Genomic DNA, 71,931 nt, shown 5'->3' with positions numbered 1-71,931 from the left:
TATTTGTCACACGCCGAATACAACAGGTGTGGACTTTACTGTGAAATGCTTACTTACGAGACCTTTCCCAACAATGCAGAGTAAAAAATTGAGACGAATGTGCACAAAAAAATGTAAGTAAATAGTAACACAATAAAATGACAATAACGGGACTGTATACATGGAGAACTGGTACCAAGTCAATATGCAGGGGTACAAGGTGGTGGAGGTGGTGGAGGTGATGGAGGTAATATGTACGCAAAGGTAGAGGTAAAGTGACTAGGCAATCAGGTAATGTGACTAGGCAATCAGGATAGATAATAAACAGGGTAACAGCAGTGTTGGTAGTTGAGCCATCACCAAGATGGCGTAGCAGTCGGACGTCTTGTCGTGTCCCTTGTATATATTGTATATATCGTTTTTTTTACATACTTTTCTTCGCATATCTTTTAAAACATTTTGCTAAACCTCAACTTCTAAATACTCTCCTGCAACCCGCCTCACCCAATGTAGCTATTTTTTCTAAAGTACTTATATTTACTTCGGATCCGGATCCCCTCAACTGAAGCTAGCCAGCTAACTACCAGGTATCAGTCAGCAAACCATTGCTAGCGGTCTTCAGCTAACCGGTCATCAGCTAACCTTTAGCTCGGAAAGCTCTCGCCAGTTCGAACAACGCGACTCTAACCAGAGCATAACGGACCTATATTTTTTTATCCCCGGATTCCCACCGGATTCCCACCGTAAACGGAACATTTTCAGCTGGATCTTCACAACTAGCTAACTAGCTAACCGCAACCCCGGATGATTACTCCTGGCTAGCGTTTCCACCCACTTAGCTTGAAGCTAGCCCGGCCAGAGCTCCTGTGCTACCACCGAAGCATACTCCTGGGCTACAATATCCGGACCCACGACCGGTCTATCGATGTCACCGCATGAAGAGGCATAAACAGACTCACCCCATCGCGACGCCCCCCAAAGGCTAACTTTCTAGCCCTTGCTATCTCCTTGCTTGCTAATACGGCCTGCTAACTGCTAGCTTGTTTAGCCCCGGTCCGCTAACTGCTACCTTGTTTAGCCCCGGTCCGCTAACTGCTACCTTGTTTAGCCCCGGCCTACTAACTGTTAGCTTGTTAGCACAGGCCTGATAACCGTCTGAATCGCCGTGTTCGAAACACTCACTGGACCCATATTTACTTTCAATCTCTTTTCGATTTTTAATTTGTTTATACCTTCCGGTAACCTGCCTCACCCAATGTGATACGGAATCGCTATTATTTTTAATTTTTAGAACACACTCAAGAACCTCCAGAAGCTAACCAGCTAACTAGCTACAAGCTATTTAGTCGTTGTTAGCCACTGCTAGCGGCTTTTACCTTACCTTCTGCACAGCCAGCCAGTTTTTTTAACCTGGATAATACTCGCCAGTCCAGCTTCCCTGCCCCATCCACCGCTGCCCCCTGGACACTGATCACTTGGCTACATAGCTGATGCATGCTGGACTGTCCATTAATCACGGTACTCCATTCTGCTTGTTTATGTTTTATCTGTCGGCCCCAGCCGCACTCAGGCTCTGTGTGTAGTTAATCCGACCCTCCCTGCCTAGTCAACGCCATTTTACCTGCTGTTGTTGTGCTAGCTGATTAGCTGTTGTTGTCTCACCTACTGTTTTAGCTACTGTTTTAGCTAGCTCTCCCAATTCAACACCTGTGATTACTGTATGCCTCGCTGTATGTCTCTCTCAAATGTCAATATGCCTTGTATACTGTTGTTCAGGTTAGTTATCATTGTTTTAGTTTACAATGGAGCCCCTAGTTCCACTCTTCATACCCCTGATACCTCCTTTGTCCCACCTCCCACACATGCGGTGACCTCACCCATTACAACCAGCATGTCCAGAGATACAACCTCTCTCATCATCACCCAGTGCCTGGGCTTACCTCCGCTGTACCCGCACCCCACCATACCCCTGTCTGCGCATTATGCCCTGAATATATTCTACCATGCCCAGAAATCTGCTCCTTTTATTCTCTGTCCCCAATGCTCTAGACGACCAGTTTTGATAGCCTTTAGCCGCACCCTCATTCTACTCCTCCTCTGTTCCGCGGGTGATGTGGAGGTAAACCCAGGCCCTGCATGTCCCCAGGCACCCTCATTTGTTGACTTCTGTGATCGAAAAAGCCTTGGTTTCATGCATGTCAACATCAGAAGCCTCCTCCCTAAGTTTGTTTTACTCACTGCTTTAGCATACTCTGCTAACCCTGATGTCCTTGCCGTGTCTGAATCCTGGCTCAGGAAGGCCACCAAAAATTCTGAGATTTCCATACCCAACTATAACATTTTCCGTCAAGATAGAACTGCCAAAGGGGGAGGAGTTAGCCTGCAAAGTAATGTCATACTTTCCAGGTCCATACCCAAACAGTTCGAACTACTAATTTTAAAAATTACTCTCTCCAGAAATAAGTCTCTCACTGTTGCCACCTGCTACCGACCCCCCCTCAGCTCCCAGCTGTGCCCTGGACACCATTTGTGAATTGATCGCCCCCCATCTAGCTTCAGAGTTTGTTCTGTTAGGTGACCTAAACTGGGATATGCTTAACACCTCGGCAGTCCTACAATCTAAGCTAGATGCCCTCAATCTCACACAAATCATCAAGGCACCCACCAGGTACAACCTTAAATCTGTAAACAAGGGCACCCTCATAGATGTCATCCTGACCAACTGGCCCTCCAAATACACCTCCGCTGTCTTCAACCAGGATCTCAGCGATCACTGCCTCATTGTCGGTATCCGCTACGGAGCCGCAGTCAAACGACCACCCCTCATCACTGTCAAACGCTCCCTAAAACACTTCTGTGAGCAGGCCTTTCTAATCGACCTGGCCCGGGTATCCTGGCAGGACATTGACCTCATCCCGTCAGTTGAGGATGCCTGGTCATTCTTTAAAAGTAACTTCCTCACCATTTTAGATAAGCATGCTCCGTTCAAAAAATGCAGAACTAAGAACAGATACAGCCCTTGGTTCACTCCAGACCTGACTGCCCTCGACCAGCACAAAAATATCCTGTGGCGGACTGCAATAGCATCGAATAGTCCCCGCGATATGCAACTGTTCAGGGAAGTCAGGAACCAATACATGCAGTCAGTCAGGAAAGCTAAGGCCAGCTTCTTCAGGCAGAAGTTTGCATCCTGTAGCTCCAACTCCAAAAAGTTCTGGGACACTGTGAAGTCCATGGAGAACAAGAGCACCTCCTCCCAGCTGCCCACTGCACTGAGGCTAGGTAACACGGTCACCACCGATAAATCCATGATTATCGAAAACTTCAACAAGCATTTCTCAACAGCTGGCCATGCCTTCCGCCTGGCTACTCCAACCTCGGTCAACAGCTCCGCCCCCCCCCCGCAGCTACTCGCCCAAGCCTCTCCAGGTTCTCCTTTACCCAAATCCAGATAGCAGATGTTCTGAAAGAGCTGCAAAACCACACTGCCAGGTCTCTGACCTCCTCGCTGTTGGCTGTCTCATCGTCAAAGGTGTTGGAGTAGTGCGTAACCATGCAGTTGTTGGTGAACAGGGGGGACTAAGCTCTTACCCCGAATGGGCCCCTGTGTTGAGGGTCAGCGTGCCGAATGTGTTGTTGCTTACCCTCACCACCTGGGGGCAGCCCGTCAGGAAGTCCAGGATCCAGTTTCAGAGGGAGGTGTTCAGTCCCAGGGTCGTTCGTTTAGTGATGAGCTTGGAGGGCGCTATGGTGTTGAATGCTGAGCTGTAGTCAATGAACAGCATTCTCAAATAGGTGTTCCTCTTGTCCAGGTAGGAAAGATGATGAAACTGGCTCTCATGAGGACCGCCACAGGAAAGGAAGACCCAGAGTTACCTCTGCTGCAGAGGATAAGTCCATTAGAGTTAACTGCACCTCAGATTGCAGCCCAAATAAATGCTTCACAGAGTTCAAGTAACAGTCACATTTCAACATCAACTGTTCAGAGGGGACTGAGTGAATCAGGCCTTCATGGTCGAATTGTTGCAAAGAAACCACTACTAAAGGACACCAATAAGAAGAAGAGACTTGCTTGGGCCAAGAAACAGGAGCATTGGACATTAGACTGGTGGAAATCTGCCCTTTGTTCTGATGAGTCCAAATTAGAAATTTTGGTTTCAACCTCCATGTCTTTGTGAGACGCAGAGTAGGTGAACGTATGATCTCCGCATGTGTGGTTCCCACCGTGAAGCATGGAGGAGAAGGTGTGATGGTTTGGGGGTGCTTTTCTGGTGACACTGTCAGTGATTTATTTAGAATTCTAGGCACACTTAACCAGCATGGCTACCACAGTATTCTGCAGCGGTACACCATCCCATCTGGTTTGCGCTTAGTGGGACTGTTATTTGTTTTTCAACAGGACAATGACCCAAAACACACCTCCAGGCTTTGTAAGGACTATTTGACCAAGAAGGAGAGTGATGGAGTGCTGCATCAGATGACCTGGCCTCCACAATCACCCGACCTCAACCCAATTGAGATGGTTTGGGATGAGTTGGACCACAGAGTGAAGGAAAAGCATCAAACGAGTGCTTAGCATATGTGGGAACTCCTTCAAGACTGTTGGAAAAGCATTCCTCATGAAGCTGGTTGAGAGAATGCCAAAAGTGTGCAAAGCTGTCATCAAGGCAAATGGTGGGTACTTTGAAGAATCTAAGATCTAAAATATATATTGAATATATACCTTTTGGTTACTACATTATTCCATATCTGTTATTTGATAGTTTTGATTATTTGATTATTCCACAATGTAGAAAATAGTAAAAAATTAAGAAAAACCCTTGAATGAGTAGGTGTGTCCAACATTTGACTGAAACTGTAGGTATTACAGACTGGACAAGGGAGAGGTTGAACATGTCAGTGAAGACACATTCCAGCTGGTCATCGCATGCTCTGAGTACGCATCCTGCTAATCTGTCTGGCCCTGTGGCCTTGTGAATGTTAACCTGTTTAAAGGTCTTACTCACATTATATATATATATATAAATAGTGACACAAGGAATAAATAAATACACTGAATAAAGAATAACAGTAACGCTAATATATATATATATTTTTTTTTTACCTTTATATTACTAGGCAAGTCAGTTAAGAACAAATTCTTATTTTCAATGACGGCCTAGGAACAGTGGGTTAACTGCCTGTTCAGGGGCAGAACGACAGATTTGTACCTTGTCACCTCGGGGGTTTGAACTTGCCGGTTACTAGTCCAACACTCTAACCACTAGGCTACCCTGTAGTGATTTGAACTCTGCATTGTTGGAAAATGACCTGTAAGTAAGCATTTCACTGTTAGTCGACACCTATTTTTTTATGAAGCATGTGACAAATACAATTTGATTTGATTTGTAAGTGGTTATAGTGGTAGTATATGTATAATATACTGTAGTAGTAGTATATATAGCATACTGTAGTGATAGTTGTGGTATATATAGTACACTGTAGTGATAGTGGTAGTATACTGTAGTGATAGTGATATTATACATATGTTATACTGTAGTGATAGTAGTAGTATATATAGTAACTGTAGTGGTAGTATATATAGTATACTGTAGTGGTAGTATATGTATAATATACTGTAGTAATAGTGATATTCTACATATATTATACTGTAGTGGTAGTAGTAGTATATATATTATACTGTAGTGGTAGTGTATATAGTATACTGTAGTGATAGTGATAGAATATGTATAAAATACTGTAGTGGTAGAATATGTATAATATACTGTAGTGGTAGTATATATAGTATACTGTAGTGATAGTGGTAGAATATGTATAATATACTGTAGTGGTAGTATATATAGTGTACTGTAGTGAAAGTGGTAGTATATATAGTATACTGTAGTGATAGTGGTAGTATATGTATAATATACTGTAGTGGTAGTATATATAGTGTACTGTAGTGCAAGTGGTAGTATATATAGTATACTGTAGTGATAGTGGTAGTATATGTATAATATACTGTAGTGGTAGTATATAGAGTATACTGTAGTGATAGTGGTAGAATATGTATAATATACTGTAGTGGTAGTATATAGAGTATACTGTAGTGATAGTGGTAGAATATGTATAATATACTGTAGTGGTAGTATATATAGTATACTGTAGTGATAGTGGTAGTATATGTATAATATACTGTAGTGGTAGTATATATAGTATACTGTAGTGATAGTGGTAGTATATGTATAATATACTGTAGTGGTAGTATATATAGTGTACTGTAGTGATAGTGGTAGTATATGTATAATATACTGTAGTGGTAGTATATATAGTATACTGTAGTGATAGTGGTAGAATATGTATAATATACTGTAGTGGTAGTATATATAGTGTACTGTAGTGATAGTGGTAGTATATGTATAATATACTGTAGTGGTAGTATATATAGTATACTGTAGTGATAGTGGTAGTATATGTATAATATACTGTAGTGGTAGTATATATAGTATACTGTAGTGATAGTGGTAGTATATGTATAATATACTGTAGTGGTAGTATATATAGTATACTGTAGTGATAGTGGTAGTATATGTATAATATACTGTAGTGGTAGTATATATAGTGTACTGTAGTGATAGTGGTAGTATATGTATAATATACTGTAGTGGTAGTATATATAGTATACTGTAGTGATAGTGGTAGTATATGTATAATATACTGTAGTGGTAGTATATATAGTATACTGTAGTGATAGTGGTAGTATATGTATAATATACTGTAGTGGTAGTATATATAGTATACTGTAGTGATAGTGGTAGTATATGTATAATATACTGTAGTGGTAGTATATATAGTATACTGTAGTGATAGTGGTAGAATATGTATAATATACTGTAGTGGTAGTATATATAGTATACTGTAGTGATAGTGGTAGTATATGTATAATATACTGTAGTGGTAGTATATATAGTATACTGTAGTGATAGTGGTAGTATATGTATAATATACTGTAGTGGTAGTATATATAGTATACTGTAGTGATAGTGGTAGTATATGTATAATATACTGTAGTGGTAGTATATATAGTATACTGTAGTGATAGTGGTAGTATGTATATATAGTATACTGTAGTGATAGTGGTAGTATATGTATAATATACTGTAGTGGTAGTATATATAGTATACACAACTGTGGGAAGCATTGGAGTCAACATGGGCCAGCCTCCCTGTGGAACACATCCTGTAGAGTACATGTCCTGACAAAAGGCTGTACTGAGGGCAAAAGGGGTGCAACTCAATATTAGGAAGGTGTTCTTTATGTTTTGTACTTTCAGTGTATAGGGAGTGTACTGTAGTGGTAGTGGTTGTGTATAGCACAGTGACCTTTCACAGCTTCTTACTGTCAACTCACATTGGCTGTGTCACCACCTCATCCATCAGACTCTGAGTGGCACAAAGAGGCTGGCACTTACCTCAGGACCACAGCAGCTGGGGCACACCATGCCAACACAAGCACATGAAAACATGCACACACACACACACACACACACATGTATCCACAAACACACACAGGAACACATACACAGGCACTCTCACACACATGACCGTACACACAAACGTACTCACACACACACACACACACACACACACACACACACACACACACACACACACACACACACACACACACACTAATCACTAATCATTGATTCCAGTCTTAACGTGTTCCTATTGATGGGATTCGGTAAGAGAATGATTACTTTTCCAAGTGCCGGTGTGTGCACTTCCGTATCACTGTGGAAACTACCTATTGTTGCTCGGCTGCTGAGACAGGAAGCACTTTTCACAACAACTCCTTGACACACGTATTCCAAGTATTGCCTGAACAACTCACGCAAACACTCAAAAGTTACCAAAGACTCCAGCCACCCAAGACATGGACTGTTCTCCATGCTCTTGACTCCTAAATTGCTTTTATCCCCTGGCCATAAGACTGACTACCAACTATTGCTATCCATCTCCCACAGGCCCATCCACAGGTCTCTACCCACTCAGACACAACCTACACTGCTGCTAAAATGATTATTGATTAGATGTATTATTCCATTACATTGCTGTCCATTGATTATTGATTTCCATTACCATTCGTATGTATCTATTTATCCTGCTACTGGTCACTATTACTCCTGTTTACATGTAGTACAGTGGGGCAAAAAAGTATTTAGTCAGCCACCAATTGTGCAAGTTCTCCCACTTAAAAAGATGAGAGAGGCCTGTAATTTTCATCATAGGTACACTTCAACTATGACAGACAAAATGAGAAAAAAGAATCCAGAAAATCACATTGTAGTGTTTTTAATGAATTTATTTGCAAATTATGGTGGAAAATAAGTATTTGGTCAGCTACAAACAAGCAAGATTTCTGGCTCTCACAGACCTGTAACTTCTTCTTTAAGAGGCTCCTCTGTCCTCCACTCATTACCTGTATTAATGGCACCTGTTTGAACTTGTTATCAGTATAAAAGACACCTGTCCACAACCTCAAACAGTCACACCCCAAAACATCACTGCTCTAGAGTGCTTTTACTGCTAACCTACAAAGCATTACATGGGCTTGCTCCTACCTATCTCTCTGATTTGGTCCTGCCGTACATACCTACACGTACGCTACGGTCACAAGATTCAGGCCTCCTAATTGTCCCTAGAATTTCTAAGCAAACAGCTGGAGGCAGGGCTTTCTCCTATAGAGCTCCATTTTTATGGAACGGTCTGCCTACCCATGTCAGAGACGCAAACTCGGTCTCAACCTTTAAGTCTTTACTGAAGACTCATCTCTTCAGTGGTCATATGATTGAGTGTAGTCTGGCCCAGGAGTGGGAAGGTGAACGGAAAGGCTCTGGAGCAACGAACCGCCCTTGCTGTCTCTGCCTGGCCGGTTCCCCTCTTTCCACTGGGATTCTCTGCCTCTAACCCTATTACAGGGGCTGAGTCACTGGCTTTACTGGGGCTCTCTCATGCCGTCCCTGGAAGGGGTGCGTCACCTGAGTGGGTTGATTCACTGATGTGGTCATCCTGTCTGGGTTGGCGCCCCCCCTTGGGTTGTGCCATGGCGGAGATCTTTGTGGGCTATACTCGGCCCTGTCTCAGGATGGTAAGTTGGTGGTTGAAGATATCCCTCTAGTGGTGTGGGGGCTGTGCTTTGGCAAAGTGGGTGGGGTTATATCCTTCCTGTTTGGCCCTGTCCGGGGGTGTCCTCGGATGGGTCCACAGTGTCTCCTGACCCCTCCTGTCTCAGCCTCCAGTATTTATGCTGCAGTAGTTTATGTGTCGGGGGGCTAGGGTCAGTTTGTTATATCATTGCCAACAAAGGGTATATAACAAAGTATTGAGATAAACTTTTGTTATTGACCAAATACGTATTTTCCACCATAATTTGCAAATAAATTCATTAAAAATCCTACAATGTGATTTTCTGGATTTGGTGGAAGAGTGGGGGTAACATCTCACAGCAAGAACTGGCAAATCTGGTGCAGTCCATGAGGAGGAAATGCACTGCAGTACTTAATGCAGCTGGTGGCCACACCAGATACTGACTGTTACTTCTGATTTCGACCCCCCCTTTGTTCAGGGACACATTGTTCCATTTCTGTTAGTCACATATCTGTGGAACTTGTTCAGTTTATGTCTCAGTTGTTGAATCGTGTTATGTTCATACAAATATTTACACATTAAGTTTGCTGAAAATAAACGCAGTTGACAGTGAGAAGACGTTTTTTTTGCTGAGTTTATATCCTTCTACCAGTCACTTTTGAGCCCTGTTTACATGTATATCCTTCTACCTGTCACGACTTCTACCGAAGTCGAAGCCTCTCCTTGTTCGGGCGGTGCTCGGCAGTCGACGTCACCGGTCTTCTAGCCATCATTGATCCATTTTTCATTTTCCATTGGTTTTGTCTTGTCTTCCTACACACCTGGTTTCAATCCCATTCATTACCTGTTGTGTATTTAACCCTCTGTTTCCCCTCATGTCTTTGTCAGAGATTGTTTGTTATTCAGTGTTGTGTTGGTTTTTGTATTGGTGCGTGACGGGGTCCTCGTACCCACTTTATTTATTGTTACAATTAGTGTTTGGAGTATGTTTTGTTTATTTGTTATTAAATACTCCATTACACTCAGTTTGATTCTCCTGCGCCTGACTTCCCTGCCACCTATACACACGGCTCTGACAGAATCTCTGACCCAATAATGAAGTCCGCAGGAGAAGGTACCCCGGCCAAGGAGGTGGAGGAGCGCATCATGGAACACACAGAGATGATTGACAATCTGTGCACCGCCATGGATCGCGTTGTCCATAATATAGCCGCTGGGAGAGACAGGGAGTTTTTCCAGTGCCTCCACCAGCACAAACCGGGGTCTCCCCTGAGCGCCCTTTCCCCACCTGAATCCAGCAGGATCCATTTATCCCTGCCTAAGGGGTACGACGGAGATACTGTCGGCTGCCTGGGTTTTCTCCTCAAACTAAGCCTGTACCTGGCCACAGTCCACCCAGCTCCATCGGACCGTGAGAAGAGTTAAGCCCTCATCCCGTGCCTCACCGGGAAAGCCCCAGAGTGGGCCAGCGCTGTGTGTGGAGAAGAGGATGCGGCGTTGGACGATTTTGAGGAGTTCACCCGCCATTTCAGGACAGTATTCGACCACCCACCCGAAGGCGGGTGAGCGTCTCTACCATCTGAGGCAGGAGACGAGGAGCGCCCAGGAGATTACTCTGGAGTTTAGGACCCTGGCTGCCGGCGCTGTATGGAGCGACAGGGCCCTGATCGACCATTACCGCTGTAGTCTATGCGAGGACGTCCGTCGGGAGCTGGCCTGTAGAGACACCACCCTCACCTTCGACCAGCTGGTGGACATGTCCATCAGGCTGGACAACATGCAGGCTACTCGTGGACGTCTAGATTGGGGTCTGGTTGTTCCATCCTCCCGCACCCTCTCTCCTGTACCCATGGAGTTAGCAGGGAGACCGGAGGGGGTTCCCGCTCGAGCACCAAATGTGGTCGCAGAGGTCACACTGCTGGTCGGTGCCAGGTTGGTTCCTCTGGGAATCAAGGCATCAGGCAGGGCACTCTGGTGTCACCCCAGGTGAGAAGGCACCATTCTCATCCAGAGCGCTCTGTTGCACATATGTCTGTCTCTGTCACTTTTCCTGATTTTTTTCCCCCCCGCGTTCCCAGTATAAGGCGCTAGTAGATCCAGGCGTGGCTGGGAATTTCATGAATAAAAGTTTGGCTCATAGTTTAGGGATCCTCATTGTTCCTGTGGATATGCCTCTCCCCGTTCATGCCTTAGATAGTTGACCATTAGGGTCAGGGTTTATCAGGGAAGCCACCGCTCCTTTGTGTATGGTAACGCACGGGGGTCACAAGGAATATATTAGTATTTTCCTTATTGATTCTCCTGCGGTGCTAGGCCTACCCTGGTTAGCTTGTCATGACCCCACTGTTTTTTGGCCACAGAGGGCTCTCACGGGGTGGTCGCGAGAGTGCTCAGGTAGGTGTTTAGGTTTTTTTTTTGTCAAAAGGTGACTCAATTACCACCCCATCGACAGGGGGATTGTGCGATAGATCTCCTGGTAGACGCTGCATTTCCCAGGAGTCACATGTATCCCCTGTCACAAGCGGAGACGGTGGCTATGGAGACATATGTCTCCGAATCCCTGTATCAGAGGGTATGTATACATTCAGCCCTCCATTTCACCCCTCTCCTCGAGTTTCGTTTTTGTGAAGAAGGATGGCGGTTTGCGCCCATACATTGATTATCGAGGTCTCAATAAAATCACGCTACCTCTTATCACTACAGCGATTGAGTCAATGCACGGGGCGCGCTTCTTCACTAAACTGGATCTCAGGAGTGCGTACAATCTGGTGCGTATTCGGAAGGGAGACGAGTGGAAGATGGCATTTAGCACCACCTCAGGTCATTATGAGTACTGCATCATGACATATGGGTTGATGAATGCTCCATCAGTCTTCCAACCATTTGTAGACAAGATTTTCAGAGACCTGCACGGGCAGGGTGTAGTGGTGTATATTGATGATATCCTGATATACTCTGCTACACGCGCCGAGCATGTGTCCCTGGTGCGCAAAGTGTTTGGTCGCCTGTTGGAGCATGATCTATATGTCAAGGCTGAGAAATGCTTGTTCTTCCAACAATCCATCTCCTTCCTAGGGCATCGGATTTCCACGTCAGGAGTGGAGATGGAGAGTGACCGCATTGCAGCCATTCGTAATTGGCCGACTCCCAAGGAGGTGCAGCGATTTTTAGGGTTTGCCAACTACTACAGGAGGTTTATCCGGGGTTTTGGTCAGGTTGCTGCTCCCATTACCTCACTGCTAAGAGGGGGCCGGTGCGCTTGCAGTGGTCGGCTGAGGCGAACAGGACTTTTAGGCACCTGAAGGCTCTGTTTACCTCGGTGCCTGTGTTGGCTCATCCGGATCCCTCTTTGCCATTCATAGTGGAAGTGGACGCATCCGAAGCTGGGATAGGAGCAGTGCTCTCTCAGCGCTCGGGTGTGCCACTGAAGCTCCGCCCCTGTGCCTTCTTTTCGAAGAGGCTCAGCCCAGGGGAGCGAAACTATGATGTGGGGGACCGGGAGCTGTTGGCTGTCATAAAAGCCTTGAAGGCGTGGAGACATTGGCTTGAGGGGGCTAAACACCCTTTTCTCATCTGGACTGACCATCGCAATCTGGAGTACATCTGGGAGGCGAGGAGACTGAATCCTCGTCAGGCAAGGTGGGCCATGTTTTTCACTCGTTTTGTGTTTACCCTCTTTTACAGACCAGGCTCCCAGAACGTTAAGGCAGACGCACTGTCCCGGCTGTATGACACAGAGGAGCGGTCCATGGATCCCACTCCCATACTCCCAGCTTCTTGTTTGGTGGTGCCTGTAGTGTGGGAGCTGGACGCGGACATTGAGCGGGCGTCACGTGCAGAGCCCTCTCCCCCTCAATGTCCAGCTGTGCGTATGTACGTTACGTCTGCTGTCCGCGACCAACTGATCTATTGGGCCCACACGTCACCCTCCTCTGGTCATCCTGGGATAGGTCGGACGGTGCGCTGTCTTGATGGGAGGTACTGGTGGCCCACTTTAGCTAAGGACGTGAGGATTTATGTTTCCTCCTGCTCAGTGTGCGCCCAGTGCAAGGCTCCTAGACACCTTCTCAGAGGTAAGTTACAACGCTTACCTGTTCACAACAGCCATGGTCGCACCATTTTTTTAAACTGATCTTCCAACTTCACAGGGTAACACCACGATCCTGGTCGTTGTGGATAGTTTTTCTAAGTCCTGTCGTCTCCTCCCTTTGCCGGGTCTCCCTACGGCCTTACAAACTGCGGAGGCCCTGTTTACACACGTTTTCCGGCACTATGGGGTGCCTGAGGATATAGTGTCTGATCGGGGTCCCCAGTTCACATCAAGGGTCTGGAAGTCATTCATGGAACATCTGGGGGTCTCGGTCAGCCTTACCTCAGGTTTTCACCCCGAGAGTAATGGGCAGGTGGAGAGAGTTAACCAGGATGTGGGTAGGTTTCTGCGGTCTTATTACCAGGACCAGCCGGAGGAATGGGCGAAGTTCGTGTCCTAGGCAGAGATGGCCCAGAACTTGCTACGCCACTCCTCCACTCACCTTTCTCCCTTTCAATGTGTATTAGGGTATCAGCTGATTCTAACTCCTTGTCATCAGAGTCAGACAGAGGCTCCTGCGGTGGACAATTGGTTCCGGCGCGCTGAGGAAACCTGGGAGGCCGCCCACGTCCACCTTCAGCGCACCATACTGCGCCGGAAAGTTGGCACAGACCGTCACCGCAGTGGGGCCCCGGTGGACAGGGTCTGGCTCTCGACCCGAAACCTGCCCCTCCGCCTGCATTGCCGGAAGCTGGGTCTGCAGTTTGTGGGGCCGTTTAAAGTCCTGAGGCGAGTGAACGAGGTATGTTATAGGTTACAACTGCCCACTAATTACCGTATTAACCCCTCGTTCCATGTGTCTCTCCTCAGGCTGGTGGTGGCTGGCCCGCTCCAGGAGGCTGAAGTGTGGGATGTTCCCTCTCCCCCTCTGGACATCGAGGGGGTCCCGGCATACTCCGTTCGCTCCATCTTGGATTCGAGACGTCGGGCGAGGGGCCTTCAGTACCTCGTGGACTGGGAGGGGTACGAGCCGGAGGAGAGATGCTGGGTTCCGGTGGAGGACGTATTAAATCCTTCCATCCTGCGAGAATTTCACCGTCTCCATCCAGATAGCCCTGCGCCTCGCCCTCCGGGTCGTCCCCGAGGCCGGTGTCGACGCGCGAAGCCTCTCCTTGTTCGGGCGGTGCTCGGCGGTCGACGTGGAGTATGTTTAGTTTATTTGTTATTAAATACTCCATTACTCAGTTTGATTCTCCTGCGCCTGACTTCTCTGCCACCTATACACACGACTCTGACACTACCAGTCACTTTTTATATATAACCCCACCTAAACCACTCCAGTACCTCTACACATTGAATAAGGTACTGGCACTGACCTGCATATACTTGCATTCTCGTGTTTCTTTAACTATCATCGTAGTTCTTGTGTGGTTTTTACTTAAATGTTTTAATCTTTTTTTCTATTATCTATAATATTATAATTGCATTGTATCCTGTGGTAAATACACTTTTAAACTTGAAACTTACAATTACATTTAACATTCTAGTCATTTAGAAGCCACTCTTATCCAGAGCAACTTACAGGAGCAATTAGGGTTTTAAATGCCTTGCTGAAGGGCACATCGACAGATTTTTCACCTAGTCGGCTCAGGGATTTGGTTATTGGCCCAACACTCTTAACTGCTAGTCTACCCAACTTGAAACGCATACACACACACAAGAATTGCCTGAACCCGATTAATCAACCACATTTGCTAGCTTAGTAACATAGTAATTACAACAGGACTGTGACTGTGGCCAAGACTGACCAAGATGACATAGGACTAGGAGGTTTGGAATGTGCACCACAAAGCGATGTGGCTGGATTCTCCTGTAATTAGAGCCTACCGACTGGTCTAACACACTGCATCGCAGTGCTAGCGGCATCACTACAGATTCTGGTTCGATACCAGGCTAGGTCGCAGCTAGGTTGACTAAGTCGACCCATGGGCGGCGTACTATTAGCCCAGCGTTGTCCGGGTTAGGAGAGGATTTGGCCAGGCCAATATGTCGTTGTCCCATCGTGCTCTTTTGACTCCTGTGGCGGGCCGGGTACATACACCCTGACATGGTCACCAGGTGTACGGTGTTTCCTCCGACACATTGGTGCAGCTGGCTTCCTGGCTAAGCGAGCAGTTTGTCAAGAAGCAGTGTGTCTTGGAAGACGCATGGCTCTTGACCGTCACCTTTCCCGGAGTCCGTACGGGAATTGCAGCGATGGGACAAGACTGAAACTGCCAATTGGGGAGTAAAAAGGCTACATTTTTAAAATAAATATATCGATTCTCCTGTAATTTGTCTGAGAAACCGTCTCAGAACCCTCATAAATAAGGGTAGTTGTGGGAACATTAGTGGTTGTAGCTTATTTATATGTCACGATACTAACGCACCTGATTCAACTGGAGGTGGACGAACATGATTAGTTCAGGACTAGACAACCCATGTGTAACGTCATGACGTTCACTCATCAGTGTTCTGAGACATAGAGAAGCCATAGTTCTGTCTCTCTCTGGTAGCGTGTGTCTCTCCTGCCTGCTGGTCTGTCAGTCCCTGGAATAGCAGCTAGCTATGTGACCATGACTACACTCAACTATTTCTGTGAGGAGAGGCTTATGGGAGGCTCCACTACTGCATATGACAACACACACACAAGCACACACATGCTGAGAAATCACTGTACTACTCAGCAATAGCTTGACTAAAATCTGTCAAAGCCATACAGCATAATAACGACAGCAGACTTTACATTACAAATCAATGACAACCTCGTATATACAGCACTACGTCCATCTTAGAAGGGCTTGTTCCAGTTTCCAATGCTGCATTGACTCCAAATGACGCCAGCACTCTCCCTCTTGCTCAACATATGGTTTAATCAGAACACTTTTGGCCTGATTCCATGAGACACGCCTTGTGTATTGCAGCTGAATTTCTGGCTGATTTCAAAAGAAAAAAGAATCAGGAGAAAAACAATCATCTGAATCTTTAGCTAGACATTTAACTAGACCTTTAACTAGACCTTCAGACATACCTTTAACTAAACTTTTAACTAGATCTTCAGCTAGACCTTCAGATATACCTTTAACTAGACATTTAACTATACCTTTAACTAGACCTTTAACTAAACCTTTAACTAGAACTTTAACTAGATCTTCAGATATACCTTTAACTAGACCTTTAACTAGACCTTTAACTAGACCTTTAACTTGACCTTTAACTAGACCTTCAGATATACCTTTAACTAGAACTTTAACTAGACTTTTAACTAGACCTTTAACTAGACTTTTAACTAGACTTTGACTAGACCTTTAACTAGACCTTTATCTAGACCTTTAACTAGAACTTTAACTAGACCTTTAACTAGAACTTTAACTAGAACTTTAACTAAACCTTTAACTAGACCTTTAACTAGACCTTCAGATATACCTTTAACTAGAACTTTAACTAGACTTTTAACTAGACCTTTAACTAGACCTTTAACTAGACCTTTAACTAGACCTTCAGATATACCTTTAACTAGAACTTTAACTAGACTTTTAACAGTCTCTTTTAACTGTCTCACCCTCACTGTACACCACAGGGGTTCATCTCTCCTACCCTCTCACCCTCACTGTACACCACAGGGGTTCATCTCTCCTACCCTCTCACCCTCACTGTACACCACAGGGGTTCATCTCTCCTACCCTCTCACCCTCACTGTACACCACAGGGGTTCATCTCTCCTACCCTCTCACCCTCACTGTACACCACAGGGGTTCATCTCTCCTACCCTCTCACCCTCACTGTAGACCACAGGGGTTCATCTCTCCTACCCTCTCACCCTCACTGTACACCACAGGGGTTCATCTCTCCTACCCTCTCACTCTCACTGTAGACCACAGGGGTTCATCTCTCCTACCCTCTCACCCTCACTGTACACCACAGGGGTTCATCTCTCCTACCCTCTCACTCTCACTGTAGACCACAGGGGTTCATCTCTCCTACCCTCTCACCCTCACTGTACACCACAGGGGTTCATCTCTCCTACCCTCTCACCCTCACTGCACTCCACAGAGGTTCATCTCTCCTACCCTCTCACCCTCACTGTACACCACAGGGGTTCATCCCCTCTACCCTCTCACCCTCACTGCATTCCACAGGGGTTCATCTCTCCTACCCTCTCACCCTCACTGTACACCACAGGGGTTCATCCCCTCTACCCTCTCACCCTCACTGCACTCCACAGAGGTTCATCTCTCCTACCCTCTCACTCTCACTGCACTCCACAGAGGTTCATCTCTCCTACCCTCTCACTCTCACTGCACTCCACAGAGGTTCATCTCTTCTACCCGCTCACCCTCACTGCATTCCAGAGGGGTTTCTAAACCAGCAAAGATACCACATCAAACAGCCAGGCCCTCGGCCGGGGGAAGCAGGTCACCCACACACATACACACAAACCACCAGCATCAGCATCCGGACAGAAAGTGATTTCACTGTGTAACAGTTGGTTGAGTCTCAAGTCTGTCTCTGTTTATCAGTCTCACTCAGTCTCAGCCTCTCTGTCTGTGACTCCCGCTGAGTCTCAGCCTGTCTCTGTCTATGAGTCCTTCTGAGTCTCAGCCTGTCTCTGTCTATGAGTCCTGCTGAGTCTCAGCCTGTGTCTGTCTATGAGTCCTGCTGAGTCTCAGCTTGTCTCTGTCTATGAGCCCTGCTGAGTCTCAGCCTGTCTCTGTCTATGAGCCCTGCTGAGTCTTAGCCTGTCTTTGTCTATGAGCCCTGCTGAGTCTCAGCCTGTCTCTGTCTATGAGCCCTGCTGAGTCTCAGCCTGTCTTTGTCTATGAGTCCTGCTGAGTCTCAGCCTGTCTCTGTCTATGAGCCCTGCTGAATCTCAGCCTGTCTTTGTCTATGAGCCCTGCTGAGTCTCAGCCTGTCTCGTCTCTGTCTATGAGTCCTGCTGAGTCTCAGCCTGTCTCTGTCTATGAGCCCTGCTGAGTCTTAGCCTGTCTCGTCTCTGTCTATGAGTCCTGCTGAGTCTCAGCCTGTCTCTGTCTATGAGCCCTGCTGAGTCTTAGCCTGTCTCGTCTCTGTCTATGAGTCCTGCTGAGTCTCAGCCTGTCTCTGTCTATGAGCCCTGCTGAGTCTCAGCCTGTCTCTGTCTATGAGCCCTGCTGAGTCTCAGCCTGTCTTTGTCTATGAGTCCTGCTGAGTCTCAGCCTGTCTCTGTCTATGAGTCCTGCTGAGTCTCAGCCTGTCTCTGTCGTGAAGTGAAGTGTTGTAGTATTGTTGCACACGTGTGTGTGTCGGTTTGTGTGTGCGCGTGTGTGTGTGTGTGTGTGTATTCAGGAGTGGTAGTAGTTACTCATATGTTACATTAGTAGGCAGCGTCTCTGAGCATGCCATTTGTTGTCTGTGTGACTAATACTGTGGTGGTGTAGTGGAATGATGCGATGTACTCTCAGATCAGGTGTCCCAACTTCATCTGCTCCCCCAAAGGCTTCCGGTTCCTGTTCCTGGCTGGTGTGCAGCAGGTTCATGTCCCCCACCACCCACTGTAACCAGCCACTTAGTAATGTCAGATTTATCTGTCAGGGATCCTGATGGGGTTCTGTCATCACAACTACGTAGTCTTATATCTTCAGATTACTGTAGATAAAAGGAGAACAGCTGTGGATATACTAGATTACTGTAGATCGAAGGAGAACAGCTGTGGATATACTAGATTACTGTAGATCAAAGGAGAACAGCTGTGGATATACTAGATTACTGTAGATCGAAGGAGAACAGCTGTGGATATACTAGATTACTGTAGATCAAAGGAGAACAGCTGTGGATATACTAGATTACTGTAGATCAAAGGAGAACAGCTGTGGATATACTAGATTACTGTAGATCAAAGGAGAACAGCTGTGGATATACTAGATTACTGTAGATAAAAGGAGAACAGCTGTGGATATACTATATTACTGTAGGGTGGCAGGGTAGCCTAGAGGTTAGAGTGTTGGACTAGTAACCGAAAGGTTTCAAGTTTGAATCCCCGAGCTGACTAGGTACAAATCTGTCATTCTGCCCCCAAACAAGGCCGTTAACCCTCTGTTCCTAGGCCGTCATTGAAAATAAGAATTTGTTCTTAATTGACTTGCCTAGTTAAATAAAAGGTCACTGGAGAATAGCTGTCAGGTCTGCTTGTCATTTTGCCAGCCCTTCTGTCATTGGCATGAACACATGTTGAGAGGATTTATGGAAAGAGAAAATGTTCTTACGAAGTTAAGAGTAAACTTAAGTTACTTAGGAAATGACATAAGAGGGAACTCTTCAGAACGCTTGCAAGGGCTGGCTGCACATCCTGAAGGTGACCCTTGGCCAGGATACAGGTGCTCTGGTTGAAAGGAGTAGCTGAAGCACGGGCGGGAAGGAGGGAGGGGAGGAGAGGAGGGGTGAAAGGGAGGGGGTGAGAACGGAACATAAATATTATCCTTTCTATAATTACAGCCAGTGACTGAAAGACCAAAAGGACACAGTAGTGTTGTCGTCCCAGACAGGTCTCTCTTAAGTATCACTTCAATATGAGGCCATAGTGACACACTCAATACAGGAAGTTAACCAGATAGCTATAACAATGGTGACCTTAACTATCAAGTTGAAGCCTAGACCATTAGTATAGAAATGTTATTAACTTATAATAACAGATAGGAGCAACTTGAGGTAAAAGATATATTTGAACTACCTCAGATCTTGAATCTTGATTAAGATGCCTTCCTTCCAATCCAAAACAACAGACCCTAAACTGACATTAGATCAGTGTCTATGTCACGTTCTGACCATCGTTCATATGTGTTTCCTTTAGTGTTGGTCAGGACGTGAGCTGGGTGTGCATTCTATGTTGTGTGTCTGGTTTGTCTATTTCTATGTTTGGCCTGATATGGTTCTCAATCAGAGGCAGGTGTTAGTCATTGCCTCTGATTGGGAACCATATTTAGGTAGCCTGTTTTGTGTTGGGTTTTGTGGGTGATTGTCCTTAGTGTCCTTGTTCCTGTCTATGTGTTAGTTTACACAAGTATAGGCTGTTTCGGTTTTCGTTACGTTTGTTTTTGTAGTGTTTGTATTTAGATTCGTGTTAAGTTTGTTTATTAAATTATGGATCGTAATCTACACGCTGCATTTTGGTCCGACTCTCCTTCACACCTAGAAAACCGTTACAGTCTAGAGGTAACTTTGTAGCATCATGATTCTGAGGTTAAAACACTCATCAGTGTAGAAATAGCAACAGGATACAGGATATGAGTTATTACAGCTTTTACACATGCAGCCCAATTATTGGCAAAAAATCTGATCTGATTGGTCAAAGGTCCAATTAGTGGGAAAAAAAATCAGAATTGTTCTGTCTGTGTAAATGCAGCCTTCGTAACACAGATAACGCATAATACAATGACTTTGGGGATTCAGAGAAAAAAATACTTTATTTTCTGAGAAGAAAAACATTTTTTTTGACTAGAAATCACTTCAAAACTGCAGGTTGTGTCCAGGATGTTTTTCTAGAGGAGGGTTATTCGTTTTTTTAAAAGGCTGAACACTTGAATGACTTCACATTTCATCATGATCTTAGCATGGATCTCAGTGTATATTACAGTAAATATCCATATTATAGTAACTATAGTATATCCCTAACCACACCCACCATGCTAAAACAAGACAACACAACTGGCATGGTAACAAATAAATAACAGAAATTGGAGATTTATGTCCTACTAATTTCTCAAAGACAAAAACTACACCACTTGTATATGTTTCTATTTTCCCAACACTCGCTACAATGACTGGACTCAACAAGGCACCAGAGTTTGCGTTGGATCTATTCCACATCCTGATTGTAATACAGAAATATTTAAACTGGATTCTAGATTAAACATTCTAGAATATTTCCTATATTCTATATTTTGGGATTCTAGAATAGAGTAAATTCTATTCAATTCACTTCTATGTCTGGATGTTTTGTATGTCTTCTTCACAGAGTCAAACACAGAAGACCCAATGCAACCACGTCATAATGGTACACACAGAGAGACCTGTCAGTGGTACATTGGTATAGTACACCACATTGTTGTTTATTGAATCAATCAATCAAGCAACCAACTAATCACAGTGGTGTGTGTTCTCAGCAGCCTGTACACAGAGTGCTGATATCAAAGTCAGCAATCAGGTACATCTATGAGACCAAGAGGACGCTTACGTTCAAATGTCTATTTCTCCAAATATACTGTACATTTTTTATTCATTTTATCTTCATTTTCATCAATAAATATTATTTAACATTTAAATATAAAAACACAAGGATGACCTTATAGATAACCTTTACAAACTGGAAGTGCATCTTTGGTTGGAAGGAGTTAAATATCTGCATAAATATAGCAACATCACATCAATAAATAAATTAAAAGACAAATATATGGTATAAATAACAGTTTTACAGTACACTAGAAAACGACAAAGAATGAGCATATGAAGGAAAATACAAAATGCTGATTGGTAAAAACACTCCTGTTGAAGAAACACCATGGTTCTCTCTGTTTCTGGCAGATGAAGAGAAGATGGTGTCCTTTTAGGCTGAGACTCCTGGTAGTCTTTTTTAACATAGCCAAGAAGCAGCACTGATCCAGGGACGTTTCCACAAAGCATCTCTGATAGGAGTGTGCTGATATAGGGCCTGTCACTATAATGTTATTCACAATGATCTAAAGGCAAAACTGATCCAAGATCAGCTCCCCTTCCTCGAGACACTTTGTGGATACGGGCCCAGAAATGTTCCTTCTCTTCATCTCAGCTTCCATATTGTCATCACCACTCCAGTCTTTTCTCCCAGCCAATCAGAGTTCCAGTTTTAGCCAGGCTCTCTCCTGATAGGTTGCAGGGCTTACCGCAGAATCGAGCTACCCAATCACATCTGTTCATCAGTGAGATGGGTTGGGGCTATGTGTCCAGGTCACAGCCATCCAGTCCCCCTCTCTGCCATACCTTCCAGGTCTCTCTGCGTTCTCTCTTGGCTTTTTTTCACTTCTTCTTTTCTATTTTGAGGTAGAATTTCCCTATCCTGTCCTGAAATAAAAGACACAATAAGAAATCAAGTTTCTTTCAACACTCAGACTGTGTGAAAACAAAACCCAGACTAATCTTTCACAATCATACTGTAAAGTTATGATGACATTTTACTTTCTGTCTAACTCCTATCAATTTAGGAGGGGAACTAACATTTCAGTTCAGGACTTGAAAAGAGAGGAGTTTGGTGTTTCCTTGGTAACTCACCCTTCTCTCCAGCTCTTCAATGGTTGGGTGCTGATCCCAGTTTGACCTTCTCCTCATGCTCTATGTCGTACGCTCCTCGCTTGTGAAACCTGGAGAAAAACAACAGGGTTAAGACCTGTGGATCCTGGAAATGTTTTGGAACAACAGCACCTGTGGTTACAATAATTATTGTTGTCAGGTGAGAACAATAGCGCTAAACTATAACCATGCTGATCTACCCTGTCATGTTTGTTATAGCCTCATTTCCCATTCCTCTACATTCAATTAGGTTGTGTACTATTCATTTCCTGTTAGCCCATTTCCACAATACAGTGCCAATACTGACTGTATCAATCTCCAGCTGCTGCATAATGCATTGTGTTATACAGCTGTACTGGTGGTAAAAAAAAAGTGGGTAAAGTGGTGTGTGTGTGTGTGTGTGTGTGTAGGCTGTAGTACTGACCTGAGCACCAGCAGCAGGCCTATGATGGTGAGACAGACAGAGGACAACACCACTGCCACCACAGCCAGAGCTGTGGTCCGGCTGTATCCTCCCACGTCCCTCCCCTCTGAAGCCAGTGTGAACAGGTGACACCGCTCCCCAGAGTAGCTGGGACGACATCTGCACAAGGAGGGAGAGAGGGAGAGAGGTGAGATGGTACTCATGCAACATACAGTACAACAGGCATTTTGTTCCTCTGGAGACAGACAGACAGACAGACAGACAGACAGACAGACAGACAGACAGACAGACAGACAGACAGACAGACAGACAGACAGACAGACAGACAGACAGACAGACAGACAGACAGACAGACAGACAGACACAGACAGGTTTCTTACATGCATGACGGAGCTTTGATGTCCCTCAGGTAATGACAGCTGCCATGGATACAGAAGTCCTTATACTTCTTCAGACAAGGGTTCCTCTTCTTTCCCTTTCCCTTCTTCCTCCCCTTTCCACCTCTCCTCCTCTTCCCTTCACTCCTCTCAGCTTCCAAGATGGCCGATGGGTCTTTAGGTTTAGTCGACAATGCAACTAAAAAAGAAAAGAACACAGACAACTGAATCCACGGATCTAGCCAACACACCTCATAGAACACAGACAACTGAATCCACGGATCTAGCCAACACACCTCATAGAACACAGACAACTGAATCCACGGATCTAGCCAACACACCTCATAGAATACAGACAACTGAATCCACGGATCTAGCCAACACACCTCATAGAACACATTTTTACTGTCACATACACCAGATAGGTGAAATTTGTTGTTTTACAGGGTTAGCCATAGTAGTATGGCACCCCTGGAGCAAATGAAGATTAAGTGCCTTGCTCAAGGGCACGCCGGCAGATTTTTCACCTTGTCGGCTCAGATATTCAAACCAGCGACCTTTCGGTTACTGGCCCAATGCTCTAACCACTAGTCTACCTGGTCCATACAGTCAATTTAACTAGAGGTTACATAGTAACAGGTGTTAAAATGGAACTGACTGACAACCTGCCAGATAAACTCATGAATAACAGTGTAATAAATCATAAAGGATATTCTAATACATGTGTCAATCAGGATTCCAGAACCTATAAACAACAGGATGATGTTTTACAACAGAGCAATAAACAAACATAAATCACAGCGCGTTACTAAATACCTCGAGGTAATTCCACCTCATATTCCCCTGAGGCATCTTCTTCATCTTCATGGTAGTAATCATAGTACTCCTCATCCTCCAACACTGGACCCTCCACGCCGTGATGACTCTTCTCCCTCCCTCCCTCCATCCTTCTGTCGCTCAGGACATCCAACAGGTTGATAAATGCTGTGTGCTGCGGTGGCTTCTCACTCTCATACCTGTCCACCACAGCTCCGCTCACCAACCTCGAGACCACTGGAAAACACAACATGTTATCATTATTGATGCTACACCATTCAGTAGTCTGTGGTTTAGAGATGTACACTAGATTCTGACTGACACTGTGAGGAGTTAACCAAGTGAACAACACTGGTTGAAAATACATCATTTCAAAAGCAAAACTGGTTGAAATTGGGTATTTTCAAGCAGTTTTGCTCACTGAGAACACAAGCTTTACTTTCCAACACAGTCATTAATTCAGGTGCAAAGAAAATAGAGGGCTTTGAGTGGGTAAGTTTAAACATGATTCTAGACTAAGAGTCCTTCATGAGGCCCCATGACCCCTTCGGGTGAGCCTATACAACTGGATAGTTGCATTTCAGCGCCAAGAACTGTGAGGCACCCAAAAACATCATGCATGTACAGTATTCTGTACAGGGGAGACTATAATCCTGCTTGGCTATGGTACACAAAATGTTGCATAGACAGACAGTTACCTAATGTACAAGAATATGAGTTAAAAATAAGTATATCCAGTTACATAAAGCAAGTTTTAAAATAGATAGATGACCACACTTCATTCTTGAATAGCATAGGCTGGCCTACACCTTATGAAAATCATTAACTCTTCTTTTAAAAGTTTATGAGACATGCTCAGAAGGTCATGCTTGAAAAGTTCACACTCTTGTACAGTCAACAAGTGTAACTCCAAGACCTGTCTCTTATGAATACGAAATAGACCACTTAGGAGGAATCAAGTCTAGGATAAACTAGTACCACCAATAGTTAATCAAGTGTTAAAGTATAAACGCTACAGAAAAGGAACTATGTCATCTGACTTGAGATATAAAAGTGTAACTTGATACTTACCAAAGGCATGGACGAGCAGGAGCGCAACTCGTAGAATCCTCATGTCTTCGAACTTCAAATCACCACCAACTGTAATTCTGCAAAAATCACCGTATGTCGTTTTCCTATATATTGTCCACGTACTCGATATTGCTACTCTTAAAAAGTTCGTGGTAGGCCTATGCCTTTTCTTCGTGGGACTTTCTTATTCAAGATGCCGGGCGCGTCTCGGGTAGCGGTTTACGGTGGCGCACACAAACACAGCCGTGGCAGAGTCGAGACGAGTAGAAGGAGCGCCAGACTAAAGGCGTCACGATTTATATAGACTGGCTCGACCACGCCTCGACAGTAGGTAGGCAGGCTACTGTAATCTACACTGAACAAAAATATAAACGCAACATGTAAAGTGTTGGTCCCATGATTTATGAGCTGAAACATAATATCCCAGAAATGTTCCATATGCACACATATATTATTTATCTGTAATTTTGTTCACAAATGTCTTCACATCCTTGTTAGTGAGCATTTCTCCTTTGCCAAAAGAATCCATCCACTGGACAGGTGTGGCATATCAAGAACCAAATTAAACAGCATAGCCTAGTGGTTAGAGCGTTGGCCTAGTAACCAAAAGGTTGCAAGTTCAAATCCCCAAGCTGACAAGGTACAGATCTGTTGTTCTGCCCCTGAACAGGCAGTTAACCCACTGTTCCTAGGCCGTCATTGAAAATAAGAATTTGTTCTTAACTGACTTGCCTAGTTAAATAAAGGTCAAATAAAATGTAAGAACACAGGTGCACCTTGTGCTGGGGGACAATAAAAGGCCACTCTAAAATGTGCAGTATTGTCATACAACTCCACAGATATTTTGATGGAGCATGCAATTGGCATGCTGACTGCAGGAATGTCCACCAGAGCTGTTTCCAGATAATTGAATTTGGCAGTACGTCCAACCGGCCTCACAACCGCAGACCACGCCAGCCCAGCACCCCCACATCTGACTTCAAACCTGTGGGATCATCTGAGACCAGACAGCTGATGAAACTGTGGGTTTGCACAACTGAATAATTTCTGCACAAACTGTTAGGAATTGTCTCAGGGAAGCTCATCTGCGTGCTCGATGTCCTCACTAGGGTCTTGACCTGACTGCAGTTCGACATCGTAACTGACTTCAGTGGGAAACTGCTCACCTTCAATGGCCACTGGCATGCTGTAAAAATGTGCTCTTTGCGGGTGAATCCCGATTTCAACTGTACCGGGCAGATGGCGGCATGTGGGTGAGCGGTTTGCTGATGTCAATGTTGTGAACAGAGGGCCCCATAGTGAGGGTGGAGTTATGATATGAGCAGGCATATGGTACGGACAACAAACAAAATTACATTTTATCTATGGCAATGTGAATGCATAGAAATACCGTGACAAGACCCTGAGGCCCATTGTTGTGCCGTTCATCCGCCCCCATCACAACATGTTTCAGCATGATAATGCACAGCCCCATGTCGCAAGGATCTGTACACAATTCCTGGAGGCTGAAAATGTCCCAGTTCTTCCATGGCCTGTATACTCACCAGACATGTCACCCATTGAGCATGTTTGTGATGCTGGTCAATGTTGCATTAGTATTTTTGCTCAATGTAATTATCACAACATGTTTACATGCTATACACCTAATTATAATGGTTTGTACAGTTGAAGTCGGAAGTTTACATACACCTTAGCCAAATACAGTGGGGCAAAAAAGTATTTAGTCAGCCACCAATTGTGCAAGTTCTCCCACTTAAAAAGATGAGAGAGGCCTGTAATTTTCATCATCTGTACACTTCAACTATGACAGATAAAATGAGAAAAATCCAGAAAATCACATTGTAGGATTTTTTATGAATTTATTTGCAAATTATGGTGTTCGTAAGAAGCATTTCAAGGTCCTGGAGTGGCCTAGCCAGTCTCCAGATCTCAACCCCATAGAAAATCTTTGGAGGGAGTTGAAAGTCCATGTTGCCCAGCAACAGCCCCAAAACATCACTGCTCTAGAGGAGATCTACATGGAGAGCTACATGGAGGAATGGGCCAAACAGAGCTGGTGTAACTGGGTCAGGTTTTCTGTCTCCTTGCTCGCACATGCTTTTTCAGTTCTACCCACACATTTTCTATAGGATTGAGGTCAGGGCTTTGTGATGGCCACTCCAATACCTTGACTTTGTTGTCCTTAAGCCATTTTGCCACAACTTTGGAAGTATGCTTGGGGTCATTGTCCATTTGGAAGACCCATATTGGGGTTTTGGAGCAGTGGCTTCTTCCTTGCTGAGCGGCCTTTCAGGTTATGTCAATTTAGGACTTGTTTTACTGTGGATATAGATAATTCTGTACCTGTTTCCTCCAGCATCTTCACAAGGTCCTTTGGTGTTGTTCTGGGATTGTTTTGCAGTTTTCGCACCAAAGTATGTTCATCTCTAGGAGACAGAACGTGTCTCCTTCCTGAGCGGTATGATGGCTGCGTGGTCCCATGGTGGTTATACTTGCGTACTATTGTTTGTACAGATGAACGTGGTACCTTCAGGCGTTTGGAAATTGCTCCCAAGGATGATCCAGACTTGTGGAGGTCTACAATTATTTTTCTGAGGTCTTGGCTGATTACTTTTGATTTTCCCATGATGTCAAGCAAAGAGGCACTGAGTTTGAAGGGAGGCCTTGAAATACATCCACAGGTACACCTCCAATTGACTCAAAGGATGTCAATTAGCCTGTCATTTTCTGGAATTTTCCAACCTGTTTAAAGGCACCGTCAACTTAGTGTTTTTAAACTTCTGACCCACTGCAACTGTGATACAGTGAATTATAAGTGAAATAATCTGTCTGTAAACAATTGTTGGAACAATTACTTGTGTCATGCACAGAGTAGATGTCCTCACCGACTTGCCAAAACTATAGTTTGTTAACGATAAATTTGTGGAGTGGTTGAAAAACAACTTTTAATGACTCCAACCTAAGTGTATGTAAACATCCGACTTCAACTGTACTTATAGAGTGGTTTAAGCCATGTACATGGGTTATAAAGTTACAACAAACGAATGTAGGCTAAATAAAAATGTGTCTAATTTTGTTGACTGCATTTTAGTTGAAAAAATAACAGAAAAGTGCATTGTGTCACATCATATCGCTGATCATATTGTGCCTCTTTCTGTATCATTTGAATGAATGTGAATAAAGGACTTGTGAAAAGTTAGCGTTTGACCTGTGACTACATTAATAGAAAAATATAGCAAATTATGACATTCAGGGTCAGTTTAATAATATGGCACAGTTTAATATGCCTGGTCATGGACTAAAAGCCATGGAGATTCAATGGAGATTCCCTATTGAAAGATCCACTTAGTCCAGGACTAGACTTAATCTATAACCTGGAAACCAGCTAAACATGTTTTAAACTGGTTTAAATCTATAATAATATGTTGTCAACCAAAAGCTACTGATCTGAATGCAGTTCTAGGTCTGTAACCTCAGTTTCATCATATACCTTCATACGCAATGGATACACACCTGAAGGACACGGGACAATACCAATAGGGACATCTAGTGGCTTGAAATGGATACACATCTATAACCTCATAAACATTGTCTGTTGTCCCCAATAGTTAGCTTCGCTTAAAAATGTCGTAACATATTATTTTCACTATTTATATGGAAAGAAAACACTTTAAACGATGTGACACGAATCCAAGAACACCTACTGAATCACTGAAAATCATAATTCGATTACTTTGGACTTCTCGCAGGCATCATAGACGATTGCTCTGGCCTGCAGTCACATGTTCTATTAGTTAAAAAAAAAAAAAAATGGCCGACGAGGTAAGGGAAACAAACACAGTTGTTGAAGAAAGCGACGTCAAAGAGGAACCCAAAGTTTTGGAAGTTCTTCCAGACAGCCACCCTGTTGGCATTAGTAGCGATGAAGAGGCGCCAATAGACAAACCGGCGACCGAGAGCAATTGGTCAACACCAATCCTGTCGCTGGCACGGAAGGCGACCGAGACGATAAGCAGTGGGGTCAGCTACGGTGCAGCTTTGAGAAACGCAACATCGTCGGGATCTGCCGCTAGCTCTCCTACCAGTCCGACTAAACAAAAGTCTACCGAGAATGACACCAACCAATACCTACCAGGCACGTAAGGTTATTGTATTTCACGCCCATATGGAAGCATACAAACTTACTAGGGAGTTACGTGCTGAACTACTTCCCTCTTCTGCATCTCTGCTGTCAACACAGCACATGACTCCTGCCTGGCGAGGAAATTAGAATGACATGCTTAAGCAACATAAATCTAGACTAACAGTCTATATTTAACCGTGGTCATGTTTTAGTGGTTTAAAAAAATAATACTTTTGCACAGAAACTCAGATTATGATCCCTTCCCGCCTATTTTTATCTCCACATTTCAATGTAAGGTCTTTATTGTCATGGGAAACATATGTTGACATTGCCAAAGCAAGTGAAATAAACAATACAAAATTAACAGTAATACACTAAAAAGTTCCAAAAGAATAAAGACATTTCAAATGTAATTATGTTCATATATAGTGTTGTAATAATGTGCAAATAGTTAAAGTACAAAATAATAAAATAAATCAACATAAATATGGGTTGTATTTACAATGGTGTTTGTTCTTCACTGGTTGCCCTTTTTCTTGTGGCAACAGGTCGCAAATCTTGCTGTTGTGATTGCACACTGCGGTATTTCACCCAATAGATTGTTTTTTAAATTCTTTGTGGATCTGTGTAATCTGAGGGAAATATGTGTCTCTAATATGGTCATACATTTGGCAGGAGGTTAGGAAGTGCAGCTCAGTTTACACCTCTTTTTGTGGGCAGTGAGCACATAGCCTATCTTCTCTTGAGAGCCATGTCTGCCTACGGCGGCCTTTCTCAATAGCAAGGCTATGCTCACTGAGTCTGTACATGGTCAAAGCTTTCCTTAATGTTGGGTCAGTCACAGTGGTCATGTATTCTGCCACTGTGTACTCTGTTTAGGTCCAAATAGCATTCTAGTTTGCTCTGTTTTTATATTTATAAATTCTTTCCAATGTGTTAAGTAATTATCTTTTTGTTTTCTCATGATTTGGTTGGGTCTAATTGTGTTGCTATCCTGGGGCTCTGTGAGGTGTGTTTGTGAACAGAGCCCCAGGACCAGCTTGCTTAGGGGACTCTTTGCCAGGTTCATCTCTCTCAATGTGATGGCTTTGTTATGGAAGGTTTGGGAATCGCTTCCCTTTAGGTGGTTGTAGAATTTAATGGTTCTTTTCTGGATTTTTATAATTAGAGGGTATCAGCCTAATTCTGCTCTGCATGCATTATTTGGTGTTTTACATTGTACTCTGAGGATATTTTTGCAGAATTCTGCATGCAGAGTTTCAATTTGGCATTTGTCCCATTTTTAATTCTTGGTTGGTGAGCGGACCCCAGACCTCACAAGCATAAAGGGCAATGGGTTCTATGACTGATTCAAGTACTTTTAGCCAGATCCTAATTGGTATGTTGAATTTTATGTTCCTTTTGATGGCATAGAAGTCCCTTCTTGCCTTGTCTCTCAGATCGTTCACAGCTTTGTTGAAGTTACCTGTGGCGCTGATGTTTAGACCGAGGTATGTATAGTTTGTTGTGTGATCAAGGCAATGGTGTCTAGATGGAATTTGTATTTGTGGTCCTGGCGACTGGACCTTTTGTAGAACACCATTATTTTGGTCTTACTGAGATTTACTGTCAGGGCCCAGGTCTGGCAGAATCTGTGCAGAAGATCTAGGTGCTGCTGTAGGGTCTCCTTGGTAGGGGATGGAAGCACCAGATCATCAGCAAACAGTAGACATTTGATTTAAGATTCTAGTAGGGTGAGGCCGGGTGCTGCAGACTGCTGTAGTGCCCTCACCAATTCGTTGATATAGATGTTGAAGAGGGTGGGGCTTAAGCTGCATCCCTGTCTCTCCCCACGGCCCTGTGGGAAGAATTTTTTTTTTGTTGCCAATTTTAACTGCACACTTCTTGTTTGTGTACATGGATTTTATAACATTGTATGTTTTTCCCCCAACACCCCTTTCCATCAATTTGTATAGCAGACCCTCATGCCAAATTGAGTCAGAAGCTTTTTGAAATCAGCAAAGCATGAGAAGACTTTGCCTTTGTTTTGGTTTGTTTGTCAATTAGGGTGTGCAGGGTGAATACATGGTCTGTCATATAGTAATTTGGTAAAAAGACAATTTGACATCTGCTCAGTACATTGTTTTCACTGAGGAAATGTACGAGTCTGCTGGTAATGATAATGCAGAGGATTTCCCAAGGTTGCTGTTGACGCATATCCCACGGAAGTTATTGGGGTCAAATTTGTCTCCACTTTTGTGGATTGGGGTGATCATTCCTTGGTTACAAATATCGGGGAAGATGCCATAGTTGAGGATAATGTTAGAGTTTAAGTATAGCCAATTGGAATTTGTGGTCTGTATATTTAATTTAGGATACCATCAACCCCACAGGCCTTTTTGGATTGGAGGGTTTGTATTTTGTCTTTTAGTTCATTCCAGGTAATTGGAGAATCCAGTGGGTTCTGGTAGTCTTTAATAGTTGATTCTAGGATTTATATTTGATCATGTATATTTTTTTACTGTTTGTTCTTTGGCTCTATAACAAACAGATTGGAGAAGTGGTTTATCCATTGTCGTGGAAATTTCCTCTATTTACCAAATCATGAGAGCAAACCACACACAAGTCAGAGTTAGTTATCACAAGGTCCATCTTTAATTATATGAGCTCTATCACAACCCTGTGACTCTCAGATCAATTCAGTGTCTATCAATGAATTCTCTGAGAGTTCCTTACACATTGTAACTGAGATCCTTTATAGCAAAGACGCACACATAGCCAGACAGCATAGGCATAATTTATTGTTCAGCTTTGTCTCCTAAACTATGTTCTTTTCTCAAACTCAGAACCATAAACAAATCCTCCATATCAACAGCCATATATCAAATCCATCCTATCTTGACAAGATCACAGAGACACATTGACTGGCACACAGACATTGTGGAGCCAAGAGATACACGCTTGACCACTCCCCTCTCTCCGGCCCAAGCAACTTAGTCTTGACATAGAACAGATACTGCAACCCCGCCACAGTATTATACAAAAATAACATTCTGATGAGAAGTAACTTACAAACATATGATGAATATAAAACATCTTACCTATGTTACCAACTAATTCTGATTATTCCCCAACACCATACATCTCCATTTTGGAAAGATAACTCTTCGTGTTGCTTGTTTAGAGTTTTCCAATTTTCTCAGAATGGGTTAGATTGTATGGATTCTTCAATTACATTGAGCAATTTCTCTCTCTCTCTCTCTCTCTCTCTCTCTCTCTCTCGTTCTCTCTCTGTCTGTAGCAGTGAAGGACCATATGGCTGTGGAGCGCTCCAACCTGTTCAGTATGATGAAGCTGAGTATTAAGGGTCTGATCCAGTCTTCTCTGAGTCTGGGCAGAACCCTGGACTCTGACTACCCACCTCTGCAGCAGTTCTTTGTGGTTCTGGAGCAGTGCCTCAAACACGGACTGAAAGGTGAGACTTGCTCTAGAACAGGGGTGACAGGACAACCCTCAGTCTGGAGCGCTACTAGGTGTGTTTCAGACTTGATTAGCTCAGTCAGTTTGTTACTGCAGTGCTGGAGTGAAAGCCTGCACAACCAATTGCTGTAGCATTCTTGTGGAACTAGTTTTCACCCTTTGAACACTACCTAAACATTCTCCTTTCTTCTATCTTTCTCTTTCCCTATGCAGTGAAGAAGTCATTCATCAATCAGAATAAGTCTATTTGGGGTCCTCTGGAGCTGGTTCAGAAGCTGTGTCCGGATTCTACTGATATTACCACCAGTGCCAGAGACCTGCCAGGCCTAAAGACTGGGTTGGGTCGGGCTCGGGCCTGGCTGCATCTGGCCCTGATGCAGAAGAAGTTGTCTGACTACCTGAAAGCCCTGCTGGACCGTAAGGACATCCTAGGGTGAGTACAGTGCAAGGCTCTGTTGCTAGAACTGAATCAGTGTAATAAACATGTAATTACCGCTAAGCATTTTGAGTCTATTCATGTTTACAGTAGTTATTATATCTATCTTAGGAAATCTCTCTGCCTCCTTCCTCCTACAGTGAGTTCTACGATCCAGGAGCGTTGATGATGGAGGAGGAGGGGACAGTGATAGGAGGGATGCTGGTGGGGCTAAACGTCATTGATGCTAACCTCTGTATCAAAGGAGAGGACCTGGACTCCCAGGTGGGGGTCATAGACTTCTCCTTGTACCTGAAGGACCCTATGACCACTGAGACCACTAAGGAGTAAGTATCGGTGTCTTTCCTCCCTCACACCAAACACTGTCTTTGTTTTGTCCTATTTTCCTTTCCTCTCGCTTCTCTTTCTCAGTGATACAAAGATAAACCATCAACATAAACCACGCTCCTCTCTCTCTCTGTCAGTGATGCTAAGTTGACGGCCATATTGGACCAGAAGCACTACATCGAGGAGCTGAACAGACACCTGAGCTGCACCGTCACTGACCTGCAGGCCAAGATGGACTCCATAGAGAAGACCAACAGCAAGCTCATTGAGGAGGTCAGAGGAGCTTCTGAATGTGTTGTAGTGATTTATTAAGTTAGAGATATCTATTTGGGATGCATCTCAATTCACTGCAGACCATAAGGCATCCCTAAAATCGTTCTTCTCACAAACACGTCTTTGCGTCCAAATTGCTTTGCCTGTAAAACTATTACCCCGTCTGTGGAAAGAAGAAACTCACGAACACGATGGTGTTCTCCGTTTTGCCCTACGACCTCCACAAGCGTATTGTTACTCGTCTGAAGTAGGTACAGCCTACCGATCTGCCAACTTCTGTCTGTAACGTCCCAACAGTTTGGGCTACACACTAATAGGACCCCTCTGTGGAAAGGTGAGTCTCTCACAAACACGTACGTTTTGCTCTAGGGTGCCCACAACCCCCACAAGGCTAGTCTGAAGTTAGCCAGATACCAGTTTAAAAAATGAATGGAAGTGTGTGTCTACGGTATATGGAGATAGTTTAGTGCCTAAAATAAGGGGTTAAAGACATGGATAAACAGATTTTATGTAGCTATTATTCGATGTGTTTCTGTGGGCTAAAAGCATTAAGGCCAAATTCAATGTTTTTATACCAAAAACAATTAATGGCACAGGTGTCACTCATTCCACAGAAGGCAGAGTGTCTGCGAATTTTCGCTCCTTGATTGATGAATTAAGGTCACTAATTAGTAGGGATGGGTACCGGGCCCCGGGGCTAAATTATGAAAGACTGTAGTATCGATAAGCTCCGATGTTATGAGTTCTGCTTTCGGTACTGGAGAAATTTAGAAAATACATTTCCTAATTATTATTGCTACATAAACATTATCTTGCACATTTTCTCATAAACCATTTCTAATTTGCAATAAAATGAAGACATTCATCTGATGCATTTTTTCTATTCCCTATCCAGAAGAGATCTCTCTGACGCTACAGCACACACACACACACACACACACACACATGAAAGACCCTGCTCTTAATTATTGACGATGGCGGAGAGAACAAAATGTTTAAAAGTGTTTGTTACACCAGAGGCGATGCTGACAATGCTCGTTGCCACAAGACTTTTTCTTGTAAGGGCGGAAACACGAGAAATCTGTCCAAACATGTATGGTAAGTGCATAATGTACAGGCAGAGAAATGCAGTTTGACTGCCTAGCTCGTAGTTCATCACTCGTTGCCCGATCTACGTTAGGTATGTTGTCTTTCTTGTAAAACAGAAGGTCCTCCACACCAGGGCAGTGTAAAACAGAAGGTCCTCCACTCCAGGGCAGTGTAAAACAGACGGTCCTCCACACCAGGGCAGTGTAAAACAGAAGGTCCTCCACACCAGGGCAGTGTAAAACAGAAGGTCCTCCACACCAGTGCAGTGTAAAACAGAAGGTCCTCCACACCAGGGCAGTGTAAAACAGACGGTCCTCCACACCAGGGCAGTGTAAAACAGAAGATCCTCCACACCAGGGCAGTGTAAAACAGAAGGTCCTCCACACCAGGACAGTGTAAAACAGACGGTCCTCCACACCAGGGCAGTGTAAAACAGACGATCCTCCACACCAGGGCAGTGTAAAACAGACGGTCGTCCACACCAGGGCAGTGTAAAACAGACGGTCCTCCACACCAGGGCAGTGTAAAACAGAAGGTTGTCCACTCCAGGGCAGTGTAAAACAGAAGGTCCTCCACACCAGGGCAGTGTAAAACAGAAGGTCCTCCACTCCAGGGCAGTGTAAAACAGAAGGTCGTCCACACCAGGGCAGTGTAAAACAGACGGTCGTCCACACCATGGCAGTGTAAAACAAGTCTCCCCCTTTTTCCTCCAAACATAACGATGGTCATTATGGTCAAACAGTTCTAATTTTGTTTCATCAGACCAGAGGACATTTCTCCAAAAAGTACGATCTTTGTCCCCATGTGCAGTTGCAAACCGTAGTCTGTCTTTTTTTATGGCGGTTTTGGAGCAGTGGCTTCTTCCTTGCTGAGCGGCCTTTCAGGTTATGTCGATGGGACTCGTTTTACTGTGGATATAGATACTTTTGTACTTGTTTCCTCCAGCATCTTCACAGGGTCCTTTGCTGTTGTTCTGGGATTGATTTGCACTTTTCGAACCAAAGTACATTAATCTCTAGGAGTCAACGTGTCTCCTTCCTGAGCGGTATGACGGCTGCGTGGTCCCATGGTGTTTATACTTGCGTACCATTGTTTGTACAGATGAACGTGGTACCTTCAGGCGTTTGGAAATTGCTCCCAAGGATGAACCATACTTGTGGAGGTCTACAATTTTTTTTCTGAGGTCTTGGCTGATTTCTTTAGATTTTCCCATGATGTCAAGCAAAGTGGCACTGAGTTTGAAGGTAGGCCTTGAAATACATCCACAGGTACACCTCCAATTGACTAAAATAATGTCAATTAGCCTAGCAGAAGCTTCTAAAGCCATGACATCATTTTCAGGAATTTTCCAAGCTGTTTAAAGGCACAGTCAACTTAGTGTATGTAAACGTTTGACCCACAGGAATTGTGATACATTGAATTATTATAAGTGAAATAATCTGTCTGTAAACAATTGTTGGAAAAATGACTTGTGTCGTGCACAAAGTAGATGTCCTAACCGACTTGCCAAAACCTATAGTTTGTTAACAAGACATTTGTGGAGTGGTTGAAAAACAAGTTTTAATGATTCCAACCTAAGTGTATGTAAACTTCCGACTTCAACTGTATATATTATAATTCTTTGCCTTAATTACTCTAAAATATAGACTCTTACCTTTCATTTGACACCCAATTTGGTTTTAATGTTCCTATGAGCTTCACGTGTTGGTGCTCATGGAAATTACCTTAAAATACTACTGGAGACCTTACTCTCATCTGGCCATAGCCTGCATGCTGATCAGGGCTTACATTATATTTTGGATTATTATCAGCAATAGTTTTGGTAGTTTTGCTTTAAACAATCAGTATATATGGTCATATACAGGGTAACTTTAATAGTTTAATAACTAGGACAGCAATCACTTTTGCTACCCGCACTGCATGGTCGACGCGGGAGAAGAAGAGAAGCTCACTCCGAGTTGTCCAATGGCATTGAGGAGTACACCACTTCAGTCACTGGCTTCATTAATAAGTGCATTGATGACGTTGTCCCCGCAGTGACTGTACATACATATCCCAAACAGAAGCCATGGATTACAAGCAACATCTGCACCGAGCTAAAGGCTAGAGCTGCTGCTTTCAAGGAGTGGGGCACTAATCCGGACACTTATAAGAAATCCTGCTATACCCTCAGATGAGGCAAAGCGTCAATACAAGACTAAGATTGAATCATACTACACCGGCCGGCTTTGACGCTCGTTGGATGTGGCAGGGCTTGCAAACTATTACTGACTACAAAGGGAAACCCAGTCACGAGCTGCCCAGTGACGCGAGCCTACCAAATGAGCTAAATGCCTTTTATGCTCACTTCGAGGCAAGCAACACTGAAGCATGCATGAGAGCACCAGCTATTCCGGACGACTGTATGATCACGTTCTCCGTAGCCGATGTGAACAAGACTTTTAAACAGGTCAACATTCAGCAGAGCCAGACGGATTAACAGGAAGTGTACTCCGAGCATGCGCGGAACATCTGGCAAATGTCTTCACTCCGAAGAGGGTGGGGGTGGTGGAGGGGTTAGTACATCTTTTTTTTTTATGTCTTCACTGACATGTTCAACCTCTCCCTGACCGAATATATAATACCTACATGTTTCAATCAGACCACCATAGACCCTGTGCCCAAGAAAGCGAAGGTAACCTGCCTAAATGACTCACGTCGGTAGCCATGAAGTGCTTTGAAAGGCTGGCCACAGATGACGCAATGTCAATCCACACTGCCCTTTCCCACCTGGACAAAAGGAACACCTATGTGAAAATGCGGTTCATTGACTACAGCTCAGCGTTCAACACCATAGTGCCCACAAAGCTCATCACTAAGCTAAGGACCCTGGGACTAAACACAACTGGATCCTGGACTTCCTGACGGGCCGTCCCCAGGTGGTAAGGGTGACAACAACACATCTGCCACACTCACTCTTAGCACGCACCCCTGAGGGGCCCCAGTGTTTAGTCCTCTCCTGTGCTCCCTGTTCCTCCTCGATTGTGTGGCCAAGCATGATTCCAACACCCTCATTAAGTTTGCTGACAACACAACAGTAGTATGCCTGATCACCGACAACGATGACAGCCTTGTTGGTCCAAGAGGCTTCTAAACAGCTTCTACCCCCCAGCCATAAGACTACTGAACACAGTTAATCAAATGGCTACCCAAACTATTTACATTGACAGCTTCTACCCCCCACACACACACAATTTGCCTCATGGAGCACAACACATCTCCTTCACATAGAGTTGATCAGGCTGAATGTGGCCTGTGGAAAGTTGTCCCACTCCTCTTCAATGGCTGTGGAAAGTTTCTGGATATTGGCCGGAACTGGAACACGCTGTCGTTCACATCAATCCAAAGACGGTGACATGTCTGGTGAGTGTGCAGGCCATGGAACAACGGGGACATGTCTGGTGAGTGTGCAGGCCATGGAACAACGGGGACATGTCTGGTGAGTGTGCAGGCCATGGAACAACGGGGACATGTCTGGTGAGTGTGCAGGCCATGGAACAACAGGGACATGTCTGGTGAGTGTGCAGGCCATGGAACAACGGGGACATGTCTGGTGAGTGTGCAGGCCATGGAACAACGGGGACATGTCTGGTGAGTGTGCAGGCCATGGAACAACGGGGACATTTTTAACTTCCAGGAATTGTGTCCAGATTATTGCAACATGGGGCTGTGCATTATCATGCTGAAACATGAGGTGATGGTGGCAGATGAATGGCACGACGATGGGCCTCAGAATCCCATCACGGTACCCCTGTGCATTCAAATTGCCATTGATAAAATGCAATTGTGTTTGTTGTCCGTAGTTTATGCCTGCCCATACCCTAACCCTACCGCCACCATGGGGCACTCAGTTTACAACATTGACATCAGCACACCACTTGCCCACACAACGCCATACATGCTGTCTGCCATCTGCCCGGAACAGTTGAAACTGGGATTCATCCGTGAAAAGCACACTTCTCTTCTCCAGTGTGCAAGTGGCCATGGAAGGTGAGCATTTGCACACTGAAGTTGGTTATGACGCCGAACTGCAGTCAGGTCAAGACACTGGTGAGGACGACGAGCACGCAGATGAGCTTCCTTGAGACGGTTTCTGACAGTGTGTGTAGAAATTCTTCTGTTGTACAAACCCACAGTTTCATCAGCTGAGCCGGGTGGCTGGACTCGATCACGCAGGTTAAGAAACCAGATGTGGAGTTCATGGGCTGGCGTGGTTACACGTGGTCTGCAGTTGTGAGGCCGGTTGGATGTACTGTCAAGTTCTCTAAAATGACATATGGTAGAGAAATGAACGTTGAATTCTCTGCCAACAGCTCTGGTGGACATTCCTGCAGTGAACATGCCAATTGCACTCTCCCTCAAAACTTAGTCAACTGTGTTGTGTGACAACTGCACATTCTAGAGTGGCCTTTTATTACCCCCGGCATAAGGTGCACCTATGTAACGAGCATACTGTTTTAATCAGCTTTTTGATATGCCACACCTGTCCGGTGGATGGATTATCTTGGAAATGATCACTAACAAGGATGTAAACACATTTGTGCACAAAATTTGAGAAATAACCTTTGTGCAATATGGAATATTTCTGGTATGTTTTATTTCAACTCGTGAAACATGGGACCAACACTTTACATGTTGCGTTTGTTTTTGGTCAGTATCCATCACTTACTAGCACCCACACAACTCAGCTCAGGCAGATCCAGCTCAGGGGCCTAGCTCATGAGATCCTTCAGCAGCAGATTAAATTTTTTATGGAAAAGTAATGTGTTTTGGCAACAAATGTTAGTGCATCGGATCGCATTGATTTGTTGCTCTAATCAAAACGAATCGCACCGACTCATTTCCAACTAAAACGTATCTGAGCCCATGTATGTAGACACATGGAAAGATTCACATACCTAGTTATAACCCTATTGTCTAGGGCTGTCAATTAAAAAAAAAAAAAGATTATTATCAAGTTAATTGGTAAACTTTACAAGAATATTGACGTCTTCATTTTGTGTAAGTTAGCAAAATTAGGTAAATTGAGAAAAGCACACTTTAACCTCAATGTCAACTTGTTTTTACATGGCATTGTAGATTTTAGCTGTATAGATGATCTGTTTAGATGTTTTCTGTGTATTTTAACACTTTCAGACAATGAGATTAATCACAAGGGGGAAAAAACTAACCCTACATAGTGCTTATGGATGTGTTATAACCTATAGTGCTTATGGATGTGTTCTAACCCTAGTGCTTATGGGGGTGTTATAACCCTACATAGTGCTTATGGATGTGTTATAACCCTACAGCTGACAGCAGCGACAGACAGGATCAACTCTTTACGGGAGGAACAGGAAACCCTGAGACATGAGAATGAGACCATCGTCCAGAGCAGTCAGAAGAAAGAGGAGGTCGGGACACTCACTTCCTATGCATCTACAACCGTTTTCAGTCTGTACGACTGTCATCTAAGTCAGACAATATGAAGATATGGCATTTCACGTCCTGTGTGACTTCCTAGGCGACCCTGGAGGACAGTGCAGTAGAGCTGGAGACATACAGACAGACACGACAGGGCCTGGATGAGATGTACAGTGTGGTGTGGAAACAGTACCAGGAGGAGAAACGCATCAGACAGGTGTGTGTGTGTGAGTGAGAAACAGCAAGATAAACAACTCTCTACATTTCTTTGAGATCCTAGCTAACTAGCATGTGTTATACTGCCTCTACAATAGGTGTGTGTGTTCCTGTACCTTTTATTCCTGTGTGTAGGAGTTGGAGAGGGAGCTGAAGCTGCAGGTAGGACTAAAGCAGGAGATGGAGATGGCCATGAGGCTGCTGGAGAAAGACACACATGAGAAACAGGACACACTGCAAGCCCTCCGACAACAACTAGACCAGGTCAAAACCCTCAACCTGCAGATGTTCCATAAGACACAGGTAACACACACGGACAGAAATACACACACACAAGCTCACGCAAGCATGACACACACACTCTCACTTACGCAGCAACACCTCTTGACAGAGTGTGTGTGTGTGTGTGTGTGTGTAGGACTGTGAGCGCGAGGCCCAGAGGAAGGAGGAGGAAGAGGGACAACTGGAGGAGAAGATGAACCAGATGGAGACCACCATTAAAGAGATGGAGCACAGGTTTGTGTGGACGTGTTTAACCACAAGTCCCCACAAGAATAGTAAACATACTACATTTGACCAACTGGGGACATTTTGTTAGTCCCCACAATGTCAAATGCTACTTCTAGGGGGTTTAGTGTAAAGGTTAGAATTAGCTTTGGGATAATGAACTAGGGTTAGTTTTAGGGTAAGGGTTAGAGGAAATAAGATTTTGAATGGGACTGAATTGTGTCCCCCCACAAGGTCAGTTGTACAAGACTGTGTGTGTGTGTGTGGTGCAGAGTGGTGTCCGTAATGGTTTCTGTGTTTTAACATGATTGAAAACTAATTGTAGCCCATGTATTTTCAGACTGCAGAACTCTGAGCGTGATCGAAGACAGAGTGACCAGACAGAGAGAGACATGAGGACCGAGTTGGAGGGCAGAGTAGACTCCCTACAGAAACAGCTGTCTAACCTGGACACACTGAGGTACGTATGGACACACACAGACACATACACACACACACACGTTGTGATCCACTCTCCCCTGTCTCTCTAGGCTGGGTCTGGAGAGTGATCTGCGCAGTGAAAAGGAGCAGAGACAGGCCATTCAGAGAGCTCTACAGAGAGAACAGGACAACAGCACCGAGCTACGCACCCAACTACAACAGATACAGGGGCTACACACGGTCAGTGTCTCTCTCACACACTCAGAGAGAGAGAAGAGAAGTCTAGCTCCCGTTTTTCTTCTGAGCTGGTTTCTGTGGGTTTCTAGGAGCTGCAGGAAGTTCGTCAGGAGAAGAAGCAGCTCCAGCTGACCTGTCAGGAGCAGGAGACGGCCTTACAGGAGATGGGCCTACACCTCAGCCAGTGAGTACTATACTAGACAGCCTTACAGGAGATTGGCCTAAACCTCAGCCAGTGAGTACTATACTAGACAGCCTTACAGGAGATTGGCCTAAACCTCAGCCAGTGAGTACTGTACTAGACGGGCTTACAGGAGATGGACCTACACCTCATCCAGTGAGTACTGTACTGTACTAGACGTGCTTACAGGAGATGGACCTACACCTCAGCCAGTGAGTACGGTACTAGACGGCCTTACAGGAAATGGGCCTACACCTCAGCCAGTGAGTACTGTACTAGACGGCCTTACAGGAGATGGGCCTACACCTCAGCCAGTGGGTACTGTGCTAGACGGCCTTACATGGATGGGCCTACACCTCAGCTAGTGAATACTGTGCGAGATGGGCCTACACCTCAGCCAGTGAGTTCCGTACTAGGCGGCCTTACAGGAGTAGGGCGTACACCTCAGCCAGTGAGTACTGTACTAGACGGCTGTCGTGGAAATTTCCTCTATTTACCAAATCATGGGAGCAAACCACACACACACACAAGTCAGAGTTATCAACGTCCATTTTTAATTATATAAGCTCTATAGCATTTTGACTTTCAACAGTTCAATGTCTCATCTTTACCACTCATGTCTTGTCCATTCGTCAACCAACATACCAGCATCATAAGAAAATGTTAGAACAGATCTTTCTCCATGATCACTCCAAGTGGACTCTCACTGTATGAGAGAAACATGAAAGACAAGCAGTTGATAGCTTAGATCTGATACTGTACACCAATTTCTGGCTTGGTTCTTTTCTCTCAGTAGAAGTGGTTTGGAAAGCCTCCTTCAATGCCTTTGTCACTCTTCTTCAGCCAGTTAGAGGGGGTTTTGAGGTACACACACCATTCGGTCCAATTATCTCTTCCATGCATTAAGATACCGTCTGATGTCACTTTTCATGATAACCTCGAAAGAACAGATCAGAACAACAGTTTAGTTCAGTTCATTAACTACATGATAAATGATTACTTTTACCAATTATTCTTAACACACATATCTAAACATATTTCACAGAGAATATCAAAACATTCTATTGAAACTATTCTTTCAAATTGGTTTATACTCCCCATCTCACTGTCAACTCCATCGTAGAGCCAAGGATCAAGAAGTTAGACCTATACCCCTCGGGAATAGAACAAAACAAACACAACAAATACAATACACTCAACAATACAATACACTCCTTCACATATCACTTAAGTTGTATAACTTCAATTCAAATTCAAACCCTCAAAAAACTGAATCCTCCCCCATGTTTTACACACATCTCTCCGTATGAGAGTAATGTAAAACAACACTGAATCCTCCCCATGTTTTACACACTCTCCCATGAGAGTAATGTAAAACAACACTGAATCCCCATGTTTTACACACATCTCTCCGTATGAGAGTAATGTAAAACAACACTGAATCCTCCCCATGTTTTACACACATCTCCATGAGAGTAATTAAAACAACACTGAATCTCCTCCATGTTTTATACACATCTCTCCGTATGAGAGTAATGTAAAACAACAAATCCTCCCCAACATCTCTCCTGAAGTAATGTAAAACAACACCTCCCCATGTTTTACACACATCTCTCCGTATGAGAGTAATGTAAAACAACACTGAATCCTCCCCCATGTTTTACACACATCTCTCCGTATGAGAGTAATGTAAAACAACATTTCAGCTAACCCTAACTAACCTAATCAAATTAAAATCACTAAACTGAAAAAAAAACTCCACAAAGAAAGATTATTTAACCCCTATGGTCATAGGAAAATAGACTTAAAGCAGCATACCCTTAGTTAAAAGCAATGCCCTACTCCCTCTTCACACTGGTCCAAATTACACATATGGATTAAGAAACATATTTACCAATTACACAAATTATTTTGAAAGCAGTATTACAAATTACCCTAATGTATTATCCAAATGGCTTTCCAATGCGGGTGATCAAGCCACAACGGAAAGTCATCAGAAGGTCATAGGTCATACGAAACCCTCCAAAGCAGTGTTTTTCACTATATGAAACAATTTGCAAACAATAATCAACTAGTTCCAAACATTTTTGTATTTCCATGTTCCCAGAACATTCCTTTATCAAAAGAATATGCGTGTGTAATGAAAAGTCAGAAAATAAAAACTCATTAAAATCCCAATGTGGTGAGTGCCCCCTTCAATGTGGTAGTTTATGGCCCCAATTTCACTCACTCTCCCCAAGAGTATAGTCCCTGGAAACATTCCAGAGAGCGACAGTGAAATATCCATTTTCCCGGAGAAAACACAAAAACTCTTAGTATTCATTTACACTACATCGATTCAGAAACTCAAACTCACTATAAACCAAACCTAATGATAATTCCATTGTACCTCAAATCATTAATCATAAGTTTTAATCAAATCAATGTATATGTATGATACAATGTTTAATTAAGTTAAATCAACTCCTAAAAAAACTCTTAATCAGCAACCTAATAATTTCAATCTGTTGATATAAATTTAGTAAAAACCCATCCTGATTTTTTAAAAACAATTCTAAAATCCTTAAAGTCGGTGCTGTCTCATCTAAAAAATAAAAATAAACTTTTTTTTTTTTTTCCCACTGATATCCACAAAGGTCAATACTGTTCAGCACATCCATTAATAATCTTCCTTTATTCTGTACAGGGTCTGAAGTTCCAATGTATGCAGATGATACATTGATAAATTCATGCAAATAACAAACTACACAAGAACTCACTACTATAGCGATTCAGATGACAAAATTGCTCAGAGACTCATGTTTACATCTCAATAAAATAAAACACAGTCTGCGATTCAGATGACAAAATTGCTCAGAGACTCATGTTTACATCTCAATAAAATAAAACACAGTCTGCATGTTCCTCAAAAACAACCACTACTAAAAAGCTCCTGGTGGTATCTGATTTTAAGTGCCAAGGCATCATACTTGATTCCAACCTCTTTTAAAAAGCAAATTATAAAGGAACTCAAATACAAAATTCAACCTAGCTAAATTCCCAAAACATATGAAATTGTTTTGACTATTGCGGTAACAACACTATAATTAAAATCTATGATACTCCCCCACTTAGCATACTAGTCTTTGGCCCAATCTTGCTTTTCAACATTCATACCCATTCAGTCTTCTGTCAACAGGTTGGTGTACTATTCAATCCAGCAATCACCTTTAATGACCTGACATTGTTCCACATAATGGAAACATGCTATAACATTAGACTACATGAACTTTCCTGCTCAAATTAACTAGTGTTACTTAAACAATCAAACCAAGAATCAATAACCATCAGAATCTATCCTTACGATGTTTTATGATTCAGACATCCAGTCTCCCAATTCTCATAGCCTAATACAGTAAATAAAAACGCCACAAATCTATGATGCCCACCTAGCGAATCAGCTGCTAGAAATACAGAAAAAAATGTACCTGAACAACTGTCAAAACAATTAGAGTAAGGTTATTGTATATTCAACCTAATAACGCAAATGTTCGTTATTCTGCAACAATCTACCTGCCTCCAGCAACTTTCCCTGACAATTAGTAGCCAACATAGCAACTAACTCTCTTCCATACTTTCAACTAAACTTTCCTATTTCTTTTTCCCCCAGTGGGCAAAAATATAACCCCTCTCATTTCAACGTTTTTCTTTACCTCTATCGTAAGATTAAACCCAACTTTATAACTTCCTCTTCTCTTTGCTCTCCACACTTATGAAATGTATCCTATTTCTTTAAAAATAACACGCAGCGTCAAAATTATAACATGCGTCAGTCAATCTATAAGAATGAAAAACATTTCGGTAACCACTTTCCATTGCCATTCTCTCCCCGCTATCATTCAGAATGTCTTTAATTTAGGTAACTGTCTTCTCTATTGATACAGTAATTTAAATACGACCCAATTCTCAATACATTATTCCAGCAGATAATTTAGTGAACAGACATCGTCTTGCATCAGAATTCGCTTCGTTAATTATTTTAAATTGAATTAGTCTATCAATTTAACCTAAACAATCTATTGAAAACGTTCAATTTATCTCTTCTACAAACACTAGCGACCATAACTTTCCAGGCAAAACATACAAATAGATTATTTACAATCAAAAACTCTGTATTCAGCCAGCGCCATGACTGGGAACGGAACTCGGGCCTCCCGCGTTTCAGGCGAGAATTCTACCACTGAACCACTAATGCGAAAAACTAAAATTCTCCGGATATAAACCCCATTTACAAAGTAAAATCAAAACACGTCACTATCGGTTATCCCAGAAGAATAATAGCCCAATTTTAATAGTACAAACGTTACTCCAGCTATGATTCTCAGATTCCAAATGAATATATTAGCAATCAAAGAATAAAATCGACAGTTAATGACTAGGAAACAGATATTTAATAAAAATAGATTATGTTTACTTATGCAACGTCTTTCAATTACTTTACTACATCACATTAATCACGCAATGGTAATTAGTTTGATGGAAAACCTTAGGCTTTGTACGATATTATAAATTACATCGAGCATCCCTCGAATTCTCTTTTAACTTTATGGAAAACAGTTTATTCAATAAACCCGCAACTTCTCTCATACTGGGAAGAAAAATTATAACATGTTCAGACCTTAAAGGCAGTTTAATTTCAAATGTTTCACCCAGACGGAGATAATCCAATATGCGTTTTATAGTTACATCGTTAGGGTAAGATAACCAAAAGTGGACACACTCTAATCAGTTTCTAGAGCTCAATTTCCCAGATTTTGTAGATTATTTTAATAGTGCTTAAAAACTTCATCTTTATCAAATTATCCATTTAAGATATCAACTCAAAACCTACGTAGTCTACGAATGGGTGGTTTAAATTGTATCTAATCATTCTACGCATTACTTTATACACACATACCATTTATCATAATTTCAAACAATTCACAGAATCCATATAAAACTTTAAAAATCTTAGGTACTCACACAGAACTTTCAGGATCATCCACACAGGATTGTTCAGATTTTTACATAGAACTGGTCAGGCGTCCACACAGGACATCAAAAGGTTTTCCCACACAGAGTCAACCCTACCCCGCTCACACAGAACGGTCCGACAACTATTACATACTCACACAGAGTATCCCAGGGCATACCTGGCTAGCACATTTAAAATAATTGGAATTCACCACATCTGAGGGTCACTTAGACAAATCACACAGACGCACAGAATGAGGTCCTTCTTCCAATAGGGCTTCACCAAATGCCGTGTTTCACCCAGAACACACAGTCACCCTGGCCCCTCACCCCGACAGACCTCACCAAATCCCCACTGTGATCAATTCAGTGTCAGGAGGGCTCTTGGTCACTGGCAACCGGACAGTGCATAGTATCTTTTGAGTCCACAAAACCCCCAGATTACTCTCCTCTGACTCGGCCCTGCTTACGCCGCCAAGGTGCCTTCCTTACAAAGGAATTCACGCTCAGAGTATACGTAACAGGCATAATTAAAAACTCGACTTCAAATCTGTGTGTGGTTCGCTCACCTTTTTCTTTAAAAAAAACTCAGTTCGAGATGTGGTATCCACTCGGCTCGCTTCCTCTTAGATCAACGGTTGGTCCATCTGCTTCGTTCCCGAAGTGTGGTTCTCCCTGAGATCCCAAGTTTTAGGGGATCCCTCGTGCACGATTTATTTACCTAGATCGTAGGAACGGTCACCGAGTGAAGATTCACATCCCCTCCTCGTCGCCAAATGTCGTGGAAATTTCCTCTATTTATCAAATCATGGGAGCAAACCACACACAAGTCAGAGTTAGTTATCAACGTCCATTTTTAATTATATAAGCTCTATAGCATTTTGACTTTCAACAGTTCAGTATCTCTAATGAAAAGTTGAGAGTCCCCACACAATGGCAAAATGGGATCCTTTATAGCAAAGATCACACATAGTCAGACAACATAGACATAATTCATCGTTTAGCTTTGTCTCCTTTCCCAAACCCCAGAACCATAAACCAATCCTCCAAATCAACAGGCATATATCAAATTGTCATTTAGATACAACCCACTCTAAATGTTACAAGCATTTCGCTACACTCGCATTAACATCTGCTAACCATGTGTATGTGACAAATAAAATTTGATTTGATTTTGATTTAAATACAAACTCCTGGACAAACTCACGGAGAGGAGAATGAGGCTATAGGTTAAGATAGAAACAACATTAGAGGGAGCATAGAATGATTCCAGACACTGCCACCCTCCTTTCCCCACTGGGAAAGGTAGGGAGTAAAAGATATGTTTACACATGATGACACTTTGACCTCTCCTCTCTCAGCGGCCCATGCAACTTAGTCTTGACATAGAACAGATAACTGCAACCTCGCCACAGTATTATACAAAATACCATTCTGATGAGAAGTAACTTACACACATTAAATAAATATAAAACATCTTACATATGTTACCAACAAATTCTGAATCTTCCCTAACACGGCCTTACAGGAGTAGGGCGTACACCTCAGCCAGTGAGTACTGTACTAGACGGCCTTACAGGAGATGGGCCTACACCTCAGCCAGTGAGTACCGTACTCTCTTACAGGAGATGGGCCTACACCTCAGCCAGTGAGTACCGTACTAGGCGGCCTTACAAGAAATGGGCTTAAACCTCAGCCAGTGAGTACTGTACTAGACAGTTTTACAGAAGATGGGCCTACAGCTCAGCCAGTGAGTACTGAACTAGGCCCACTCCTAATCCTCTTAACATCCCTCTTCATTTACTTCCTTTGTTCCATCTGTTTTATCTTTGTGTGACTCTCTCATAGGTCTAAACTGAAGATGGAGGATTTCAAAGAGGTCAACAAAGCCCTGAAGGTAAGGGGTTCCCTGTCCTACATTACTTCCCCTAGCCCACCGTTATACCAAGTCTCTATGGAGTTTACTAGTGAAGAACAGACGAGACATAGAAACTCACCGCTGGTCATAGGGTCCTTCAGGTACAAGGAGAAGTCTATGACCCCCACATACACACGCTCATTCATTTCTGTAATTATTTGTAATTGAGCATTGTTTTCTGTCCGTGTCCATCAGGGCCAAGCCTGGCTGAAAGACGATGAGGCTACACAGTGTAAACACTGTCAGAAGGAGTTCTCTATCGCTCGCAGAAAGGTAAAGCTCTGTCCATCCATCAGTTGTGGACTATGGTCTGTGGCAGATGTAAAGATTTATACTGAACAAAAATAAACGCAACATGACAACAATTTTACTGAGTTACAGTTAGTTCATATAAGGAAATCAGTCAATTGAAATAAATAAATGAGGCCCTAATCTATGGAGTTCACATGACTGGGTAGGGGTGTAGCCACGGGTGGAACCTGGAGGGAATAGGCCCACTCAATCAGAATGAGTTATTCCCCACAAAAGGACTTTATTACAGACATAAATACTCCTCAGTTTCATCAGCTGTCCGGGTGTCTGGTCTCAGACAATCCCACAGGTGAAGCCGGATGTGGAGGTCCTGGGCTGGCGTGGTTACATGTGGTCTGCGGTTGTGAGGCCGGTTGGACGTACTGCCAAATTCCCTAAAATGACATTAGTGGCTGCTTAAGGTAGAGAAATTAACATTGAATTTTCTGCCAACAGCTCGGGTGGACATTCCTGCAGTCAAGCATACTAATTGCACGTGCCCTTAACTTTAGACAACTGCACATTTTTGTGGCCTTTTGTTGTCCCCAGTACAAGGTGCACCTGTGTAATGATCATGCTTCTTGATTTGCCACTCCTGTCAGGTGGATGGATTATCTTGGCAAAAGAGAAATGCTCACTAACAGGGATGTAAACACATTTGTGCATAAAATTTAAGCGTAAGCTTTGTGTGTTTGGAACATTTCTGGGATATTGTTTTCACCTCATGAAACCTACATGTTGCGTTTTTAAAATGTTTGTTCCGTGTATAAATGCCTTTGATTGAAACGCTCTCATTTTTGTTAAATAGTTATACTTGGACATTGTGTTTTCTCTCCCTCTCTGCAGCACCACTGTAGGAACTGTGGAGATATCTACTGTAACAGTTGTTCTAGTAATGAGTTGGCCCTGCCCTCCTACCCTCGACCTGTACGGGTCTGTGACATCTGCCACTCCCTACTGCTGCAGAGGAGCACCTCTTCCACCTCCTCTTGACACACACAAGTAGACCCTCACACACTCCTCTTGACACACACAAGCAGACACTCAATCTTTCTTCTCTCTAGGCTGTGCTCAAAGCCCACAGTACTCTTGGTCATTGAGAACACATTTTAATCCAATTTGAGCAGGAGATTTGGTGTGAGCTATAAAGTTGTTTCGCAACTTACCTGAAAATCGGGATCTTTGGGCACGGTTGACTTTTGAACTGTAGAGGGTTCTACCCTCCTCTTGGGCTAATACTGCCTTCTCTCTTTTAAACTCATCTGGAGGGATTTCACTAAATAAGATCAATAAACAATAGTGAGTCAGTGGGGCTAATTGTTCATTGTTACAAACTCCATTCCCAGTTATACTCCATATATACCCTCTAAGATGCCACATTTAAAATGATAGTTGTCGTTGAAGGGAGCCACAGGGTATTGGAACATCAGTGTTTGTTGTAATATGAATGACTGACTATGCAACAATCCCTCAATTGTGGGGAAATGTCAGATGAACTATTTCAATGCTATTATTGAAGGTCAGTTCAAGAAAAGCAACGTTGATTGACTTTATTATAGTAATTTAGAGCAGAAGTTTTTCATTTAGCTTTGAAAAGGTCTTAGAGCTGATTTATATAGATAGAATCATGTGAAAGTTTCACTTCGTGACGCAAAGGAATGTTCTTAGACATATTAGTATCTTGATGTGTTATTTCAGAATGTATATAATGAGTTTTATGCATACTAACAGCCATTTTCGGGCCAGTCATATGGGGGGGGTTGAGCAACGTTTTCTATCAAGATATTTAATAAAAACTTATCTGAATGAGTTTCTTCTTGACTGTATAGGAAACTACTCACCTCAAACAAGACAAACAAAGACATGTAAAACATCTTCAAATTGTATTCACTTTACAAGAAATACAAAGAATTCTGCATAGGCAGAAAGAAACCTTAAACAGAAACACTTCAGGTTTGTTTGCCAACTAAGTAAAGCATCCATCCCTCGTGGAGAATTCCCTCAAACCCTCCCATATAAAACTAACTTAAACGTGCTCTTGGTTCACCATGTAAAATGACAACTTCACACACCATTATTTTAACATTGTTTCAGACTTCAACAGAAAGGCTAGATATCTTTGCAGCTACTGGAGAAAAGTCTAGGACTATTTACAGAAGTGTTGGTTCAGATATGACAGTCCGGCAGGGTCAATGCTTTTCACTTATGAAAATGTAGAATTGGAATTTGGTTTGCTTTCTGAATTGACTGGAATTTAAATTTAATTTACCCCAACCCTGAAGTCAGTCACTTAATGGTCAAATAAAAGCTCAGATCAACGAAGTGAACTACTGTGGGTTAAATAGACAGACTGGGTCAATCACAGTTGGTTGTTTTGAATCTTCGTTAAAACAACAAAACACACACGGTCATAGTTTGTGTTGCTGCAGTCATGTCATTAACAACAGGAGGAGAGGATGGAAACAAAACAGCTCTCATTTCTACCAACCTAACTTCAAAGGAGCCTCAATCATAAATACAATCAGTCTAAAACAATACATTTCCCAACCCTCACTATAAATTGGCTCAGAACTACAAAACCCATCCAAAAGACCAGGTGGGAACTACAATTCCAGTCCTTCCAGCCGAACACATGCTGGGTTAAAGACCTACATCCCCCATCCTGACCCCAGGCCATTGGAACTCCTGCCTCCACTGCCGCCATAGTAACTGCTGCTCATACCGCCCTGGTTACCTGACAGGAGAGAGATACACACTATAGGACCGAGGAGTTCAGAGATCACACAGTCTAAAGCTTGATAGTCCGGGTCATGCGTAGATACATGTGAACAGGTGGGTGTGTTTTACAGAGCTGATACTCACTATAGTCACTGTAACCTCCCATGCTGCCCTGGCTGCTGTAGCCTCCAGAGTATCCAGAGCTCAGCCCTCCACTGCTATAGGAGGACTGGCTTCCCATACCCCCCTGCATCGGACTGCCGTACGAGCCATTACTGCCCCCTGCTGTAGAGTTCAGGAACAGCTCCACATAGCGGTGCTCTGCAGGACAGAGACAGCTGGTTAGTACATGCATTTCATCATATTAAGGTGGGAAGGCTGGGGAGGAAGAGAGAAACATTTTTTAAGAGTGCCTTTCATAATGGCGGTGGCCGGCTAAAACGTATAAAAAGACTCACGCATGTTGGCCTTGTCCTTCGACATGGCTGCCACAGCATCCTCATGTGTAGCAAACTCCACGTCAGCCTCTCCTGTCACTCTGCCGTCTGGCCCGATCTCTACATGCACTCTCACTGGGTTCAGAGGAGAGAAGAACTACGGAGAGAGAGAGGGAGCAGTGTTATTCTCATCATCTCTCACATAGACCATTCTTAGTAGGAGATCCTAGAACTCACATTGTAGATGTCAGTCTCTGTGGCTCTGTAGGGCAGACCCCTCATGTGAACACAGTGACCCGTGGTGCTCTGGAAGGAGGAGCTACTGTCACCATACCGCCCATCAGACACACCTGAGGTTAGACACATACACCTTAGTTATGGAGAGACTGGTCTGGGGCATGGAGACATCATACCGTCATGATAGAGGGCTAGGAAGAGCATGACTGGAGACATCATACTGTCATGATAGAGGGCTAGGAAGAGCATGACTGGAGACATACCGTCATGATAGAGGGCTAAGAAGAGCATGACTGGAGACATCATACTGTCATGATAGAGGGCTAGGAAGAGCATGACTGGAGACATCATACCGTCATGATAGAGGGCTAGGAAGAGCATGACTGGAGACATCATACCGTCATGATAGAGGGCTAGGAAGAGCATGACTGGGAGACATCATACCGTCATGATAGAGGGCTAGGAAGAGCATGACTGGAGACATCATACCGTCATGATAGAGGGCTAGGAAGAGCATGACTGGAGACATCATACTGTCATGATAGAGGGCTAGGAAGAGCATGACTGGAGACATCATACCGTCATGATAGAGGGCTAGGAAGAGCATGACTGGAGACATCATACCGTCATGATAGAGGGCTAGGAAGAGCATGACTGGAGACATCATACTGTCATGATAGAGGGCTAAGAAGAGCATGACTGGAGACATCATACCGTCATGATAGAGGGCTAGGAAGAGCATGACTGGAGACATCATACTGTCATGATAGAGGGCTAGGAAGAGCATGACTGGAGACATCATACTGTCATGATAGAGGGCTAGGAAGAGCATGACTGGAGACATCATACTGTCATGATAGAGGGCTAGGAAGAGCATGACTGGAGACATCATACTGTCATGATAGAGGGCTAGGAAGAGCATGACTGGAGACATCATACTGTCATGATAGAGGGCTAGGAAGAGCATGACTGGAGACATCATACTGTCATGATAGAGGGCTAGGAAGAGCATGACTGGAGACATCATACTGTCATGATAGAGGGCTAGGAAGAGCATGACTGGGAGACATCATACCGTCATGATAGAGGGCTAGGAAGAGCATGACTGGGAGACATCATACCGTCATGATAGAGGGCTAGGAAGAGCATGACTGGAGACATACTGTCATGATAGAGGGCTAGGAAGAGCATGACTGGGAGACATCATGTTATGATCCATAAACATTTATGACTGATAATGGCTCCCAATTAATCCAGTCGGCTGAAACAAAACAAGATCTTCTTACACTGTGCAGACATCACACACACCCTCTCCCCAACACACACCTCCACCATAGCCTCCGCGTCTAGCCCTGTCGTAGGAGCCGCCTCCTCGGCCCCCCATCATGTTGTACCCACGGCCCCCAGACGGTCTGTCATAGGGCCCCGGTCTCTGCATCCCCATAGGTTTCCTCTGGGGTTCGTAGTGGGTCCTCACCTCGGCACGGCTGCTCTTGAAGATCTCAATGTACCTGAGATACATACAGTACACACACCACCATGAAGACCACCACACACAGGAGGAGGTGTAGACTAGAGCTAGTTAGTGTACAGCTCCTAAGGCTGAATCAATGTGTCTGTTCAAATGGAAAGGGTACCAATAAAGTTGGGTGTTCAATATGCAGGTGATAAGCTGACATTTTGGTGTATTTGCTTGTCATTGAGGGTACTGATAAAGTTGGGCAATTCAGGACAAGTGCTGCCAAGTGCAGTACTGCTCCATAGGTAGGTGAGTCTTGAACTATGTGAGACTTGATCTGGTGGGTAACAGTATACTGTCTAGTATAAAAGCCTTGACAGTACAACAGGCACTTTTCTTATGGTCACCTGCAGATACCCGATACAGTTAACACTGATGTTACAGTACAATCTGTCCCTGCTATGGTCATTGTCCTGTTGTTATCCATGGAGACCCACTCTCTGAGCATTACCTGTGAGTGACAGTGTGCAGGGTCCGTGTCCTCGTGTTGATTGGCCCTCAGTGAGTTAGAACACCTGGGAGAATCCTGTCTGTCTATTGGCTACCTGTAGTGATGTTTAGTGCCCAGGAACCAATCAGCTTCACTCTTAAGAATCAGGGTCAAATGGATATGCCCAAATTCAACTGCAATTTTTACTCTGCACTCTCAACCAAACTTGGTGACAAACCTGAGAGCTTACAAGACACCTCGGCACTAAACTCAGAGTATGATCTATCTCCCAATGGTTTAAGAACAAGAGAATGTGCTTCATTTTCCCAAAGACTGCTGTGAGTGAATGAGTGTTAGTGTGTTCTGATCTAATATTGTAACTATGTGTCTTTACAATCAATATCTGAGTATGTGTTGTCTTAAATTAACTGTTTTGTTGAGTGTCAGTTATACCTGTTAATGTTTGTAAGTTGTACACCATAAGAACAGCAACTTTATCCAGCCAACCAACCAACCATCCCCACCTGTGCCCTATTCTTTCCTTGTGTTTCTTTAGAGCCTTTTCAGCTATATCCTGTGAAGCAAACTGCACGAAGGCCTCCCCCGTACTCCTCCCCTGGAAGTCCAGCGGCAATGTTATCCCATTTGGCACGATTTCCAACCCTTCAACCCAAGGACAGATAACCCCAGTGGGGGACACAGTAAATCACATGCCCAGTTACAGAAAGGTAACTTTCTCTGTTGTTGCTTTATTTATTCATGAAAACTATGCATTATGACATGTACTGTACATACCAGGTGAGTATTTTTAACCAATGAGACTCAGCAACCATTCAGGCTACTTACTTTTACTGCATTTGGGGGAACATAAAGGAGGATGAGAGGAAAGAGTGTCGAGAGAGAGAAAAGGTGAGAAAATTAAGGAGAAAATTAGAAGGAGAAAATTAGGGGGAGAAAATTAGAGAGCAAATGAGAGGGAGAAAATGAGAGCGAAAGAGAGGATACAGAAGAGGAAGCGACTGTAGGTGTGAAGGAATGAAAATAAGTGGCTCTGGCAGTACTTGTGTTACCTTTAGTACCCACCCATTCTATAATTGTCCCAGTGGGATGAATTACATCTTTGTTATGATATAGTGGATTCATGGGAAAACACCAAAGGACAACTGTCAAAGAAAAGTGACAGACGGGACTAGCATGTCAGGCCAAATTATTGTACAGAATAATTCATTTAAAAAAAGTGTTTGTTGGGACCAAACCAGTGATAGAGAAACTTAGGTGATGGGGGAAATCCTGGACAAACTATAGCTTATATAATGTAAGTCGCTCTGGATAAGATTATCTGCTAAATGACTGAACAATGTAAATTATCCTGGATCATTGATGAGGGCTGAGGACGGTTTACCTCCTCCTACAGGATGTTATGGGGGTGTTCATGTGAACCAGTGGGAGCTAGCTACTGGTACCTGAGAGGAACTGGACAATCTCCTCCTTGCTGCAGCCGAAGGGGAGGCCTCGGAGCCTGACTAGGCCGTCTCCAGTCGTTTCTGGGCTGTTTGGACCAGAATGTTTCATCACCCAGTCCATTTCCACGTTGTTAGATTTAAACACTGTGGACAAACAAGTCAAGTCAACACAAAGACCAAAGTCACTACTGCTAGTGTTACATAGTGTAAAAGGTTAAGAAATGTAGCCTAAAGTGAAGTCCCAAGGCACATATTATGCTTCAGCTGCAAACATTGAAACTTCAGGAAGACTTGGACAGTGACACACAAATACACACACCTTCCACATATCTGTGGCCCATGGTTTCTCTGTCCTTCTTCACAGCGATCTTCAGGTCATCCTCATTCTCCAGCTCAACGAAGGCCTCTCCGCTGGGTCGGCCCTCACGCGTGGAGGTAAAATGGATGCTGGTGCCATTGTTGGCGATTTTACAATCTATATGCCAAGAAGAGGGTAGAGGGACTCACAGTTATCTCAGATGTGAGAGGTGTTGGCTATAAAGGTGTTGTAGCAAGCTATTCAGGTTTTATCGTAAAGGTGTTATTACCTGAGAAGAACCTCCGTACTTCATCCACAGAGCAGGACCATGGTAGGCCTCTCACACGCACCACGTAACCCTCTCCATCAGACATGGTTGGTATTCTCTTAAACCTGAGGAAAGTAAAGAAGCATCAGGGTACAGTATGTTTGCAATGCTTAGATAACGTTAGCTAATTACCTTTACTCAGCTAGCTAGTTACCTAGCTGGCCATCAACATTGTATTTTACTTTTAGGTAAGTGAATGAAGTTATGTAGCATTTGCAGCGATTTAGAATGTATAACGTCACAAGACATGATTAGCTATCTCACAGGCTAGCGCATTGTTGCTTCTAGCTAGCTAACGTCAGTTATATTCATTTAGCTGGCTAGCTAAATCCATTATCACGAAACATACTATTTAATTTACACATAACAAACTAGCTAGATTAAGTCAATGTGTCTAACGTTATTAGATAAGAATAATTTCATTATCGGCGACAATCAGACACAAATGTCAGGCCTGGCGTTAGCTAGATAAGTTAGCGCTTAACGTTCGCTACCTGGCTTGCTAGCTTGATCAAATTGTCTGACCTAAACAGCAAGCAAGGACTCACAAGCTAAAGGTATTATCACAAATCACATTCGTTGAAAAATAAACATAGATACCTGTTAATTTGAATTCAGTGACAATATTATCACTACCACGATTGGTAGTATAGCTAGCTGTGTTTCGGGGTGTCAGGGCGGTCTGTTTCTGCTAGCTAGCTCCTAGCTTGCTAACTTGGTCCACGCCCAAAAAGTATGACGTAGCCTATCTGGGCCCTGTCTGTGGCCCCATTTCACTGAGGAATCTTTCAAATGAAACCTGTACCAATGCTGAAGACTAAACGACACCTATCTAGTTTCTTGGGAAACTTGCAAGCTATTTCTTGCTGTCAAATTTAACATTTACATAGCTTTCCAATGCTCTTGAGAAAAAAAATGCACTCACATTACTCTAAGGTCCATTCCTAATATAACATTTAAGCACCTATAGGGGTTCCGCCAGTGTTGCAATCTGAGGAACACCTAAAGGTGCCTCCAGAAACCTTTTCTTATTAGAGTGTGGCGCAATGGGATTAAGTGCATTTCTCATCTGATCATCTGTGAAGAGTGCCTGGCAATGAAAACAACCTATACTGGAACGTGCCTTAAATCTCAAATTTCAAGTTCACAGAGGAACACAAATTTAATTGAGTTAACTCCCGGGTGGTGCAGTGGTCTAAGGCAGCGCCAGCGGTGCCACCGGAGACTCTGGGTTCGCGCTAGTGCGACCGGGAGGTCCGTGGGGCGACGCACAATTGGCCTAGGATGTCCGTGGGGCGACGCTAACCAAGGTGCACGGTGTTTCCTCTGACACATTGGTTGAGACAAGATAGTTATTACTAACAACAATTGGGTACCACGAAAAAGGGGGTAAAAAGTAATTGAGTTAAAGGCAGCTTCTTTTAGATGTCCATTAAAATGGGCAACAATAGCTTTTTAGCAAGAAAATATTTCTCAAGAGTGAATTTACCAAGGACTGTCTGAGTGGGGGTGGGGGTGAGGGGCGACTGAAAAATAGCGGAGGATGAGGGGATTTGATTAATCTGGCCTGGGTATGTGTTGCGTGCCTCCTAAAATGAGGGAGGTTCAGGACTCATGAGCAGGAGAGCAAGGAAGCCCCAGTAGCACAATCGTTTATTAGAAGTCCCAACTCAACAACAACAGGTGGAAGAACACGCCCAAACGAAGTCGCCACACACAGGGAATAATCGCAACACACGGAGGAGAAACCTCTACTCCTGAAAGAAAATCCCGTGGCGCAACCCCCCCCCAAAAAAAACAAATCGAACATGTATTTTGTAGAAAGGAGATGTGCGTTTCTGGATGATGCAACATGCTGCCTTGTTGATAACATGTACAGGCCACAGACCGGTGTCCGGTCTATAATCGAATTCGCCCATTGTCAGAGAGGTTTGGAACTCTCTTTGCTTTCAGGAACCTTTTCCCTGAGGAATCTTTTAAAAAGGTTCCTCAAATAACCTTTTAGGGCGTTAAGGTTCCTGTAGGAAACTTTTATGACCCATGTATTCCATTATGAACAATAACAATAATAATACTATGAACAATAATAATACAAATAACATTGAGTGGTGAACTTGTAAAGTCACAAATTCATTTTATTGACTTTAAACGTCCCAGAAATCTCACTTGCAGACGTCCCAGAAATCTCTGGTCTCCCTTATCCATCTCTACAGCAAAAAGTTAGCCATTCCTACATTTGTTGGTAATTTATCTCCCTCATCAATTCCCAGAACACATCTGAATGAACAGCGTAGTGCTTTTTAATGATGCTGCATACTCAATATTAAAAAGGAAATGGACCCCCATTGCCACTCCCAATCCATGGAGATGTCCTCCAGCTCTTTAATGAGTAGCTCCTCTCCATCCAGGAAGAGTTGAATGTGGCTCTCATCCGTAAAGGTATTCCCCTCACTGTAAAAAAGTCAAACAAAAAAAGTAAAATGAAGGTTACTCAAATCATATTTCAAACAGTAAGTTAACAACTGAGCACAGCACACCTTACACATTACTACTAACTTTGCATTTATTTATTTGTCTGTTGGGAAATACATACCCTGTGACGTACCCACTTGGATCTTCTTTGAACAGGTAGGGGAGGAGCAAAATGGCTGCAGTGACCTTCAGACCTGTGTAATAGGGTGAGTAATAAAATGGCTGCAGTGACCTTCAGACCTGTGTAATAGGGTGAGTAATAAAATGGCTGCAGTGACCTTCAGACCTGTGTAATAGGGTGAGTAATAAAATGGCTGCAGTGACCTTCAGACCTGTGTAATAGGGTGAGTAATAAAATGGCTGCAGTGACCTTCAGACCTGTGTAATAAAAGGGTGAGTAATAAAATGGCTGCAGTGACCTTCAGACCTGTGTAATAGGGTGAGTAATAAAATGGCTGCAGTGACCTTCAGACCTGTGTAATAGGGTGAGTAATAAAATGGCTTCAGTGACCTTCAGACCTGTGTAATAGGGTGAGTAATAAAATGGCTGCAGTGACCTTCAGACCTGTGTAATAGGGTGAGTAATAAAATGGCTGCAGTGACCTTCAGACCTGTGTAATAGGGTGAGTAATAAAATGGCTGCAGTGACCTTCAGGCCTGTGTAATAGGGTGTGTAATAAAATGGCTGCAGTGACCTTCAGACCTGTGTAATAGGGTGAGTAATAAAATGGCTGCAGTGACCTTCAGGCCTGTGTAATAGGGTGAGTAATAAAATGGCTGCAGTGACCTTCAGACCTGTGTAATAGGGTGAGTAATAAAATGGCTGCAGTGACCTTCAGACCTGTGTAATAGGGTGTGTAATAAAATGGCTGCAGTGACCTTCAGACCTGTGTAATAGGGTGAGTAATAAAATGGCTGCAGTGACCTTCAGACCTGTGTAATAGGGTGTGTAATAAAATGGCTGCAGTGACCTTCAGACCTGTGTAATAGGGTGTGTAATAAAATGGCTGCAGTGACCTTCAGACCTGTGTAATAGGGTGAATAATAAAATGGCTGCAGTGACCTTCAGACCTGTGTAATAGGGTGTGTAATAAAATGGCTGCTGTGACCTTCAGGCCTGTGTAATAGGGTGAGTAATAAAATGGCGGGATTAGAATCAATAGAATTAGAACAGCTGCATTATTGTAGAGATTCAGCAACTCCACGGCACACCCCCCTCTGCAATGATTTTGTCGGCCATTGGGTCGAATCCGGACAGAATGTTTCTGTCCACATCCATAACGAATTTGCTTCTCATCTCTGAGAAAATCTGAAAGTCTATTTGTTTATAATGCATCATCAATATATCTTAGATTCAGATGGAAGTACCTGGTTATGTTACATTAGTTGTGCTTTTTACCATTTCTTTCTATCAGACTTTTTGTCTACTTACAATGGCTGACAAATGGAGTGCTGGGTACAGTTTTAAGATGTCCTTGGTGCCTTGTTTCATAAAAACGTTATTTTTCAGTCCTTTTCGTTTTGTCTTGTAGGGAACTGATGTTCGGTCTCTTTTCTTGGCATTCCACCTGCATCTGTTCAACATGTAACTCTTGACTGAAGGAATTCTCACCAATCTCAATCTGAAAATCAGATATAAATATCATCAAATGTTGATACATACAGCATCAAACACGATCAAAGTCTATAGAAAAAGGCAAAATGTCCTTTATTCACAAAGCATCTCAGAGTGCTGTTGTAGGATCAGGTCCACACCTGTCCATACAATCGTATATATATGATCTTAAAAACAGATCTGGGACCAGCGGTTCGACTTTGACAAACTGAATATAGGCCCTTATTTGTATACCAATAGTTACCTTGGCTATTTTGGTCAGGTCTTCATTTTTGATGTCATCTGGGTTTATTTTTTCCCTTGCCCCCTAAACTTCTTCTGCATTTCCTGTACTTGTATTTATTCTTTATCATGCCGTTCCATGACTCCTTAAAAAATAAAATGTGGAGAGGAGAAATGATGGATTATTGGGACCGAGGTCAGAGGAGCAGAATAGAGATGGTCTTGTTATGCTGCTGGAAATGTGATGGTTTAACAATGTGAGAAGAAAATATCCAAGCCAGCACATTATGATCTGGGTAGGCACAATAGTGTAAAAAGGTTATTAGCGTGAGTATGAAAACTGAAGAATTCGTACATATCCCTTCACTGTCTGGTCTCTCAACGAGAGTAGAAACATACAAGAATATAGTTAGACTAACAATTATGTTCATAATACAAATGACATTGACTGATGGTGTTGATTATCATCATGTAGAAGTTGACTATGTGCTATGCTATAAGCTGCAGTGATTATGAGAAGACAGAGTATGGAGGACAGAGACAGGAGAAGGGCTCAGGCTGATGCACACACACAAACACACAAACAAGCATGTATGAACTTATATCATTAACATTAAGCTAACATCAGTTTACTACATAACTATACTCACCAAGTATAGGTACACATGAAGGCAAACAACACCTGCCCAATCTGAGACCTCCACTTCGAGAGAACCGCAGGGCAACGGAGATCGTCACATTTTCTTTCAGGTTTTTCTTTTAATACGTCTGGAAATTCTGGAAGTCTAAAAGCCCAGATGGCCAGATTCGGGCTGAATTATGTTTCCTGTTGCTGGCCAGTTGATATATCATGCTGAAGGCTAATTAATGGGTGATTTTGCTGGGCAGATCCTGGGTCATTTTGCTGGACAGATGCTGATGTAACAGATGTGAAATGGCTAGCTAGTTAGCGGTGTTCGTGCTAAATAGTGTTTCAATCGGTGACGTCACTTGCTCTGAGACCTTGAAGTAGTAGTTCCCCTTGCTCTGCAAGGGCTGCGGCTTTTGTGGAGCGATGGGTAACGATGCTTCGTGGGTGACTGTTGTTGATGTGTGCAGAGGGTCCCTGGTTCGCGCCTGGGTATGGGCGAGGGGACGGTCTAAAGTTATACTGTTACACTGGGTCATTTTGCTGGACAGATGCTGCTGGGTCATTGTGCTGGACAGATGGTGAGTCATTTTGCTGGACAGATGCTGAGTCATTTTGCTGGACAGATGCTGCTGGGTCATTGTGCTGGACAGATGGCGGGTCATTTTGCTGGACAGATGCTGGGTCATTGTGCTGGACAGATGCTGCTGGGTCATTTGCTGGGCTGTTTGCTGGGAACTGACAATAATACCGTTTATTGTGCTTTCAGGCTCAGAAAGAAAACAAAAGAGCAGAGAATGTGAATGTGAATAGGATCACTGTGATAGAATCAATGATGCAGATGATAGTCATACATTGACTTACATATTTACAGCTTTTGGATTAATTTTGTGAATTTGATTCAAACTTAGACTACTGACACAATTTGCTCCACTATTCTTTGGTCCAATGACATCAATGTCTCTCCATCAATTTGGTGTTCTGTGGGGAAAAATACCCTAAATAAAAAGAACATGTCAGTGTTTTGGTTAGTGTGTATCAGAATAGGAAACCCATATGAAAATAAAAGTGCATTGTGCTTCCTAAATGAATAAATCTATGATTTGAACTAACCGCAAACCAGTGGCAGAATGGAATGGACACTCTTCCCTCTGGGTCCCTGTATCCATCTAACCCATGGAAATCCATCTCCTCAACAGGACTTATAGAAACCATTGTTGACTGTGTTGAACCATGTCTGCGTGGTGATGGTTGTTGAAACTGGCTGGTAGCAGTACTTTACCACACCAGCACCAAGGAATCTGTATATTCCACACACTTCCATGAACACATGAATCTCTTCTGAATGAGTGTCAATAACCAGATAGTCTCCTACATTGTACCGCTCGTTGTTCACTGCAATGGACATTGTCTTGGAGACACATTTTGCTCTGATGATTTCATCCGAATCTGGCACTTAACACTACATGGGCAGAGTTTGGAAGTGCATGCAGTGGGACGTCTCAGTTGGAAGTCTCTTGTGTCCATACAGTGTGTTGTTGTTGCCAAGGCAGTTGTTGTTGGTTTGCTCCCAGCATTGTCAGAGCTAATGTCTTTTAGCCAGGGTCTTCGTTGTATTTTTACGGTTTTCCACAACTGCTAAGAGCCTCTTGAAATACTGGTGTTTCGCTTCAAATCGCATGGAGGACTGGTGCATCAAAGGTCCATAGCAGGCTAGGGTAGTGGACTAGGTAGTGCATCTTTGCGATTGTCTTCCCTGGAAACAGCTCCTGGAAGAGAGCTTGAAATTCTGTGATTTTTTTCTGCCAGATATGGGATCTAGGATCATCTTAAAATGCTGGCCAAGATGACATCAGATACCTCTCGAAACAGGACGTAGAGATTCCAAGCACTGCCATTTTGTATTTGACTACCAATCATTTGGGGGAGTAAACGAAAACGTGCTAATTGTTCTGATGAACTTCCTGATAGATGGCCATTCTTCCTTTGGACTCTCTCGGATAGTGGAGCAGGTTTAGAAGACACATCTCGTTGCCATAAGACAAGTTCTCAACCTCATAGTTGATCTGGACAAGAGTAATTGTTGCAACACCAGTCTGAGCAATGTGGGTATGATGCCCTCGTGAATGTTATGCATGACGTCTGGTGGAAACAGATACATAATGGGAGATGGCACATGATTCAGCTGAGAGAAGCAACAGGCTTTTTTGATGCCAATACATCGATGCAATGTCTGGAAGCGACAAATGCGACCAGAGGAAACGTTTTTTTCTCAACCCTGCAACCCTGCGTGAGGAGAGATCATCTGCTGAGACTGTTGTGATTGTTATTCAGAAGGTTTTGTCTTCACCATTGCATGTTAACTTCACACCCAGTGCTTCCAATTCCTGGATTTCACGTATCAAATGCTCCAATGCTTCTTAGTAAGTGGTGACTTGTATTCGAATGAGGCGGTGATGAACCAATGTGGAGAGGTATATATTCTGGAGTTGGGGAGTATCCTTGTGGTCAAGATTTCCTAATCTAAAGTACACAGTGGTCAATTTGTGCTTGCCTTTTTTAGAACCCAGTGGATTGACAACTTCCAATTCATCTATGTAAAACTGCAGATGGAGGCTCTGCTTTGTTAGGTTGGGATTTGAACAATTCACCGTCTGTAAAGTCTTCTAGAATCTCATCATTATGTGGCTTTTGGTCTTGATTCAAGGTGGTCCAGACCTCTTCATTACTTGCTATTTTTGCAGTATGCTGACCAATGGGATGTATTCAAATGACCTTGTTTTATAACCTTCTTTGTTGCTCAGGGGTACTTCACTTGGTGTAACGCTCTGGGCGTAGTGGGTGTGAAGTCAGGCACAGGAAGCAGAGAGTACAGGGTAGTGCTATTTATTGCACACACCGCGAACATAAGCCACCCCACGAAACACAGGGCGCACACAAAACAAATGCCCCAAACACAGGGACTCAAACAGTCTGGAGAAAAACCCATGAACGAAACACGTCAACATCGAACGTGCTCAGAGCAACACAAACCAATCCCTCACAAAGAGCAGGCGGGCCTACTGGTTAACATAGCCCGACTAATAGCCTACACACAAAACAGGTGAAACCAATAAACAGAAAGGGGAAAAGGGATCAGTGGCATCTAGTAGGCCGGTGACGACGACCGCCGAGCGCCACCCGAACAGGAAGGGGAGCCACCTTCGGTAGGAGTTGTGACACTTGGCCTGACCATTCCCAATTATTTCACACAGTAATGCTCCAGTATCCACTCAGAGCTTGTGCATCTAATGCATTCCTCACCATCTTCATCCACATGTATTTGCTAATTTGTAAGGTGAAACCTGAGGGCATCACTGTAGTGTGTCATAAATGCATCAACAATTGTTCTGTGGTCTTCAACAATGCTATTATGTACCGTAGCTGGGAGGCAGTGTTCTTCCCTGATTTTCAAAATGAAATACAGATATTCTTTTTGAGACCTTCGATTAGCTGCTAAGTGTTGATCTCTGTGGTTTCGGTAGTGTAAGGCTCTACGCTGGTAGACAGGAAGCAGGTACAGGGAGTGAGCATTTAATAACCAACGGACATAAAACAGGACAGCGTCTGGACATGAACAAATAATGACATTAATGCTGACACAGGGAACAAAAGCGGAAGCAGACAGAAATAGGGAAGGTAATCAACAAAGTGAAGGAGTCCAGTTGAGTCCAGTGAGTGCTAATGCGCGGAATGATGGTGACAGGTGTGCGCAATGAAGGGCAGCCTGAGAGGGAGAGTGGGAGCCGGCGTGACAGGTAGATGTGTGACCGATAGGTGATGAAACATCTACAAAGTATTCAGACCCCTAGACTTTTTCCACATCTTGTTACATTACAGCCTTATTCTAAAATTGATTTTAAAAAAAAATCCCTCATCAATCAACACACAATACTCCATAATGACAAAGCAAAAACAGGTTTTTAGAAATTTTGCAAATGTATTAAAAATAAAAAACGGAAATATCACATTAGCATAAGTATTCAGACCCTTTACTCAGTACTTTGTTGAAGCATCTTTGGCAACAATTGCAGCCTCGAGCCTTCTTTGGTATGACGCTACAAGCTTGGTACACCTGTATTTGGGGAGTTTCTCCCATTCTTCTCTGCAGATTCTCTGTCAGGTTGGATGGGGAGCGTCGCTGCACAGCTATTTTCAGGTCTCTCCAGAGATGTTAAATTGGATTCAAGTCCGGGCCACTCAAGGACATTCAGAGACTTGTCCCGAAGATACTCCTGCATTGTCTTTCCTGTGTGCTTAGAGTCGTTGAACATTTCTAGGAACTTTTCTTTCAGCTCATGAAACATGGGACCAACACTTTACATGTTGCGAACTGTTGGAAGGTGAACCTACTGTTGGAAGGTGAACCTACTGTTGGAAGGTGAACCTACTGTTGGAAGGTGAACCTACTGTTGGAAGGTGAACCTACTGTTGGAAGGTGAACCTACTGTTGGAAGGTGAACCTACTGTTGGAAGGTGAACCTTCACCCCAGTCTAAGGTCCTGGGCGCTCTGGAGCATGTTTTCATCAAGGATCTCTGTACTTTGCTCTGTTCATCTTTCCCTTGATCCTGACTAGTCCCCCAGTCCCTGCTGCTGAAACACATCCTCACAGCATGATGCTGCCACCACCATGCTTCACCGTAGGGATGGTGCCAGGTTTCCTCCAGACGTGACACTTGGCATTCAGGCCAAAGAGTTCAATCTTGGTTTCATCAGACCAGAGAATCTTGTTTCTCATGGTCTGAGAGTCCTTTAGGTACCTTTTGGTAAACTCCAAGCAGGCTGTCATGTACCTGTTACTGAGGAGTGGCTTCTGTCTGGCCACTCTACCATCAAGGCCTGATTGGTGGAGTGCTGCAGAGATGGTTGTCCTTCAGGAAGGTTCTCCCATCTCCACAGAGGAACTCTGGAGCTCTGTCAGAGTGACCAAGGAGGTTCTTGGTCACCTCCCTGAGGTGTTTTTGCTTTGTTTTTGCTTTGTCATTATGGAGTATTGTGTGTAGATTGATAAGGAAAACAATTAATTTAATCCATTTTAGAATAAGGCTGTAACATAACAACATGTGGAAAAAGGGAAGGGGTCTGAATACTTTCCCAATGTACTGTATATGTTTTCCAGCACCTATTAAATCCACAGGTAATTATGCAATTTAGTTTGTGCTGGTGATAGAGGCCAATATGTGAGTAGTCTGGACACAGAGAAAGTATGTTTGTTGCAAAGTGGACAATTGAATAGAGTTTGCATTCTTCGGACAGATTGTGAACCTTGGCATGACGGGATGGAATCAGAGATCATTGCAGACATCATCAAGGAACCAGTCTTCCACAGCCACACTCAAATTCAAGTTGACACTAAAAGCAAAAGTGAAGTGCATTAGTGTGGAGGATAAAACAAAACCCATACCACTCTTTCTAGAAAACCACCTGTCCTTCTAATATTTATTTATGGTTGTTCTATAACGAAGCAGAGCTGGTGAAGATGTCTCTCTCTTATTTATCTGACGCCATATTTCTAAGTATGGGACATTATGGGATTCTGCAGTTCCATATTTAAGTGTTGACTCAGATAATATGATGCTCCAAATTGGGCATTAAGTTCTTCTTATATGTCAACCCAAAGTGGCCTATTAAAGTTGTCAATAAAGAGAGTGAGCCTATTTGGTCAGTTAAAGGCTTCTTGATATATAATGAACAAAAATATAAATGCAACATGCAATAATTTCAATGATTTTACTGAGTTACAGTTCATTTAAGGAAGTCAGTCAATTGAAATAAATGTATTAGGCCCTAATCTATGGATTTCACATGACTGGGCAGGGGCGCAGCCATGGGTGGTCCTGGGAGGGCATAGGCCCACCCACCTGGGAGCCAGGCCCACCCACTGGGGAGCCAGGCTGAGGGAATCAGAATAGGTTTTTCACCATAAAAGAGCTTTATTACAGACAGAAATACTCCTCAGTTTCATCAGCTGTCCAGGTGGCTGGTCATAGATGATCCTGCAGGTGAAGAAGCCGGATGTGGAGGTCCTGGGCTTGCGTGGTTATATGTGGTCTGCAGTTGTGAGGCAGATTGGATGTACTGTCAAATTCTCTAAAACAATGTTAGAGGTGGCTTATGGTTGAGAAATTAACATTACATTATCTGAAACAGCTCTGGTGGACATTCCTGCAGTCATCATGCCAATTGCATGCTCCATCAAAACTTGAGACATCGGTGGCATTGTGTTGTATGACAAAACTTCATGTTTTAGAGTGGCCTTTTATTGTCACCAGCACAAGGTGCACTTTGCTAATGATCATGCTGTTTAATCAGCTTCTCAATATACCACACCTGTCAGGTGGAATGATTATCTTAGCATAGGAGAAATGTTCACTAAGAGGGATGTAAACAAATGTAAACAAATTTGTGCAAAACATTTGGGAGAACTAAGCTTTTTTTGCATATGGAACATTTCTGGGATTTTTTATTTCAGCTCATGAAACATGGGATCAACACTTTACATTGTGTTTATATTCTTGTTCAGTATAAATTACAGTTTAATCCTCCCTTCTAAACTCTTGCCTGTAATCTAGCTAGGTTAATTATTGCCCTTTTACTAGTCCAAATAAACTGAGTAATCATTTAGTCTATGGTGTTAAAGGTGAAGGCAGGTATGGACAATGAAACATGCTGATAACGTAATTCAGTTTAGGAGCTATAACCATATTTATAACGTGGCCTACCCCACAATGAGATTTGCAGCTTATCCCAGTTCTTAAACGGGAGATTCATTTGGTTAGTGTATACAGAATGTGAAAGAAACATTTCCATTCCCCTAAGAAACAACTTCTCTTCTCACAAACAACAAGAAGACACAATGACACCAGACATTCACCATTCAGTTAATGTAGGAAAAGACAATGGAATTACACAGAACACACAATGATCACACTGTATTGATTGATTGATTGATTGACTGTAAATACATTCATTCACCATTCAGTTATCATTGGAAAAGACAATGGAATTACACAGAACACACAATGATCACACTGTATTGATTGATTGATTGATTGATTGATTGATTGATTGATTGACTGTAAATACATTCGTTCACCATTCAGTTATCATTGGAAAAGACAAAGGAATTACACAGAACACACCATGATCACACTGCTAATACATCCAAAGATGTAATAGAGGCTAACCTGTTTGTAGATCCATGGTAAGCTTTAAACATTGTCTTGCCTTGGTCTGAAATACAGAGGACAGAACAGGCCACCCCAATACACCAACCTGAAAGACATCAATTAGACACAAACACAACATAAACAACATGAGTATTCAATGCATGTAACTAATCAGATCTGTTTTATGTATTCTTCTTTTTGTCAAATTTAACATAACCTTCATTGGGCCGTCTGTGTGTGTGTGTGTCTTACCTATTCATGTAGGTTGATGCATTGCTCACAGCTCCTGAACTCTCCACCATTTAACTGGATAGGGCCATGATAAGCCAGGTACTAAAGGGAGGGGGAGTGTATCATGGGTTGAAATGAGGACGAACATTTCTCAATATTGAGTAACTTTACTAGCTAGCTAATGTTAGCTAAAACGTACCAACACGTGAACAACAATTACCAGATAACATTACAGGCTATTTAGCATGGCTAGATGATGAAATACGAAGAGTACATTACTTTAGCAGTTTGATTAAGTATTATCTTAGCTAGCAAATAGCTAGGTTCACTCACCTTTCACGTCAATTTGCTGCAAGTCATCTCTTGTCTGTCACATCTCTTCAACCATCTGCGTGCTTCCCGCTTTCAGTTGTCTTTTGACCAATTTGTTTGCAATTTTAATGTTATACAATGGGGGTTTAATCCTGAATATAGATGAGTTAAAACCACATTTCAGCCGGTGTCTATTCCACAATGTCTATTACCACCAGCTAAATCTATGACGTTAAAATGCCTATTTACTCTGTTCCATCTGACTGCACAATCCACTGTCTCATTAGCCCAACCAAGCAATTTTAAGGAAGTCAGTCAATTTAAATAAATGTATTAGACCCTAATCTATGGATTTCACATGACTGGGCAGGGGCGCAGCCAAGGGTGGTCCTGGGAGGGCATAGGCCCACCCACTTGGGAGCCAGGCTGAGGGAATCAGAATAAGTTTTTCACCATAAAAGAGATTTATTAAAGACAGAAATACTCCTCAGTTTCATCAGCTGCCCAGGTGGCTGGTCATAGATGATCCTGCAGGTGAAGAAGCCGGATGTGGAGGTCCTGGGCTTGCGTGGTTATATGTGGTCTGCAGTTGTGAGGCAGATTGGATGAGGCAGATTGGATGTACTGTCAAATTCTCATCTGACTGCACAATCCACTGTCTCATTAGCCCAGCCAAGCAATTTATAAACTTGATCTCCACTGTAAAAAGCATCTAGACATTGTCTCACATTTCTTTTAGACCGACAGGCAGACAGCGTTTCTCAGCCAGTCAAAATCATGAATCAGCTGGCATCATTTTTATGGACATATACATCCAGCTTCAGTTTGAAGTGATTGTGTTAGCTGTGTTGTTGGCTAGCTCCTCTGAACAACAGTGTACTGACAAGTGAGCACATTTGCTATGCCTGGCGAAATCGCACCTCAGCTCATTGTTATGGATGTATCCAGATAAATATCACTAGGGGGCCTCCTGAGTGGCGCAGTAGTCTAAGGCACTGCATCGCAGTGCTAGCTGTGCCACTAGAGATCCTGGTTTGAGTCAAGACTGTCGCAGCCGGCCGTGACCGGGAAACACACGGGGCGGTGAACAATTGGCCCAACGTCGTCCGGGTTAGGGGAGGGTTTGGCCGGCAGGGATGTTCTTGTCCTATCGCACTCTAGCGACTACTGTGGCGGGCCGGGCGCAATGCACGCTGACACGTTAGCCAGGTGTACGGTGTTTCCTCCAACACATTGGTACGGCTGGCTTCGGTGTTAAAGTGGGCATTGTGTCAAGAAGCAGTGCGGCTTTGCAGGGTCGTGTTTCGGAGGACGCACGGCTCTTGACCTTCGCCTCTCCCGAGTCCGTACGGGAGTTTCAGCGATGAGACGAGACTGTAACTACCAATTGCATAGCACGAAATTGGGGAGAAAAAGGGGTAGAAGTACAAATAAAAAATATATTTATATATATATTTTTATAAAAACATACGTCACTAGAAAACAGCTTAAACAAATGAAAATGTACCTACCTTGTTGTTATGCTGGCAAAAAAAATGTATGCGACTGTAAGTTAGTGGTAGTTGGCAAGCAAGGGATAAGAACATTGCCAGCCAGTATGGCAATGGAACATTTAGAACGAACGTCTGGCTTGGGCAGCAAGCCTAGATTTGTGTCGGGACTATATTTTGTGGAAGGATGAAATACAGTAGTATGAATAAATTCATCAAAATAACATTTTTTATGAAAATATGTCAATCATTATTTGAATATGTTGGTAACCCGTTGTATAAATGTGATAATTCCCCTTGAAGACGTTGTTTGGAGGATATATTGGCACGGTTGGCCGCCAGAGACAAACCAATATATCCTCCAAACACCGGCTTCGAGGGCATTATCACTTAAATATGCACCAGCGCCCTTTATTCACGAGCACACTGATGGTTCCAAAATGAACCCCTCTTTTGGAAAGGGTTCTTCAAAGCACCCCTTAAGTCTACAAAGGTTCATCAACGAACTGACGGCAGACTATAGGTTCTTAAATTAACCTTAAGGTTATTTTTTAACCTTATGTTATCTTAAAGGATCCCACAGGAACCTTAAGATACATTTTTTTACCTTAAATTATCCTGAATGATCAAATCAAATGTTATTTGTGACATGCGCCGAACAGAAACGCTTAGTTACAAGCCCTTAACCAACAATGCAGTTGAAGAAATAGAGTTAAGAAAATATTTACTAAATCAAATAAAGTAAAAAAGAAAAGTAACACAATAAAATAACAATACAAGGCTATATACAGGGGATACCGGTATATAGTCAATGTCAATGTGCGAGGGTACAGGTTAGTCAAGGTCATTTGTACATGTAGGTAGGGGTGCATAGATAATAAACATAAAGGACAAATGTGAGCACCTACCAAATGATTATAAAATTATACATTTATCCCTTACCTCCTCCATTATCAAATGGGTAATCTCAGCAACCCAGAAACAAAATCTTGCATAAATGCCACATAATTGCTGACAGATAATTTGTTAGTTCAACATGGTGGGTTCTTTTTGTGTTGGTAAAATAAATGATCTGGAAAATAGCAGTGGAAACGCCTTATGCTCAAATATTGATATAATAACCATCATATCGAAGTCAATTTGGTGTGTATGGTGTGGTCCTCACAGCCTACCCGCACTGTACACTGTATCTGCCAGCTGTTGGTTAGAGTGCAGGTACCAGGACCAGAGTAGTCACATTTGCTATTTA

The 71,931-nt window shown here is 43.3% G+C and overlaps 3 protein-coding genes and 1 long non-coding RNA gene across 8 annotated transcripts; 1 reads left to right on the top strand and 3 right to left on the bottom strand.

Moving 5' to 3' along the window:
• Positions 1-20,588: 20,588 nt before the first annotated feature.
• LOC112221194 (proheparin-binding EGF-like growth factor) lies at positions 20,589-25,454 on the bottom strand. Its single transcript, XM_024383354.2, has 6 exons — positions 25,162-25,454; positions 24,091-24,327; positions 23,278-23,473; positions 22,898-23,056; positions 22,456-22,544; positions 20,589-22,248 (listed from the first exon to the last, which is right to left on the bottom strand). Exons 1-5 carry the CDS (start codon positions 25,202-25,204, stop codon positions 22,472-22,474), a joined length of 708 nt encoding a protein of 235 aa, XP_024239122.2. The 5' UTR covers positions 25,205-25,454; the 3' UTR covers positions 20,589-22,248; positions 22,456-22,471.
• Positions 25,455-28,947: 3,493 nt separating this feature from the next.
• LOC112221187 (RUN and FYVE domain-containing protein 1) lies at positions 28,948-50,832 on the top strand. Of its 4 annotated transcripts, XM_042303314.1 has the most exons (16): positions 28,948-29,296; positions 32,565-32,738; positions 32,957-33,176; positions 33,320-33,505; positions 33,644-33,779; positions 40,199-40,300; positions 40,411-40,527; positions 40,662-40,829; positions 40,945-41,042; positions 41,374-41,493; positions 41,564-41,693; positions 41,780-41,874; positions 48,712-48,760; positions 48,977-49,054; positions 49,371-49,494; positions 49,919-50,053. In XM_042303314.1, exons 1-15 carry the CDS (start codon positions 28,972-28,974, stop codon positions 49,491-49,493), a joined length of 2,121 nt encoding a protein of 706 aa, XP_042159248.1. In that variant the 5' UTR covers positions 28,948-28,971; the 3' UTR covers position 49,494; positions 49,919-50,053. The 4 variants fall into 4 exon arrangements, with proteins under 4 accessions (XP_042159248.1, XP_024239111.1, XP_024239110.1 ...); XM_024383343.2 differs by lacking the exon at positions 49,371-49,494 and having other exon boundaries at positions 28,949-29,296; positions 32,568-32,738; positions 49,919-50,832; XM_024383342.2 differs by lacking the exon at positions 49,371-49,494 and having other exon boundaries at positions 28,949-29,296; positions 49,919-50,831.
• Positions 50,833-50,936: 104 nt separating this feature from the next.
• On the bottom strand, positions 50,937-57,245 carry LOC112221189 (heterogeneous nuclear ribonucleoprotein H-like). Of its 2 annotated transcripts, none has more exons than XM_042303316.1 (10): positions 57,103-57,245; positions 56,464-56,567; positions 56,196-56,351; positions 55,877-56,020; positions 54,938-55,076; positions 53,791-53,975; positions 52,465-52,577; positions 52,249-52,384; positions 51,935-52,111; positions 50,937-51,806 (listed from the first exon to the last, which is right to left on the bottom strand). In XM_042303316.1, the coding sequence occupies exons 2-10, from the start codon at positions 56,546-56,548 to the stop codon at positions 51,721-51,723; spliced, it is 1,221 nt and encodes a 406-aa protein (XP_042159250.1). In that variant the 5' UTR covers positions 56,549-56,567; positions 57,103-57,245; the 3' UTR covers positions 50,937-51,720. The 2 variants fall into 2 exon arrangements, with proteins under 2 accessions (XP_042159250.1, XP_042159251.1); XM_042303317.1 differs by having other exon boundaries at positions 51,679-51,810.
• Positions 57,246-59,371: 2,126 nt separating this feature from the next.
• Positions 59,372-61,796, bottom strand: LOC112221198. Its single transcript, XR_006079583.1, has 4 exons — positions 61,462-61,796; positions 60,834-60,957; positions 60,407-60,596; positions 59,372-60,045 (listed from the first exon to the last, which is right to left on the bottom strand). It is a non-coding gene; the product is annotated as an uncharacterized LOC112221198 (long non-coding RNA).
• Between the last annotated feature and the right edge of the window lie 10,135 nt (positions 61,797-71,931).

Source organism: Oncorhynchus tshawytscha, linkage group LG21 (genome assembly GCF_018296145.1).
Source record: "Oncorhynchus tshawytscha isolate Ot180627B linkage group LG21, Otsh_v2.0, whole genome shotgun sequence".
NCBI classification, from domain to species: domain Eukaryota; kingdom Metazoa; phylum Chordata; class Actinopteri; order Salmoniformes; family Salmonidae; genus Oncorhynchus; species Oncorhynchus tshawytscha.
The sequence above is the reverse complement of the archived record's forward strand: the minus strand, read 5'-3'. Positions and strand labels throughout refer to the sequence as shown.

Excerpts from the sequence above, each read along its gene's own strand:
- LOC112221194 (XM_024383354.2), bottom strand. The coding sequence starts at position 25,204 with ATGAGGATTCTACGAGTTGCGCTCCTGCTCGTCCATGCCTTTG. Across the intron at positions 24,328-25,161 it reads CCTGCTCGTCCATGCCTTTG|TGGTCTCGAGGTTGGTGAGC; the intron begins GTAAGTATCAAG and ends TGTGTTTTCCAG. Across the intron at positions 22,545-22,897 it reads GGCCTGCTGCTGGTGCTCAG|GTTTCACAAGCGAGGAGCGT; the intron begins GTCAGTACTACA and ends GTTTTTCTCCAG.
- LOC112221187 (XM_024383342.2), top strand. The coding sequence starts at position 28,972 with ATGGCCGACGAGGTAAGGGAAACAAACACAGTTGTTGAAGAAAGCGAC. Across the intron at positions 40,301-40,410 it reads GCAGTCAGAAGAAAGAGGAG|GCGACCCTGGAGGACAGTGC; the intron begins GTCGGGACACTC and ends GTGACTTCCTAG. Across the intron at positions 41,694-41,779 it reads AGATACAGGGGCTACACACG|GAGCTGCAGGAAGTTCGTCA; the intron begins GTCAGTGTCTCT and ends GTGGGTTTCTAG.
- LOC112221189 (XM_042303316.1), bottom strand. The coding sequence starts at position 56,548 with ATGTCTGATGGAGAGGGTTACGTGGTGCGTGTGAGAGGCCTACCATGG. Across the intron at positions 56,352-56,463 it reads AGTACGGAGGTTCTTCTCAG|ATTGTAAAATCGCCAACAAT; the intron begins GTAATAACACCT and ends CTTGGCATATAG. Across the intron at positions 56,021-56,195 it reads GGGCCACAGATATGTGGAAG|TGTTTAAATCTAACAACGTG; the intron begins GTGTGTGTATTT and ends GTTTGTCCACAG.